At 51.9% G+C, this 70,896-nt stretch overlaps 1 protein-coding gene and 1 non-coding gene across 2 annotated transcripts; both read right to left on the reverse strand.

The window, feature by feature from the left end:
* Positions 1-17,583: 17,583 nt before the first annotated feature.
* Positions 17,584-53,435, reverse strand: NGFR (nerve growth factor receptor). The gene is made up of 6 exons (XM_074940605.1): positions 53,205-53,435; positions 43,925-44,066; positions 31,058-31,417; positions 21,615-21,849; positions 18,789-18,949; positions 17,584-18,393 (listed from the first exon to the last, which is right to left on the reverse strand). Exons 1-6 carry the CDS (start codon positions 53,247-53,249, stop codon positions 18,092-18,094), a joined length of 1,245 nt encoding a protein of 414 aa, XP_074796706.1. The 5' UTR covers positions 53,250-53,435; the 3' UTR covers positions 17,584-18,091.
* Positions 49,403-49,513, reverse strand: LOC141978719 (U5 spliceosomal RNA). The gene has a single exon (XR_012636419.1). It is a non-coding gene; the product is annotated as a U5 spliceosomal RNA (small nuclear RNA).
* Positions 53,436-70,896: the final 17,461 nt, after the last annotated feature.

A 70,896-nucleotide genomic window follows, 5' to 3' on the forward strand; every position in this document is an offset into this window, starting at 1 on the left:
GGCAAACAATATATGAGTTTACCCTGTATAAGCTTTATACAGGGTAAAACAGATTTATTTAGGGTTTGGACCCCATTGGGAGTTGGGCATCTGAGTGTCAAGGACAGGAACGCTTCTGTAAGCTGCTTTCAGTTAAGCCTATAGCTGTTAGGGGACGTGGTTCAGACCTGGGTCTGGGTTTGCAGCAGGCTAGCGGGTCTGGCTCAAACCAGGCTGGGTGCTGGAGTCCTAAACTGCCAGGGCAGGAAAACAGGGGCAGAAGTAGTCTTGGCACATCAGGTGGCAGCTCCCAGAGGGTTTCTGTGATCCAGCCCGTCACAGACATAATCTTTAATTCAAGATTAATCATTAATTCCGAAGGTGCCAGGACAATCCTGAAGGGTTGGCAACCCTAAAATCTGTCCTAAGTATAAAATGGTTTTCTTTAACTGGAGACTGATTTATAAGGCGCCCAACTTCCACTTGCAGACACCAGCCAGGACTTGTATGTTTCTAATCGGGCATGTTTAGCTCTCATGCCCCAGGCTCAATGACACCAAACAAGCCCCAAATGGTTGACTGCTCTTTTCAAGTCTTTCCCAACTTCCTCCTCCAACGGCAATTAACTAGCTTGATCAAGATGCAGCATCAGGTGATGAAAGGTGTTTCCCTTTCCCATCAGAATCATGTCAGTGCAGGGCCGGGCAGGACACGCTGCAGTCAGAGGTGTCAGCTGCCCGGCTGGGAAGGGGGTGTCTGGAATGTGCCGGGGTTTGGAAAAAACATCTCATCAGTGGCACTCAAACTGGCCTGGCGAGAATGCAGCTGGATTTGCAGCTGATGGGTATATCTGTCCTGTAATCACAGGGGATGATTGCCGCTCAAATAGACTTCCGTAAGCTGGCTTTCATCTAGCTAGTTTGGGTCAGTGAAGCTGCAGCAGTGTGGGCTGTCCAGAACCCTGGGTAATTACTTTGTTAGCAAGCCCACGCTGAATCCAGCTGCAACATCACTGCTTTGGGTCCTGAGCTAGCTAGAGTAACGCTAGCTCAGGTATGTCTACTCAAGCTGCTATCATCTCCTGTGACTGCAGTATAGACGTACCCCAAGAGAAGGGCGCATGCTTTCTTTTTATGGGTGTTTCCATCTCTCTCTCGCTGTCATTTGTTTCTCTTCTCTGTATTTTCCTGCATAATCCCACCACCCTGCTGAGAGAATGACCCCAAAATACATACACATTCACTGACTGCCACGTGTCCTTTGCCAGCTCACGCAAACATAAGAACGGCCAGACTGGGTCAAACCAAGGGTCCACCTAGCCCGGTATCCTGTCTTCCAACAGTGGCCGGAGCCAGATGTTTCAGAGGAAATGAATAGAACAGAGCAATTTTTCAGTGATCCCTGTCATAGAATCATAGAAGATTAGGGTTGGAAGAGACCTCAGGAGGTCATCTAGTCCAACCCCCTGCTCAAAGCAGGACCAACACCAAATAAATCATCCCAGCCAGGGCTTTGTCAAGCCAGACCTTAAAAACCTCTAAGGATGGAGATTCCACCACCTCCCTAGGGAACCCATTCCAGTGCTTCACCACCCTCCTAGTGAAATAGTGTTTCCTAATATCCAACCTAGACCTCCCCCACTGCAACTTGAGACCATTGCTCCTTTTTCTGTCATCTGCCACTGCTGAGAGCAGCTTAGCTCCATCCTCTTTGGAACCCCCCTTCAGGTAGTTGAAGGCTGCTATCAAATCCCCCCTCACTCTTTTCTCTTCTGCAGACTAAATAACCCCAGTTCCCTCAGCCTCTCCTCGTAAGTCATGTGCCCCAGCCCCCTAATCATTTTCGTTGCCCTCCGCTGGACTCTCTCCAATTTGTCCATGTCCCTTCTGTAGTGGGAGGACCAAAACTGGACGCAATACTCCAGGTGTGGCCTCACCAGTGCCGAATAGAGGGGAATAATCACGTCCCTCGATCTGCTGGCAATGCTCCTACTAATACAGCCCAATATGCTGTTGGCCTTCTTGGCAACAAGGGCACGCTGCGGACTCATATCCAGCTTCTTGTCCACTGTAATCCCCAGGTCCTTTTCTGCAGAACTGCAGAAGGGGGGCAGGGATTTTCCAAGGGCCGATCAGCAGCTGGCTCCCTGGGCTCTTGAAAAGCCCAGCTTGGGCATATGTGTTAGGTTAGCGTGCGTATGCAGGTTTATGTGTTTGTCTTTGCGTGAGTTGACAACTATTTTAGATGCTCTAGTTTTTGACCTTGTATTTTTGCTTTGGGGCTTTTCCAGGACCACACTGAAGAGGCTCTGCAGAGCCTGCACTGATTCTTCTGGACAAAAAGGCAGGATTTAAAGCGATTCGAAATGGAACAAAGGCCGTCCAGCTGCTCGAGAAAAACAAATGTGTGTGTGGGATGCACTTTTGTGTTTCCATGAGCTTCAAGGCAGATTGCATCTCTGGGGAAAGGGAGCTGTTCCATTCCTGCTGGGGAGTGGGAACTCAATCCTAGCTAACTACTCCGCTTCTCCGTTGTTTCTTTTTTGGATTCAGCCCCCAGTTGTGTTTATGTGTAGGGTGGCTGGGTGTATACAGCTAAGTATTATGAAAGCTGTTGGGCTTACCTGTTGGGTATAAAATCTGATCTTCACACAGTCCCACCGGATCAGGTGATACTCCACCTGTGAAACACACCATCCAAAGACATGAGACCAAGGTCATCACTGGTGTGTGTCCATTGGCTTCCGGGGGATGAATTTATCTTTGTTTTGCTGACCCTCCAGTGTTAAACTGGCCCAATGTCTTTTGCTTTAAAAAAAGAAAAAAAAATCACTTTCAGAAAATTGTTACATTCCCAATGGCCAAATCTTGCAATCTTCATGCAAGCAAAACTCCCGTTGACATCCGCTGGGATTCCCCTGCATAGAGACTGCAAGAACCAGCTCGAAGGCTGTATTTGCTGTAGGTTCAGTTCATCCTAGCACAGCGGATCTCTTTCAAGGCTCTCCATTAATGTTAGATTTTTCCCCTGACAGCCCCAGCCTCAGAGTTATGTTGCAGTTCGCCTGCGGTAGTTGTCTTTTCTTGGGTGTTAAATACCTCAGTCGTCCCATGTTTTCCCATTCCATGGCTGGGCTACCACAACCCGGGCCTGCATCAAACCATAACGATATTAGGCATTTGTACAAGCAAGGTAGGCCTGGGGATCTGGAAGCACCCTGCCAACATTAATTAATTAGGCCTAAGGCTTTACAGACATTAATAAATTAAACCTGAAGCTACCCCTGTGTGGTAGTGGCAGAACAGGATACAGACCAGTATGTAGGAAGAATAGCTCTATTTTGCAGGTGGGGAAACTGAGTCACAAAGCAATGTCCAAGGTTACCCAGTGACTCATATTTAGCTCTGTGCTCCAGGGGTGACGTTTCCAAAAGTTCCAAGGGACCTAGTTGGTCCGGTCCCCATCAGCTCTCAAAATGCCCAACACCCAGCAGCTTTGGCTGTGACACTGACGGTCAGATTTGCACAAGAGCGCTGAACTCTTCTGAAGATCCCGCCTGAGTCTAGCATTATATGGGATGCTTGCCAATCCTTGAAGCCGCCACGCAAATTGAAAAAAACCTGCCTTACAGTGAGAGACTCAAGGAGCTCAATCTGTTTATCTAAATAAAGAGAAGATTAAGAGGTGACTTGATCACAATCTATAAGGGCCAGATGATCAAAGATATTTAGGCTCCCATTGATTTAAATAGAAGTTAGGGGCCTAAATACCTTGGAGGATCTGGGTCTAAGAGCCTACATGTTAAGCAGGAGGTCAGACCAGATGATCACAATTTCTGGCCTTAGAAACTATGAATCTATGGAATTCAAGATCTTTTGAAAACCTGGCCCTGTGCTCTTTCAAAATAGATGGTGGGGACCTGGAAGTGTCCCTCTGGAAAGGAGCAATATCCTGCTTTAGCAGAGGTTCATGGCAGGGCCGATGATTGGCTGCATTTTCGCCTTTCTGAACAATCCTCTACTTTACTTTCGCTGGGACTAAAACTCCCCCGGCTGCGCTAGCCTGGCTTTGAAGGGGTAGAACTGAACTGGAGCGTTCTGTCTCCCGCCTGCTGTCAGGGATTCTCTCCTCGGCTCTGGCTGGAAGGAAACCACTTTCTCCCGACCTCCATAAATAATCCCTTCCTTTCCCCAAACCAAAAGAAAGGAAATGATTAAAATTCTGAGGCGGGGAGCTGCTGCCAAGCCTGTCCCAGAATTGCTCAGCCCGGAGGTATTTCACAGAGCGACAGGGTCTGTTCAGACTCCTGCCCCTTCCACCAAGCCTACTGCCCTGAGACAACCATTTTCATTGCTGTTCCCTAGCGTGTTATCCTTAATTAAAGCCCCACTTAAAGACTGTCTGGGTGATTCGGTTTCCAGCGAGGGCAGCATCCGTTACTTCGAGCTGGGGCTGAGATGCCACTAAACCCCATCCAGATCAGTACATTTGAGAGCCAGCAGCAAATTCAGGTGGGCCAGCACTGCTTCCTTATTTTGAAACACTGTAGGGTAGAGAAACTGGAACTTGTGGCTATGTTAGCTAGGCCTTGGGACACCAGGAGGGTGGCTGAGTTAGGGTCAGGATGGTCCTGGGTTTAAGGCATTGAGCGGGGATTTAAGAGTTTTGGGTTCCATTCTTGGCTCCCTCCAGGATTTTGAGTGAGTCCTTTCCCTGCTCTGTGCCTCGGTTTCTCTATCTGTGAAACGGGGATAATAACACCAGCTTCCCAGCAATCTGGTGACGCTCAATTAAGATATGGGGAAGATGAATTTTGAAATTTTGGAAGGGAAAAGTGTTCGCCCCTGTGGGTTAGTGCAGCACAGATAAGCCCATGTAGCTGACATACCAGAGTGGGCTATTGTGCGGTGGTGTTTGGTTTGGTTTTTTAACCCGTCTTTCTCATCAGCCCGGGGAAGGAGAAACTGAGCTGAAGCTGGGAAACTGTTCACAACTGCTTTGCTCTTGTTTTCGTTCACAGCAGCTGAGTCATGCTCTGTGTTTTACCTACCCCGCTGGGCATTTGGCATGAACAGCTCTGAGGCCTTGGCATTTATGGGGCTGCCAGGCAGCCGTCTGCTCTGACGAAGGGGCTGAGCGGCTCTCGGAAACGCAGCCTCCCCGGAGGCAGGGAAGATAGGGGGAGGAGAGATTGTTTAGATCCTTTTAATTTAATCTCCCCGTGGTTCATTTCATGTTGTTTCAGGCTGGGTGTCAGGGTAGAGCATCGGGGAGATGAGGGGGAGATGTTCCCAGATATGGTCACACTAGCACTCAGAGAGGACAGTCGGGGCCATGCCGAGCATTCACCTGGGCACTCGGTGCCACAGAACAGTCCTGAAAGCCACCACCTTGGGGTAACAGGGGAGCTGACACAGGTGCTTCCCTTGATCTAGCCAGATGAGACCAGCATGGGGAGGGGATGGGGATTATTATACTGGATACGGCCGTGCTGGAGGCTCAGATAGGGGCAGTGGGAGAGATTTAATGTTCCCAGATGCTCATTGGCGAGGGGTAGGAGTGGACCAGCAGGGAAGATTGGTAGGACAGAGCACCGTGGCACGTTCTTGGACACAGTCGGCTCAGAGCAGAGATAATGGCAACCGCGGAAGTGGTGCGTAGCCCTTTGCCGTGCAGTCGCGTTCGAGGTCAGGCTGTGCCAGGTAACCCTCTTGGCTCTCAAGCTACCCAGAGGTGGCCTGGGTCTGTACTGGGATGAGAGACCTCTATACAGTCACCCAGGTTGATCTTAAAGTGCCAGGTCAGAGCGTTCCCGGCTGCTGGGAGCAGTACCGTAGGGGCCATGCAGACTGAAACTGCACTTGACAGTCATAGAGATGAGATTTCACCCTGGGGCAGAGCTCAGGTATGTTTGCCCGTGTCCTAGGATATTAGGACTGTAAGCTCAGTGGGGCAGGGACTCCCTTAGTATATGTATGGCTACTCTTCCAGCCCAGCTTTATTCTAGCTCGCTCGGGTACTGGAGCAGGGAAGGTGTGACAGGGCAGGCTCCCGCGCAGGCTAGCTGTCCAAGTATTTACCCAGCGTTCCAGGTGGGCTTGTACAACCCACTATGGGGCTGCAGTTTCCCAGCTCCCGGACCTAGATTAAAGCCAGCTCAGGTCTGTGTACACGACCTGCAGTCACACCCTCTGACTGCAGGGTAGCCATACCTGTGTGTTTATTCAACACCTAGCCCAACGGGGCTCTGATTTCCGCTGAAACTTCTGGTTGCTACTGTATCCCCTGTAATAATAACTCAATTGTTGGCATGTGCCTATTCTGATGGTTCTGCTCTGCAATTCCCTTGGGGCATCTTGGCCCTTTCTTGCCTACCCCCTTCAATCCGGTTCTTTAGATTAGAACGAGTGGCCCCATTGGACTGGGAGCAAAGATGGATGTAAAAGAGTTTAAGGGGGAGTGGAGAAGGAAATATGCCTCTCTCTATGCTGCTCTTTCACCACATCAATCCTGCCGTCCTCCCCACAGCCCCTGTGTTTATAAGACACTGAGCCGGCCTTTGGGGATGGAGTTTGACTCGAATTTGGCACGCTGCCGCCACTGCTGACTTTGCGAGCGACCTGCTTTGCATTATTTGGGAATGTGCGTTCTTCTCCACATATGGCAAACAGATTGTGCCCGGGGGCATGGTGGGGAGGCCAGGCTGCTCTGCTCCAGCCTCTGACCTCCGTGCCCCATTTTCCTCTGGCAAAACCAGGTAATAGCCTCATTGGGGAGAGGCAAAGCTGGGGCCCTTTTGCCTTTGATTACAAATCGCTTCCTACCGTCACCTGGGTGTCGGGAGCTGAGCTGGGCCATGCGCGTGCTGGAGACTAGGGGTGAATTGCGGCTGGTGCCACTGCTTTCTGGGGCAGCTCAGAATTGCTGTATATTCCATCTGAGTGTGCACATGAGTCAGTGCTAACGTGCCGAGAGGGACCGACACAGACGCTTCGGCCAGCTCCAGGAACAGAGGGAGCCAGCAGCAGGACCGAAAGCATGGGGGCGTTGTGCTTTGCAAAACTCTGGCCCTAAGCCGTGTTGCCAACTCATGCAATTTTCTCGCAAGCCTTGCCATAGAAAGTTCTATTCGTAAAGCCCCAGCGCCTGGAGTCCTGCTATTTTTGAGAGAATCTCTGCTTTCATTTAAAAAGAAAAAGGACATTTCTAGCCCTCCTGGAGGAGGAAAGTTTGGAAATGGGACCCAAGTGCACCTTAAAGGCACAGGAACCAGAACACAAAAAGAATCTCTATTGTCATTTTTTAAAAAAATCTCATGAGTTTTAAGTGGATCTCATGATATTTTCAGGCCTGACTCATGATTTTTGAACATTTGGGGCTTAATGGTTTCACAGAACCAAAGTGAGAGGGACTTGCCCAGAATAGGGTCCCACTTTATCCATCCCCTGCCCTCATTTCTAGCTGGCTAGGTAAGTGCTTAGGTAAGTGCAAACTATCTGAGCACCCTCTAATTAGTAATGGAGTTTATTTAATTCTCCCAGCATCCTTATGAGGTAGAGAAGCATTATGCCCAGAGTAGATTAAGTGACTTGTCCAAGGTCACACAGGGGGTTGGTGGCTGAGTTGGGAATTAGACCCAGATCTCTTGACTCCCTGCCCAGTGCATCATCAGCCAGAGCATCTCTCCTCAGAGAGGGGTCATCTATGGTCCTGGCTTGGGCCCACCTCTGTCACTACCACCAGCTGGGCTGTGCATGTGGGGAGAAGGTTCTGTGATCTTTGCTTCTGGGATGGGTGAGGGGACTGGGCAAATAGGGTGGGTGCAGATGGGAACTGGGAAATACAGGGTGGCAGGTGTCTAGAGAGAACGGTACCATAAGTTGAATTAGGGGACATGACAGAGGACACAGCAACAGAGGAGGTGACATCCTGACCCTGTTAAGTCAAATGGAAGTTCTAACAGTGATGGCACGGGGGCTTGGATGTCACCTGGTATATGTGCTGGTGGTGGGAAGAATGGACTAAGGGTTACTGGCTCAGGCAGATTGGTAGAGAAGGATCTGGGGCTAGGGGTGAATGGAGAATGCCTTGAGAGGGGTGAGTAGGGGAGAGCATGGATGGAAGAGGCAGGTGAAGAGGCAGACGGTAGGAGGAATCTTCTGTTGGTTGGGGGTGAGACTGGGGATGCAGAGCTTGGGGAGGGGCCGCGGTGGCAGATGATCTGAGGTAGGGTTGCAGCAGGGACTGGGACACAATTAAGGGGATCTGAGAAATCAGATCTCGGTTGTAGCCTGGAAGTCTGGGACAGGGAATGGAACAGGGCAGTCTCAAGAGAGCAGAGGGAGGAGAGGGCACCACTGGGGGGGGATTTTGTTTGAGGCACAGAGTGGGGGGCTGGTGGGTTTAGGAGCTGACAGGGTGCAGCGAATAACAGAACGTCAATAAAGGGTCGGGGGTGTGGCTCGGTCGGGGTCGTGCGCTTCAATCCACCATGCCCCAGCCCCCCCCTTTGCCCTCCCCACCCGCCTGAATGGATTCCATCAGTCGCCTGACGTGAGGCTCGCTGGAGCTCATTACTGCACATGTGAGATTGAGCCAGGGGCCAATTTCTCGCTCCTCGGGGAGCTGTAAACAGCAGAAAGGAAGTTGTCCGAGTCCCTCTCACCACAGCAATGTGAACTTCAGGCTCCTTTCCAGACCTTACTGTTAATATTTTTCCTCCTGCAATAACCATAAATCGGTTTCGTTTCCTGGGGGAGGTGGGAGCTTATTACACAGCCATTCCCACACATCAAGACCACCTTGCTGAGTCTCCTCCTAGCCCCCCCACCTCTCCCAAACAGGGCTCTGAATCTGGGGAAGAGAAGCAGGAGGCAAGGATGCCATGACCCCCACTTGGAACCTTGCAGGTGGTACTGTCACCCTGAAACTTGGGACAAAGGCAATCCAGCTCATGGCCCAACCCAACCCACCCACCCCTGGCCTCTCAAAGACTCCCACCCCCTTCCTAGGGGATTAAGGGGAAGCAAGTTAAAATAATGAACCGACCGCAGTTATTCACCATTTTGTTATTTGCCGTGCCAGGAGGAAGGTGCAAGCGGAGGGGAGTGACACATCTATAATCCTGGGCTTCACCACAACACCCACCAAGGAGAGGGAACTGGGGCAGCTGCAAATAAAATCACCTGCATTCAAGACTCCTATTACAACCCTGGGAGCAGGGCTGCGTACACGCTTCTGTAGGTAGAAACCCCCCCCCCAACCTGTGTGTATAGATCCACACCCCAACCCTGCAAACACACGCGCAGTCCTACCGCCACGTGCTTATAAACACACTCTGCATCAAGCACTGCCTTTATTTGAAGGGCGCATTGTCTGCCGTGGGGCCCGTGGCTTTTACCAAAACCCCTTTAGGCATGGTAGTTGCTGAGCATTGGGAATCTGGCCCTTATTTAGGTGTCTAAATGGGAGCAGAAAGCCACTGAAAATCTGGCCCTGGGTTCTTTGGAAAACTGGACCATAACAAATACTAAACTTTGCCCTTTCTGTCTTTATCAGGTTAGTTCTGGGCTCATTGACCTCAATGGGGTCCTTGCTGGTCAAAGCACCTGGCAAATCTAAAGGATGCCCCACAATAATAATTTTGGTTGTGTCTATGTACGCTCCTTTTCTTAGCTAAAGACCAGCTGGAAGGTGTTTTGGGGGCAGGAAAAATGTTTTCTTTGTTCTTTCTTCTTTTTTAAAGCATTAGAAATCCAGGTCTTGTCTGCATTGGAAGATGCTTTGGGGATCAGCTAACTAGTGAAACTGTGAGCTCACACAAGACTGAAACCTGAGGGCAGTATCTTCGGTCAGATGCTGATACCGGTATGATCTCTGTAGCCCTTCTGTCCAACGAACAATTGGGAGAAAAGAAGTCTTTGTTAAAGAGTCCTCAACCCTGCTGCTTTAAACTGAGGCGTGAGTTCCCACAGTACACATCTGAGACCCCCAGGACATCCTCTCTCCAAATCAGTGAAGATCAGACTTCATTCTTCTGATATTTCTAAGGTTAAAAATCAAGCAGGGGGAAAAAACTAAAACAAACAAACCCCCACCTTTAAAAACTCTCTTAAGTCCCTTTTTCTTTCATAAACATGGTAGGGAAAGAGCGCGATTCCCACTATTTAAAAATCATTTGAAGGCCACCTTCCACTAATTAATCCCAATAACACGACCATCATCCTCACTGCGGAAAATGAGGCACAGACTGCTAAGGCAACTTGACTGGCGTCTCAGGGTAAACTCAGCGGTAGAACCACAATTAAAATCCAGGTTTCGGAGCAGCAGCCGTGTTAGTCTGTATCCGCAACAAGAAAAGGAGGACTTGTGGCACCTTCGAGACTAACCCATTTATTTGAGCATAAGCTTTCGGGAGCTAAATCCTGGTGTTCCCAAGTCATCCGGAGCAAAAAACGTCATCTTGAGACACAGTCCAAGCAATATGAACACAAAGTCCAGCAAGCACATTACACACAGTCCCAAATTCCTGTGCGACACACACGTGAGGACACACGCCTACACACGCACACAGTGTGAAACACCAACGTACTCACACGTGCATGCTAACAATCACAACTACACGATCACACGCCAATGAAGGCAAAAGCAATCCCACACTAAATACATCCACGACACACCAGCGCTGTATGCTGTTTATTCAAGGCTGAACAATACACCCGGCTACTTGCCCACACAAGCACATGTTCATTCACGGACATACAGACACAACCTTTTGATCCTGGGCCATGTCAGCCATCCACCCAAACGCCCACTGCTGACACAAATCACAGCAAAAGGACTAACTGGGTGGTTGAATTACAGGAATATTTATTCATTGTAAGAATTTCTAATTGGCATTACTCCTATTACAGAGAAACCCGAGGGGCCGGGATAATAACAGGTATTAACAAGAGGAACGTGCTGTCTTTGTACAACAAAGCATTATAAAAAGCAACAAAAATCTCCAAGATCATTAACTTTGGCTTATTTTTTTCCTTGTTACTTTTGTCTCAGAAGAGGAAGGTGAAGTGTCCCTAAGTCCTTCTTTGCATACTGAACGCTTCTCGTGTCAGCATGGAGTTTGGTGATGCACCGAGGGGCTTCTCCTACATGGCCATTAGGACCTGAGCACTTAGCAATATTGCTCTGGCGATAAGAAAGAGATTTCTGAGCTCAGGAGCTCCTGCTCTGCACACTGAATTGCACCCGGTTAAATGAAAGCGCGACTTTAAACCGATTTAGTTTAAGTTGTGCAAAAACCAAATGTGGCCGCTCATCAATCTGTTTAAATCTAATGTGTAGTGGTTTAATTTTTACCAGTAAATTTAACAATGCAAGTAAAATTGGAAGCCAGGTTTAAGCTGAGCTGAGGGTATGTTTACACTATAGCCACGAAAACAGCACAGCTTTGAAACGGATTTTAATTAAACCAGTGCTACTTCTGTGTGTAGACGGGCCATAAATCCAGAGTCGTCCCAATGTCAGTGGATTTGCACATTCAGGCAAACTCCATTGGACTGCACTGGGGTTTACGCCGGGGTGGCTGGGCTCAGAGTCTGGAACAAATTCTCCAAACTGGTGGGTTTTGCATGCGCAGATGCCAGCTAAGGCCATCAGCATTTGATGCCTCGTGGAAATGGTTCTTCCTTTGAATGGGTCTTTCTGCCTGGTCTACAGAGAGATTGGCATGAACGCAGACTCTTCAGGGCTTAAAAATTCATCCTCCACTGAGCCTCCTTCTCCTCCTGACACCTCCCTCCCCTGCTTCTGGCCTCTGACACTTTCACTGTGTCCCACTGGGATGGGGCAAGCAGAGGACTATAGTTTGCTGGGTGAGATGGAGGCTGTTACTCAAGCAGGAGCCGCCGTGGCTACCACTGCTGAATCCCTCCCTGCCAAAGTGCCCGTCCTCCCATGCCCATTGGAGCCATCACGCTGCATTGAGCCTTCCCCCTCAAACAGACGCCATCTCCCCCACTTTCTGATGCCACAATACTCCCTGAGCCTTTCTCCATCCCAGGGAGGCATCCCTTACACCTCACAGTCTCTCTTCCCCTCCTCCACTAGAGATTCCCCAGCCTCACCTCTTCGGCCAGGCTCTCTAGGTGCCCCATCCTTTCCTGCTCTCTTTGCAGAGCGGGCTGGATCTTTCCTTGTTCCCACACTGTGCCCTAAATAACCCCCGAGTTCTCCCTTGTTCCCACTGCAGGCAGGCCGCCCCTGCGCAGATGACCCTCGCTGACTTGCTTGGCAGGCCATTTATTTTTTTTTGTCCTCTGTTCCTGCAAGGGCCAGGCTTTTGCAGGTGGGGGTGGGGATGTCAATGCGAGCCTGGCTTTAAATTAACCCTTTCACCCCGAATGGAAGGAACACAATGTTTCTCCTGTGTGACTCCTAAGGATTTACGGGGGGTGAATTATTTGGAGATCTGTGATTAACGAGGATGCTTTTGTTCTGTTCTCTGCTTTTAGGATTCACAGTGCAAATAATATGATCAAATATTGCTTTGTGGTGCTGAGTCACTTCTTTTTTAAGAAGCTGGAAGAACATTAACTCGTAGAGTCCTCCTTAGACATCAGAACATATACATCACTCCTCAGAGAGAAATAGCACAGGGTCTGTGTGGTTGCAGGGGGAGCAGGATGGAGAAGTGCTAACCTGCAGCACAGGAGAGCTGGGTTTATTTCCCCTGTTCTTCCATAAACTTTCTCTCGGATTTGACACAAGTCATTTATTTTCCCCGGATCTCACTTTCCCCATCTGTAAAGTGGGAATAATAGCACTTCCCTGCCTTAAAGAGTGGGAGATGATCAGATAAGAACATAAGAATGGCCATACTGGGTCAGACCAAGGGTCCATCTAGCCCAGTATCCCGTTTTCCGACAGTGGCCAGTGCCAGGTGCCCCAGAGGGAATGAACAGACCAGGTAACCATCAAGTGATCCATCCCCTGTCGCCTATTCCCAGCTTCTGGCAAACAGAGGCTAGGGACACCATTCCTGCACAGATACCACAGTGATGGGAACAATATAAGTACCTCAAAAAGAAAAGGAGTACTTGTGGCACCTTAGAGACTAACCAATTTATTTGAGCATAAACTTTCGATGAAGTGAGCTGTAGCTCACGAAAGCTTATGCTCAAATAAATTGGTTAGTTTCTAAGGTGCCACAAGTACTCCTTTTCTTTTTGTGAATACAGACTAACACGGCTGCTACTCTGAAACCTGTCATAAGTACCTCAGACTTCTTCCACTGACTTTCAGTGTGTACTTTGCAAATCCCAGCCAAAACCCCAGTCTAAGCCTGTTCTCGTGCAAGTTTCCTGTGCGCTTCAAAAATGGAGAGAATCCAAAATATTGGAGGTGGTTGAAAATCTTCAGCTAAAGTTTCGTTCCAATGTTTTGCAGGAAATTTTAAAACAAAACCTGAGAATGTCTATTTCATTCCGATTCAAATACAAATGTTCCTTTTGCTGCTCATAGAAATTTTCAATTTGTTTCGGTTTTCAGCAATGGAAACAAAAATTGCCATCTCAAATGAAGCTAAGTGAATATTTTTGTTCCGAAATTTCCCTTGAAAATGAAAATAAAATTTCACTGAAAAAACTAAATTTTCCTGGGATAACTTTCAGTTTTGAGGAAAACCTCATTTTCCGGTGGGAACCAATAGTTCGAAAAATGTAAACCAGCTCGACAACATAGCTGTGAGTCTGCAGATTCTGTGGCCTGAGGTCAGACTAGATGATCATAATGGTCCCTTCTGACTGTAGTATCTATGAATCTATGAATTTGCTTTTCAGAGTTCTCTGCAAGGCATTTTTGTCTGGAACACAACGCAGGGATGTTACGACTACGATCACCTTCCACATATATAAGGCAACTCAAAAATTAAAGCTGTTACTCCACGTACAATATCTAAGCACCACTGGGGTCTGTGAAGAATACCTGATTTCTTATATGATGCTTCAGTGCCTGCATACAAAAAATGAGTGGTAAGGTCACTATTAACATATTTTTAAAAAATCCCTTGCCTGCATTACTAACACCATATAGATGGTTAAAGATAACATCCGTCTGACTCAAATGTGCCTTTTTTATTGTTTCTAGTCTTTCATTGCTTGTTTATCTTTCTCCCAGTTTGACCTAGATTGGTAAGTTTCAGTTTTTGCTTCTCATGCATTAGCCCAATGCTGCTGGCCAAGCATTTTGCAAATGGCTTGTTATCTGGGGACACCTTAAAGGGGCTTGATTTTCAGAAAGGGCCGAGCACCCACCCTCTGAAAATCATCCCCCTTTTTAAGGTGCCCTCACTTGGGTACCTGAAGTCACTAGTCACGTCTGAAAACCTTAGCCATTGTGTTTACATTTTCAGCACCAAAGCAGGAAGGTTTTGATCCACTCCCTCCCATTTCCATTGTCTTTTTTTTTTTTGGCTTAAAATATTTGGGACATTTCTACTCATATTAAGTTTTCTAAAACTTAAAAAAATATACATCTAAACGGGCAACATTTTTCGGAAATGGGGGTCTAAATGATCCGCTCCTAAGTCCATATTTTGGCACCTGGTTAAGTGGCCTGATTTTCAGAGGTGCTCATTTCTCACTGACCTCATAGGGAGGTGCTGAGTGCTCACCCCTAAATCAGGCCATTTAATTACATGCCTACATATGGTCATCATGGGTGTCTGGTTTTCCAAAGCATCTTAGGTGACCTAGAAGCTCAAGCCCCACTGAAAGGGCATGTACTCCTAAATCAATCAAAAGTATGATGGTAGCTGGGCATTTTTGTAAATCCTGTTCGAGAAGCCCAATTCTTAGCAACTCCCCCACCCCCATCTTTTAAAGCACAATGGGTGAAATTTTCCAAAGTACTTAAAGGCGTGAAGTGCTCAACTTCCACTGACATTCAGTGGGATTTGGGTGCCATCTAATAACCATGGGTACCTTTGAAAATTTCAACCTGTCCCTTTAAAAAGGCCTGAAGTTTCATCCTGGAGCTAATCTCTCCGCTTTCGTCAGTTTCGCATGGCCTTTCAACACTGCCATCATCATCGTCATCATCATTAAAAAAAAAAAGCGTGCATATGTCAATTTCCCTCTGTAAGGCCAGAATCAAGGTTATTGTAACAAATACAAGGCTAGTAACATAAAATTCAACCTGCAACACAGAGCCGTGAGCAAACAGATCTTTGCCACAACACTGTCCGTCAGGAAGACGCTGAGAGGCCAGTCAGTTCATTGGCGCTGAATGGCACTGGTTATAACACTTATCATAGCTTTGTGGAAGAACGGGTAACAGCTAGACCCCATGCTAAGGCAGCATTGAACAGAAGCCTTGATGAGAAAGCCAAGGTCTCCTGCTCTTCAGCACTGTAATCCACTTCACACTTAGAAACATTTAGCAGTGAGTAAAACAAGACAATATTATTTACAATTAATTCTTAGTTGTCTCATTTGGGTTTTTTTCCCTCCTTCTTCCTCATTTAATAACAAGGTTTCTGGCGGAGCTGGGAGGCAAACAGCAGGTCCTTCACTTACGTAGCTCAGTCTCTCAGATTTCCCTTTTCAGGGACAAGTTTGGCCCCTTTGGAGCCCCCCAGAATTGGAGCAGAGATGAACGTGGCCCATAGACTTCATCTCATCTGTGAACTCATGACCATCACCAAAACTCAGCTACTGCAGGCCCAGTACGTGACCTCCTTCCTCCAACAGCGTTCCCACTGCTTTCCAAGGCAATGCTGTCTGAGCAAGGAGTCTAGAGTCAGGCCGTTAATGAATTAGCAGCTCTACGGATATACGCCACGGACTTGCTGGCTTGAGGTCTGGAGGAAGAGGCCAGCCCAGAGGCAGAAAAGGAGGAAGGGTGAGGGGCTCCCCTTCCCACCCCGGTTCTGCTACAATTCTTCACTAGCTACCAGTCAAATGAGATTTGATCCTGTGTTGTGAGGGCAGAAGCAGGGTATATTCTAGAACTGGAGACATTTGGGGCCGGATTCTTACTTGCATTGAATAGTAGAGCGGGTGAGGAATTTTCCAAAGAAACTTTTTTTCTCCACTGGAAAATGCTGATTTTTTGAAACGGAAACTTTTTTTTTTGCAGGAAAGGGTCAATTTTGACAAAAGTTTCCTACCCCAAATTGTTTGAGGGGGGAGGGTGTCAAAATTGTCAATGTTTTATTTTGACATTTTCAACATGAAAAATCATAGTTTTCCAGTTCAAAGTAGCTTTTTGCTTAAAAAATTAAGCTAATTCTAGTACCCCCCCATTAAAAAAAAAACCTTCAAATGGTCAAAATTAAAACAAAATGCTTCAAAATGATTGAAACGAAATATTTCGACCTGAACTGAATTTCTTTTGCCAGATTTTTTGATGTGCCCCCAAACCCATTTTCAGCCATCTTTCCCCCGCCTCCAACACCATCTTTCACCCAAACCCATTTCCGAGCCTGGGAAAAACTCCATTGAACACACTCCCCCACGCCCTGTTCCTTTAGTCAGGTTGCTGCAGCTGCCTCTCTACCACCCGGGTCTTCCCTGGAAGCCTCAAAATACCCAAAGGAGCCTGTTCTTGGGATGTTTCCAGCTTTGCAGAGACGAGAGGTTCAGATAATACAGTGAAGACAGCTGAGCTTCTGGGCGCTCTTCCAAATCACCCTCCGACCCTTTCGAGCCTTATCCGTACCAGCTCAGATACTGCGGTAATGGTCACGGTCTATGAGCCCATATAGAATAGAATCAACTCCACCACTAACGTCGCCCAGACCCACTTTCCCCTTGCTCGTCGGCTGCTAATGCAGCAGCGTGATTACGTTATAGCCCACAGTGGGTGGATCACCGATCCAAGGAAGGGCACAGAGCCTTTCTCCTAGTGTCTCACCGGTACAATACATGATGGGTCTGGGATGACAGCTTGAGTCAGTGGCCTTGCAGCTGGCCCAGATCTCCATGGCAGCACCGGGCTTGCAGCGTGACGGATGGCAATTGTTTCCTGCTTTTCCAGGCACCATTAGCCGCTTGCTATTCTCCACTAGAATTTGGTGGCTCTAACAAGGGTGATGTCTGCCCTGGAGAGATCAGTGCCTGGGAAGGTGCTGGCTATTGACCGCTGAGCACCCAAGGCGGGCAAACGACATTATTCCACAGGTGACTAGATTGTTTCTTCACATGTCAGGCAGCCTGGCTGCTAATGACGAAGGCAAACTCTTCCAAGCCTGAGGCATGTGCGTGTTGTGGAGGCATGTGGATCTCTGTCTCCAACATGCACGCTGTATGTTTCATGATCCACAGTGTAGATTTTGCCTGCTGGAAACAAAGTCTTCCCGCCCCTCACCGCTCCCAAAGACAGTGCAGAGGCACAAATGTGTGTTTCTACAGAGGGAGCCCTTTTTTCCCCCATGATGCATCCTTGGGTAGCTCCTTCTAATGATATCCCTCTGCTCCCCACCCTCCCTCCCAATTCCCTGTTAATAACATCTTCACTCAACCATTAGCCCTGAAATCCACCCAGTTCTCTCTGTATTCAGCTGGGTCCATCCTTCCTGGCATGGCAGATGCAATTCAAAGGGGGAGTAACTGGTGATCTGGGGCAAACAGGAAGGGGTGGATATTGTGGGGGGTGGGGTAGAGGAAGATCCTCAGAAGGGGAGTGGAAGAGGGGGAACGAAGCAGACAGAGAAAGAAAGAGGAGAGACCTGAGAGAGCAAACGCAGTCATTGTTGCAGCTACTGAAGAAGAGTTGTTGGGGTTCGGGGGGGAGGGCACAAGAGATTGTTCTGCTCAGACAGGATGCGCCGAAGCCGTCAAGCACTCCTAGGTCCCAGCCAGACTGAAGGAGGCCACAGCTCCCGTTTGCCTTGGCTATATCCCTTCTGCTTTCGCATCAGCCAGTCTGCCGGGGAAAGGGGGATAGAAAAAAGGGGACAATACTGAAAATAAGAGGTCAGTGCATACGGGATTGTTCGTAAATAGCAGGGGGCCCGGGCTGGAACCCCATTTCCTTCACATCTTCTTGCCAGCTGGTATCTCCGTGGGGTCACAGAGGGGCTGGCTGGGGAGCGCCTCTCCCACCCCGCCCTTCACACCGGCGACGTGGCGGTCGACTCGCTGTACAAGCTCTCCACAATGTCTCCCCGCTGGATTCGGCGCAGGGCGGAATACAGGGCGTCCATGGTGGCGCTGTCCTTGCTGGACCAGTCGGAGAGCAGGGCCCGGACAGGGCACTCCTCCTGCGTGAAGGAGTCTATGTGATCCTCCTTGTAGCCCAGCTCCCCCGCCAGATGACGCCAGGTGTCCTCGGGGGAGCTGTTGAGCAGCTTCTCCACCTCTTCTTGCTTGTTAGGAGGCAGGCTGGTGTAGAGGTTCCCGTCTCCTTTCAGAGCTGTGCAGGGAAGAGAAGGAACAGAGCAGGGTCACTGCAGCCTTTGGGAGATGAAGCTGAACCAGAAGGGGTCAGAAAGCCCAGGAGAGTCCCAGGACTGGGGGGCGGGCAGCTTCCCAAGACAAACCGGGGGATGCCTATGGCCTGTACCCTCCTGTGTATTATTTCCCCAGTCTGGGCTTGCAGCATCACCCCACTGTTCCAGTCCTGGGCTCCCCTCTGTCCCAACCTGCAACCCCTGTCCAGCCACTCCTACCCCAGTCCTGACCCGCAGCTCCCCATCCCCACAATACCATGTCTGACCCTCCCAGCTCCACCAGTGCGCCCCAGCCCTGAACTGCAGACTTCTCCCAGCCCCGGTCCCACCCTCGCCCAGCTTGGTGGATAAACCTTACCCTGCACCTGTGCGGTCTGTGTCGGTGGCTGTTGGTCGTGAAGGCTCTGGCTGTCCACAGAGATCCCGCTGTCGCTGTGAAGCTTCTCTCCTTCCGGAGAGGGGGTCTGGTTCGCAGGGCGGTTGTTGGCGCCCTGTTTGTTCTGTTTGCAGCTGTTCCACCTGCAGAAGGGACCAGCGGAGAGGAATGAAACAGCCAATCCAGCCACATCCGCCAGCCTCTTACCTGGATCTTATTGTAAGTCAGCCAGAGTCACAGAGCCTCATTCTCCCTGTCCTGCCCCTCTGTGCCCTGTCCGCCTTGGCACTGCTGGTATAAATGTTGATACGAGGGCAAAGCAGCAGAGAGCCAGACCCGCCGTCCTTAGAGATCCAGGCTCCAGCATCCTGATGCTGATTACTAGGATGTATTGCAGTCACACCTAGGAGCCCTAGTAATGGATCAAGACCCCCTACAGGGTGCTAGGTGCTGTACAATCCCAGAACAAAGAGACTGTCCTTGCCTCAAAGGGCTTGCCGTCTAAATCTCAGCTAGGTATAAATGAGGAGCAAGGGTATGGCTACGCTCCCAACAGCACAGTGACCGGGCTGCAGCCGTAGTGCCGTAGTGTAGACACTTCCTATGCAATAGCGTAGACACTTCCTACGTGGGTTTGTCCCACGATGTAGCTAATACACCTCTCCGAGAGGTGGTACTTAGGTCAACGGAAGGATTCTTCTGCCAACCTATCCGCATCTACAGTCTACGCTACGTCGCACAGGGCACAAAATGTTTCACAGCCCTGAGTGATGTAGCTAGGCCGACCCAAGTTTTAAGCGTAGGGCTAGCTCTTCCACTGAAATCAGTAGTGTTACAGAGGTGAGTGTGGCCACTGAGTCAGGCTGCATGAGTCCACTGTGACTAGGACAGGACTGGTTTAGTTTGCTTGGCGGCCTAGGTTTAGCCAGGCTGACTAAAAAGCCAGCCTTCGTCCTTCAGGGGAGAATTACTGCATTGCTCCTGATGTCGATAGGCCAAACTCTCCAACAGTGTAAACTGGCACCGCTCCACTGAATTCAGTGCCAATTTGCACTGGAGACCTGCGTTTCCTGTAAACATAAACTTTCCTTTAGACACACAAATATTTTTTAACGAACATGAAAACCAGTCTGCGTGCATTTATGCACTGGAGTCTGTGCACGTATGGGACTGTGTGCATACTGTTAGCCAATGTATAGGTTATACGTATTGCATACCATATTATGTAGTATCCATCATATACATTACATTATATATGAACGTTAGCACTGAGGTGTATTAGGGTCACGCTTGCCCACTCGCGATATCTCCCACAATACCTTGCAAAGCTAGATACAGCATAAATCCTGTCAAAATCAAGAGACATGAGTGCTCTGCTCTGGTACAAAGTAGAGAATGTTTTCATGGTGTGGAAGCTTTGTTCAAAAGGAGATAAGGGGCACACCCTGGTACCAGGACAAATGGGTAAAAAAGCTGATGGGTGAATTTTAGTCTTGGGTGTCATATTGAATGCTTTTAACTTGTAAATGGGTCTACTATAAAAATAGCTAGTTTGGGGGGCACAATCTTAGAAGCAAACCCACTGTGTAAGCACTTGCTGCGAGAAGCAGCTTCCCAGAGGGAGCGGTACATAAACTTCCTTTCTGTATTGTACGACTTTGTCTTTAGACAATAAACTTGGCTGAGGCTGGTCATAAGGTTGTCCTGCCTTGACTGCAGGGGACTGGACTAGAAGACCTCTTGAGGTCCCTTCCAGTCTTATGGTTCTATGATTTGAGCTCTTTAATGTTTTTAATGATGGACCATGAGCGTAGGGCTAATCAAATGGCTGCATTCTGATCAATAATACATCTGTGATTGTGTGGGCTCATATAAATGCACATCAAACCGGGGGTCCACGCACGTAAATGCATGTGTTTATACGCTTTGGTGTGCACGTGGAAATGCCTGTGAAACAGCATGTGGGCCTGTGTGTATGTGTGAATCACGGCACCGAGCGATATGCAAAGGCACATGGGATTGTGTGCACACATGCAACTGAATGTGAATGCAGTGACTCGGTACACACAGGTAGTTGGGTGAGAATATGCACATATGAACCGTGTGGGGTGCATGTGTGAACACGCTTGTGGGTGTGCACATGGGAATGTCTTTGGGGGGGGGGGTGCACCTCTGCTGGCATCACTGATTAGTCAATGGGAGTTTTCTTAGCAGAGAATTCAGCCTCCTCCCTGGGAATAACAGTGATTAGGGATTATTTCCAGCACGTGGGTATGTGGAGAAATCGTAGCCCTCTGTGCAAACACTGAACCAGCTGCAACCTGCATAGGCACCAGGTGCATCTCCCAGCACAAAGCAGGTGAGAGGGTGCAAGACACTGAAAGTGATGCAGTTGCAGAATGTGTCGGAGTTACAAGCCCCCCCCCCCCCCAAGGGAAATGAGCAAGCTAAAGAAAGAACAGGATAGGTGAGAAAGACCATACAGGGCCCAATTCTCCATTGCTCTGCACTGCAGGGCATGTGAGTGCCCAACTCCCCTTGGCCTTCCATAGGAGACGAGTGCCCAACTCCCAAATGTGCCCCTCCGGTGCTGTCATTTATACCAGTGCGAAGTGTAAATCTGTGTAAACCGCCAACTCTGATAACTCCATTATCACCAAAGGTCCCAAGACGACCAGGTGCTGCTAGAGAAAGCTGCCCGATGCGGCAGTAATGGCCCTGGGCCTCAGTCTGAGGCCAGCAGCCTCCCCCACTCCTGGAGCCCTCCCTCCATTCCTAGAATCCATCAGGACATTGGCCCCTGCCTACCTTTTGAAAGCAATGTAGGCCACTAGCCCCACCACCACGGCTGCCAGGATGGAGCAGTAGACAGGGATGAGGTTATCGGCAGTGCCGCGGCTCACGACTGGCTGGGAGCTACCCAGGACGGTGGTGACTGTATCTGCTAGGGTGCTGGCGATGCCTTCGGTATCGTACGGGTCTTTGGTGAAAGGCATGGGGCTGTCAGACCCCAGCAGGGTTGGGGTCCAGCGCGGGTGAAGATCTGCCAAGGGGAATAAAAACCAGTTAGCAATTCACCCCGCCTGCCTTTCGCCTCTCTAGCGCTCAGTAATGGCTGTGACTAGTCTAGGCACCGTAGGGAAGGGGGAGGCAAGGCACAACGCCTCCAGAGGTGCCGGGCAGTGAGATTTGCCACCCTTTGGGAGGCTGTAGCCAGCACACGCCCAATGAAGCCGTGCTGGCACCCAGGGGGAGGAGCCAAGATGAGGCCCCGCCCCTCCTCACACAGACACACCCCTCTGGCACCCTTAACAGGGTTAGCCATCTCTCCACACCATGCCACATGGACAGGTGAGCGCTATGAAAACAGCTACTGCACAGTCCCCACTGTTGACTCTCTCTCGTGGGGCTCAAAGTGAGAGTAGCCCTTTATCTCAGGGGTAACTAAACCTGCCCAAAGACTGTCGGGACTTCCTGGCAGAGGTGGGCTCACACGGGAAGCCCACAGCCTAACCCCCCCCCTGAATTCTGCAGCCGGAACCCATCTCTAACCACTGTCTGCCAACCCTAAACATGGCACACCCTCGGTGGTGCTATGGTTATCATGTGCGGCAGATTGTGTCTCCCATTCCTCCTTCTCATTAGTCCGTCTCATTAGCTCCAACAGGCCAGCGTCACATATCCCTGCAGGTGGCAGCCCTTGTATGCTGACATGAAATTCCAGAGAGAGCTGAATCTTTTCCATACCCTTTCTCCACCCTGGGACGGCTGACCCTGCCTGGAGCCAGCTCAGAGCCATCTTTGCCCTTTGCTCTTTACCAGTTTTTGTTTATTGGAGGCTTTTTTCCTGATGGTCAAGGACTGTGGGGGTTTGACCTGTCGCTCTCTAAAGGGCGTGAAATCTGGAGTGCCAACCAAATCGAAAAGGGCAAAGGGTTTCAGAAACGCAGCGCTGCTGCCAAATACCAAGGGCGGCATGGAAACTGGGAGTGGCTGATAGCGGGAGGCCCGTCTGCAGTGCGGGGAGGGATTCTGGACTGGGAAGATCAATAAGCAACACGCGCCTTTGTAGCGCCATTGTCTAGGAACATCGCGTGGAAATCAGCCACATGGCTATTAGGCTATCCAGTGCCTGGTACACTCAGCAGCAAAGCAGATGCATCCCACTTGGATGTACGAGGACCAGACAGCAGCAATCAGAGCTTTGGGGACTGCAGACCGTGTAGATGAAGCTAGGCAAGGGGGGAAGCACGTCAGGGAAGAGATCAGAAGCAGGGCAGGCAGCTGTGATGATCATTTGAGCACGGTTTGCAGTAACCTGATCGCCTCCCTCCTAGGGAAGGGTCACCACTGAGGAAGGCTGAATGCGGTGAAGAAGCAAGCAGTCGGAAGGTCTAACAGAACGCGCGGAGCAGTGCAGATTCTTAGCAAGAGCGTGGGACGGTCTATGGAGCACGGTTCGTCCAATGGCCATCGCCGTATAGCATGTGCACAGGAAGCTGTTTGCTCATCACTGAGATGAGGCCGCTTTTTAGTGGCCTGAAAAGCATTCAGCTCCAACCTCAAACATACCTAAAATTAACCTTGGTTCAGGCTCAGAACTAGGGGGAGTCATCCAGTGAAATGAACAGGCAGACGATGTAAAACAAACACAAGGAAGTGTTTCTTCACACAATGCAGAGGCAACCTGTGGAACTCCCTGCCAGAGGACGTTGTGAAGGCCAAGACTATAACAGGGTTCAAAAAAGAACTAGATAAAGTTCCTGGAGGATCGGTCCACCAATGGCTATTAGCCAGGATGGGCAGGGATGGTGTCCCTAGCCTCTGTTTGCCATAAGCTGGGAATGGGCGACAGGGGATGGATCACTGGTTGGTTCCCTGGTCGGTTCATTCCCTCTGGGGCACCTGGCACTGGCCACTGTCAGAAGACAGGATACTGGGTTAGATGAACCTTTGCTCTGAACCAGTGTGGCCGTTCTTATGCTCTTATGTTCTTATTATTATTTGTATTTCAGTTGCCTTGAGGCGAGAGCCCCCCACTGCGGGGCAGCGCACAGACACTTAATAAGAGACAGTCCCTGCTCCAAGGAGCTTACATCTAAAGAGACACGCCAAAGGAGAAAGAGGAAGTGGCTTGCCAAAGGTCACCCAGCAGGTAAGTGCCAGAGCTGGGAATAGAAATCAGATCTGCCAATTTTCCTCACATTACCTCTCAGAATGAATTCTTTTTACAAATCGTCTATGGCAAAAATGGATTTTGTTCCGGACCTTCAGTCCCTTCCTCAGAGCTGGCTACGTACAGCAATACTGGCCTACAATTTATGGACGAGAGGAACCAAGAATATCCATTGCCAGGGGAACCCAGAGAAGGAATTTAGGGTATCAGATTATACTCATCCAAACACATTTCTCTTGAATAAGTAATAACTAAGGTGGGACAGGCCACCTAAAGCCACAACTATTTCAATATCAAAGAGAACGGTCCAAGAAGTTGTAACTAGAAATAAGGGGATGGTTTAAAAAAAAAGTAATATGATGCAGGATAAATATCAAGAGAAACACCCTCAACAGTGGGATCTATGTGACTGGGTGAGAGTCTTCCAATGGATGCTCCATCCCCGGAGATATAGACATCTAGGCAGGATGACTCACTAGAAGATGCTGTCGGGAGCAATCCTGCAAGGGCAGGAGATTAAACTGGAGGTTTGCCGGAACACGGGGTAACATCCCATCTCCTACTCCTGGCAGATGTGCCCACAGCACATGTGATTATCGCGAACGGCCAGGCTTTTCCCTGCGCGATTTCTCACTGCAGTGCTGGCCTAGCCCGACCCTGCTTTGCTGATGAAATCTGACTAGATCGGAGCCTGAGGTGAGAGACGTTCTTTCTGCTGTTCCTCCTTTCAGCCTTACTTTCCGCCTGGAGCCCGGCTGGGTGGCAGCAGCAGTAACTGACCCACGGGGCTGTTCGGTGGATCAGCTCCACCTGGGCAATGGAAGCCCCGCGTTGCCGGGGTGCTGCACTGTGCATGTACGTCTCCTTATCCCGCACAGGAAGGATGGGCTTATGGATAGTGGTCCAAGACTCGAGAGAGGGGTTCAGTTCCTACCCCGTCTGAGACTGTCCTTTGTGAACTTGAGCCCCTCTCTCTGTGCCTCAGCTCCCCATCTGTATGATGGGGATAATACCATTTCTTCTGTCTTCCTTGTCTATTTAGACTGTAGGCCTCAAAGCTGTTATGGGCTTAACTCCCCACTGAAATCCATGGGCGTTAGGTGCCTAAATACCTTTGCAGATTAGACCCTTAGCTCATCGGGGCAAGGAGTCTCTTACTCTGGGTCTGTACAGGGCCTAGCATAATGGGGCCCCAACCTCAATTAGGGCTCACTGTCACATTGATTTTAATACACGGGAATATTGTGCTATGCAGCCTGCAGACACAGCTATTGCGCGGCAAACACGCATCTGCCGTGAGACCTGTGTACAGGACTGCCACCCGTCTCAGCAACATGCATGGAGTCAGGCATGGAGCTAGGGTCGTCCCTTGCTAACATCGAGGTGTTCCTGTTTCACCTGGATCCCCTCCCTCCAGCTCAATGGCACGAGTCACTAAGAGTCAGTGAGCAGCGGCGTTCCCAGTTTGTTCTCTTCCCCTCTGTGCCCAGACACTCCTAGCCTCCATGCATGCCCCGTTGCTCTGGGACACACCCTGTGCTTTCAGCTCCGGAGGGGAGGAAAACGTTTGCCTATTGGCTGGTTCCCCGTCTTCAGCCAAGAACCGCACCTAGGCATGCCTGGTGAAGAAAATGTGTCTCATCTTGTACCTGTGAAGCAGGGAGGGTCCTACCCCTTTGTTGCTAGGGAAAAGGCAGGAAAAGTCACGGGGAGGTTATGAAAGGTGTCGGGGGGGAGAGCAGGACGGGCGAAGTCAAGGCCTGCGGGCCTGTGACTTTATAGTCTCTAGCAAGAAACCGTCTCCGACGCTTACAGCGTCCCACTGCCAGGAGAGCGTGACCGCTGAGCTGACGCTTCGGCTTCAGTTTTAACTCTCCCTGGTGCCACCTACCCTCCCAAATCTGCTGCTTTCTCCGTTGCCGGATGACCTGGCTTTTCACGCTGCCCGCTACGCGAGTAGGGAGCGATCCACCTTCTGGCTCTAGCACCGACATTTGGAATGGTCCAGGCTGCAGGCTACGGGCTCGAGCGCCAGCAGCTGGAATGGTCCACGCCGCAGCCTGGGGTTCTAGCACCAGCAGTTGGAATGGTCCACGCCGCAGCCTGGGGTTCTAGCACCAGCAGTTGGAATGGTCCACGCTGCGGCCTGGGGTTCTAGCACCAGCAGCTGGAATGGTCCACGCCGCAGCCTGGGGTTCTAGCACCAGCAGCTGGAATGTTCCACACTGCAGCCTGGGGTTCTAGCACCAGCAGTTGGAATGGTCCACGCCGCGGCCTGGGGTTCTAGCACCAGCAGTTGGAATGGTCCACGCCGCAGCCTGGGGTTCTAGCACCAGCAGCTGGAATGTTCCACGCCGCGGCCTGGGGTTCTAGCACCAGCAGTTGGAATGGTCCACGCCGCGGCCTGGGGTTCTAGCACCAGCAGTTGGAATGGTCCACGCCGCGGCCTGGGGTTCTAGCACCAGCAGTTGGAATGGTCCACGCCGCAGCCTGGGGTTCTAGCACCAGCAGTTGGAATGGTCCACGCCGCGGCCTGGGGTTCTAGCACCAGCAGTTGGAATGGTCCACGCCGCGGCCTGGGGTACTAGCACCAGCAGTTGGAATGGTCCACGCCGCGGCCTGGGGTTCTAGCACCAGCAGTTGGAATGGTCCACGCCGCGGCCTGGGGTTCTAGCACCAGCAGTTGGAATGGTCCACGCCGCGGCCTGGGGTTCTAGCACCAGCAGTTGGAATGGTCCACGCCGCGGCCTGGGGTTCTAGCACCAGCAGTTGGAATGGTCCACGCCGCGGCCTGGGGTTCTAGCACCAGCAGTTGGAATGGTCCACGCCGCAGCCTGGGGTTCTAGCGCTAGCAGTTGGAATGGTCCACGCCGCAGCCTGGGGTTCTAGCGCCAGCAGTTGGATTGGTCCACGCCGCGGCCTGGGGTTCTAGCACCAGCAGTTGGAATGGTCCACGCCGCAGCCTGGGGTTCTAGCGCCAGCAGTTGGAATGGTCCACGCCTCGGCCTGGGGTTCTAGCACCAGCAGTTGGAATGGTCCACGCCGCGGCCTGGGGTTCTAGCACCAGCAGTTGGAATGGTCCAAGCTGCAGTCTGGGGTTCTACCACCAGCAGTTGGAATGGTCCACGCCGCGGCCTGGGGTTCTAGCACCAGCAGTTGGAATGGTCCAAGCTGCAGTCTGGGGTTCTAAGGCCGACATTTGGAATGTTCCATGATGCCGCCCGTGGCTCTAGACCTTTGGTATCTTTCACTCTAGGCTGCTCGTGCGCTCTAAGTCAGGACAGACCTCAGCAGTCCCCTTCTGGAAACTGCCTGAGTTCCTGCTCTGCCATGCCCAGCTCAGAGCGCACCCGCGCCACACTGCCCTCCGATAGCCGTGGCCGAAACACACTGCAGATGAACCCTTGCTCCAGGAGTGATGCCTGTCCAGAACCTTTGGAAAAAACCCTGCCCATCTGAATGCGCACACAGGCCCCTCTGCCATCCCCTCCAGAACCACGGCGCAAGCAGGGCCATGGAGCCTGTCGAGGCACCGACCCCTGCCATAGGAACAGGCTAACTAGAGTGCCACGCGGGGCCTGGCCCAAGAGCAAACCCAGATCCAGAGGTAGTTTCTCAGGCTGGCGATTGCTCCTGGCTCAGAAGAATGGCTTGTAGCAACTGGCAGCCCCCACTACTCCGCACACCGCCCTCAGCTGGGCTGGAACAGACGGCTCCTGTGCCAACCCATGCCGCCTTTTCAGAGCAAGCCTTGGGGAGGCCTTCCTGGCTATTTCCTGCTGGGCTCTGATCCCGCCCCTCGTGCCCCCAAGCATAAAATCCGGCTAACAAAGCCCACCCTTTGTGCCTTGACTTCTGGCTCCATTTATTCAACCCTGTAAAGGGATCAGCCAGAAAGGACTGCCCAGAACTCCCCCTGCCTTGCAGCGGTGAATCAGAGACGCCCATGGCACAATGGTCTCTTCTCTACTTCTGTGCTCCAGGCAGGGCACATAACTAAGTCTCCAACCAAAGGAGGAAACTGGTGCCCTCCCCCACCCCTGCCACCAGCCGATCCGTGCCATTCATCCTGCTAATGAGCTTTCTAAATAAAGGGCTGCCCCTTTTGGGAAATCCCCTGGGGACCAGGGCCTCGCCGTGAAGTGTCATCAGCGTGGCTGGGGCAGCAGAGGACTCAGCCTTGGGGAACAGGGGGTTACTGCCAGATGACAGAATCTGATCCTCTAACAAAGGAGTCCCTTCCCTACACAGGTGACATTTTGTGTAAACTATTACAATGCTAATCTGCATGTAATTTGGGTTGGCTGGCACCCTGGGGGATGGAACCGGGAACCTCCAGAGCTAAAAAAAACAAACCCCATAAGCTGCTGTAGTGTAAGCCCAAACGCCTTAGCTAGGGCTGTACCAGACTCACCTCTTCTGGGACCTGGGACTGGTAGCTCACACCCACCAGTGGGTTACACTGGACCATAAACTTCCCAGACCAGAGCCTACCCCTTCTCTGCCCAGAGTGCCTCGGTGGAAGTGAGGAGCTTAAAACCTTTGAGGGGGCTGAGGCAAAGTCCCAAGCTGACATTACAGCTGATCCCCAGCTGTCCCCGAGGGCTTGTTCCTTACCACAGAGCTCAGTCCCTATCCCGGATCCCACTGACATGACACTCCAGGTGCTGAACTCAACACGGGCATTAGAAGAAGCAGTGACGGAGCGGAAGGACTGTAGCCAGCAGGCCAGAGCTTGCCATTCCCTGCAGGGCTGTGTGGATTTGCTCTGTCTCACCCACCCTGGCCTGTTTCCCCATCCTGAGATTTGATCCCAGGGGAAAATTGAACCATTGTCCCCCACTCCCGATTTCCTTACTTCCCTCTTCTTAACACAATTCCCCAGCAAAATGCAGTCCGGCCCCCCACCCCTCCTGTGGGGTGGCACAGCGGAGCCTCAGGAAGCAGAGAGCCCTCGTGAAACTCAGTCACTGATCACACGTGCCAACAGGCCCTGCACTAGATGGGGCTGCTGTAGGATTTTAGGGAGAGGTTGTCCCTGGGCCTTGTGCAAGGCAGGGGGGTAGGGAGAGCAGGAATCAGGGGACTTCCCCCACCCCTACATCTGCATGCACAGGCAAGGGACAATCACAGTCCCTGCACTGGGTGAAATTCCACCCCCTATGCATGAGGCTGAAGCCGCACTGAAGTCCTGCATGATACCTAGGTCTGGTGCCGGCTCTCTGCACGGGGTGGGATTTCAGCCTCTGGGCAGCCCATAGGGCACATATTGCTCTGAAAACAGGCAGGGTTATCGTACACCGGGCCCAGGCCCCAAGCTCCCCTGTGCCATAGGAAACTCAGAGAAGGTCTGGGTCCACTCCACACCCCCAAAATGAAGTACACTAGCGCCTCCTGGGGCAGTGCAGTCCCTATGCCTGGCAGCGACGAAACGCCTCAATTAATTCCCATTAGGGGCCCGCCGGCTGCCAAATTCCATTTTACAGAAGGCCGGGACTGCCAGGCTCCAACTTCCACAAACAAAGCTTCTGAAGCTATTAAACGTCGCCCCTTTGCTCCAGGTTCCTGTACCTACCAGGCAGGCCGATTATTTCTAAACATGGCCAGCAGAGACCTCTGGGCATATCCCTCCCCACATGAGCCGGGCTTCACCTTGGGGCCAAGAGGCTGCCATTGCCGGGAAGTCATAGACCCCTTTGAAACACACCAGACCAACCACCAGTGCAGGGCAGATGTTTGCAAGCCACCTGGGAGCTTGAAGCAGCAGACACAAAGCCACATGGTTAGAACATGTGCTGGCTTTTCTGGAATCTGCCCACTAAGTGTCAAACCCCTGAAATGCCCAGGGCTGCATCCAAGACAGTATTGCATCCTCGATTTTCCTGCTAGCCTTGGGGCTGCTGCTTTATTACCCTGATGTTTATTACCCTTTATTACCCTGATGTGTACGACACCACTGTCTAGAACCAGCACTCTGACCCCAGGCGTTCCAGTGGATCCTAGGATCCACGTTGCTTTCTCTACTGTGTGTAGCAGCTTTAATCATCATGTTCAGCAGTGAATTAAGCTGATGGATGATCAGTATCAGCCCCGGGGATACAGCGGAGACAGATAGTGCTTTGCATTTATAGTACCTTTCACTGGAGGATCCCAAAGCACCATAACCAGCTGGATGCAGCACCATTATCCCCTTTATCCACAAGGGGAAACCGAGGCACAAAGACGCTACGGGAGTTGGCCAGACTTACACTCCCCTGATCTAATCCCTGGGCCTCCCAGGTGAACAAAAATTGGCTGCCAAAGAATTTCCATATGAAAAAGCTTCCGTCCGCCCATTCCCCTGCCTCTGATGCGGGAAGCCGCTGGGGTGGGCTCGGTAGTGGAGCACGCGGGAGGCGGAGCTCTCTCTGACTTGGAGGGACAGCCGCCAAGGCCGTGCAGTGGGGGCAGAGTCAGAGAACATCGTGGCTGGTTCCATTGCTCGTCTGGGATCTGTTTCTATATTGGCACGGCGACCTTGCTGGGGAAGCCAGATCTGTCTGGAGGGACAGGTGGAACCATATGGAACAATCAAACCCTGCATGTCCTGCTTTACCATTACATCCCAGAAAGGTGGGGAGCAGAGGTGGTCCCAGTTTGCTTGGAGGCCACATTGTCTAGGGGCTGGGACTGGGAGTAAGGACACCTGGGTTCTTTGCTCAGCTGTTTGAGCGGTGTCATAATCAAAGCAGGGACTGGGAGCCAGGACTCCTGGGTCCTCGAATTTTGACACTAGCTCCTTGTGTGACCATCAACATATCACTTCACCCTCCTTGTGCCTCAGTTTCCCCTTCAGTAAGGTGAGGTTAACGCTCCTGACCTACCCTTGATAAAATGCTTTGAGAGGTAGGAATGGAAGGTGTGCTGGGTGACTTATTCCTTTGACCTGAAAGTCACTAAGGGACAAATCGTGAACCCAAGGAAGTTAAGGGCCAAACTCCCATTGCCCTTTAATGGGGCTGGATTTGGTCCTAAAGTGTTAATCTGAATGACCCTGATCCACGCTCCACAGCACAGGGACGCAGGGGTCCATTACCTCTGCACTCGGCATCGGATATCGGGGTGCACTCCTTGATCATGACCTCGTTCTCCTCACAGATGGTGCAGGGCAGGCAGGGGTCCATGTGGTTGGCTTCATCGGAGAAGGTCCCGTCGGGGCACTCCTCGCAGACGGTGTTCTGAGTGTCCCCGCACGGGAACATCAGGCCGTAGCCCACCTCGCAGATCTCGCATTCCTTGCACTGCCCACTCCCCTCGTCCTGGTAGTAGCCGTAGGCGCATTTGCAGACGGCGTCGTCCGACTCCACGCAGGGAGCCGACATGCTCTGCAGGCCCACGCACTCTGTGCATGGCTTGCATGCCTCCGTGGCGCTGACGGTGTCCGAGTAGGTCACACCTGCAATGGAGCAGAGAGAGAGCGCGAGCGAGAGATCAGTGTGTGGGTAACCCCCTGGGGAGCAAGTGCTACAGGCCTGTGCTGATCCGCAGAGGACAGGAGTCTGTTACTGCCCCGACTAGGCAGCCGTGGCTTTTTAGCTCAAGCTGCAGCAGCTCTGGAAGCTCCTGGTTCCGTCTTTGCCCCAGCTGTGTTCCCCTGCTCCTGCAACGGATGATACCATTGCTCCTACACCGCCCTATAGACTATATCGCGTCCCCCTCTAAACGGAGCCACCGGCGGCAATGCAAGCTGGCCAAAGGCAGGAGCTGCGGCAGGACAAACACTCGGGCTCGGTCGTGTCCTAGTGCAGGCAACTTCTTTAGCTGTACGTGGCTGTCACCCGACTGGAACAAGAGGAGATTCAAGAGCCCTCTGCAGCTGCAGCACCAAGCTTATAAAAACCCAGGAAATTAAGAGTTTTGTTATTAGGAAGCGTGTTTAGTACTGGTGAAAGGTGCCAGACTGACAACCCTGGAGACCCACGTCCCCTCTCCCCAGATCATGGCCCCGCACTGTCCTGCCTTTCCCCGGGAGCTCAGGCCCCGAGCCTCAAAGGTGTGGAGGCTCCTAACTCTCCATGGCCCATCCAGTCCCCAGCCTGCTCATCGGTGCTAAGGGAACGATCGCACTCCTTGTCCAGAGGGCGCTGGACTGAGACCAGTGGCTCATTTCACAAGCCATTCCCTCTGGCTGGATTTGAATCGGCAGCCTAGTGGGGAAAAGCTCGGGATTCCGATAGCAAACCCCCAAACCCACCCAGCCCCATAAGGAAGGGGAAGTTCAGGTGAGGGAAAGGCACTAACTACAGCAGCCTAGACCGACCCGGGTTCCCTTCACCCTAACAACGGATTGCCGGAAGCGGCTGTTAACTCTGTAATCAGAGCAGAACAATTTTCCGCACAAACAGAGGGGCAGCCCCAGGCTTCGCTAACTCAGGCCCTCTGAACTCCTGCCCCGTTGGGAGACCCCGGACTGCTAGCCACAAGCTAATCTCTGGCATAACTGCTGTGTAATTAGCATGTGTTGCTAATGGGAGGGCGTGGAAGAGTTTCACTGCACACACTCATTCAGGTCTGCCTCCCTGAGGGTCATGCGGAGAAGGGAAGTGGTGTCACTATTCCACGAGGAGGGTGGTGAAGCACTGGAATGAGTTCCCTGGGGAGCTGATGGAAGCTGCATCCTTAGAGGTTTTTAAGGCCCGGGACAAAGACTTGGCTGGGATGATTTAGTTGGTGTTGGTCCTGCTTTGAGCAGGGGGTTGGACTAGATGACCTCCTGAGGTCTCTTCCAACCCTAATCTTCTATGATCCTATGCCAGGGCGTGAGCAGGGGAGGCTATTGGCGGGAGGGGCAGGGGGGTCAGGAGGAAATTTTTCCTAGGGGCAGGTTATCCCATAATACCCTGCTGCAGGGGTTTCTTGCACCTCCCTCTGGCCACGGTCAGAGACAGGGCCCTGGGCTAGAAAGAGATCCCTGCTCTGATTCAGTCTGGCAGTGCCCGTGTTCCAGCTGCCAGTCCATGGCTTGCTACCCCAGAAGGGTCCACTCACCCCTTCGCAGCTGCCTAGCCCACCCCAACGACCCCACCACCAGCACCCCCCAGGTGCCCACTCTCTCCTGCTACTGCACCACAATATCGAATCATAGGACTGGAAGGGACCTCGAGAGGTCAGCTAGTCCCATCCCCTGCACTCATGGCTGGACTAAGTATTATCTAGACCATTCCTGACAGGTGTTTGTCTAACCTGCTCTTCAAAATCTCCAATGGTGGAGATTCCACAACCTCCCTAGGCAATTTATTCCAGTGGTTGACCATCCTGACAGTTTGGAAGTTTTTCCTAATGTCCAACCTAAACCACCCTTGCTGCAATTTAAGCCCATTGCTTCTTGTCCTATCCTCAGAGGTTAACGAGAACAATTTTTGTCCCTCCTCCTTATAGCAACCTTTTATGGACGTGAAAACTTATCATGTCCCCTCTAGGTCTTCACTTCTCCAGACTAAACAAACCGAATTTTTTCAATCTTTCCTCACAGGTCTTGTTTTCTAGACTTTTAATCATTTTTGTTGCTCTTCTCTGGACTTTCTCCAATTTGTCTGCATCTTTCCTGACAGTTGGTGCCCAGAACTGAACACAAAAGTCCTGCTTACAACACTCCTGCTAATACATCCCAGAATGAGGTCTGCTTGTTTTTGCAACAACATTACACTGTTGACTCATATTTAGCTTGCGATCCACTATGACCCCCAGATCCCTTTCCACAGTACTCCTTCCTAGTCATTTCCCAGTTTGTATGTGTGCAATTGATTGTTCCTTCCTAAGTGGAGTACCTGTAATCCTGCTCTCCTCCCAGTGCTGACACCCCATCCCGTGAGCCAACCTGCCCCCCGCAGCTGCTAATCCCTCCCCAGCTATGGAGTCCACCTCTCATTACTTTGCAGGCCCTGTTGTTAGAGGCTGCCTGCTGTGGGCTTGGATCCATCCAGAGCCTCAGGGGCAGGGGAGCAGCTGGCACTAAGCATGTCGATGTAGGGGGTCACTGCTGTCACATGGCGCTGACGGGCTGCTGTGTTCCACCCCTGAACTGCCCACCCGCCTTCTGTTAAGGGATCCCTCTGAATACAGCCTGTCAAGTGCTTTGTGATCCCAAAGGTGCTCTAGGCATTCTCCTTATTCTTTATATTAGTGTCTGAGGGCCCCAACTGAGATTGGGGGTCCCATTGTGCTAGGCCCCGAACTGACACTGAGTGAGAAAAACAGGCCCCGCCCCTCAAAGCTATTTAGGCGCCAAACTCCCATTATCAATCCATGGGAGTTAGGCCCCTAAACAGCTTTGCGGCTCTCAGCCTGAGTGATTTGGCCAAGGTTATACAAGGCATCTACAGCTAGCAGAGATGGGACTTGAACCCGGAATTATTATTATGTTACAAACTTGTATTACTGTGGTGGGCTCTGTGCAAACATAGAACAGAATGACAGTCCCTGCACCAAAGCGTTTACAATTTAAATCTCGAATCCAAGTCAGATCTCCTGAATCCCAGCCCAGTGCCTTATCAACAAAGCCAACCTTCCTCTCCTAACACCCTTGAGGCTTTTTCCGCCTTGCCCTGTCAGGGCTGATTTTTAGGGGCGTTGCCTGCCCTCCATTCCCCCGCCGAACAGCCATTTTCCCCAAACAGCAGCCACACGCCCCATTTGGTTTAGCTGCATCTGTTTCCCATCAATGACTGATGGAAAACAGGAGAGAATCAAGATGCAGGAGCCCAATATAAACACGAGCGTACGATGCTAATTGCTGACTCTCGCCCGAGCCTTGGTTCCTTGGTCTCTGGTTTCAGCGGCACCCTGCAGAACTGATTCCTCAGCATAAATCAATCTCCCCCACACGTATCCCACGCTGTCTTCCCTCTCCCCTCCCCAGCACCCCCAAGACTCCTGGGCTCAGAGACTTTCAGGCCAGAAGGGACTGTCATGATCATCTAGTTTGGCCCCCAGCACATTGCAGGCTGCAGAACCTCATCCACCCACTCCTGTAATAAACCTCTGGCCGAGTTCCTGAACTCAAATCACAAGAGAAAGACTTCGCTGGAGGTGCAGCAGGCTGGAGGCCAGGGGCTACTTTAAAGGGCTACAGTGCTGTGCTGGGGTAGGGCTGGCCTGGCCCACAGGCCCTGCTGGGCAGAGGAGCTGGGCGATGGGCTGCTCTGAGCTGATGCTTGCAGGGCATAGGCTGCCCGCTGCCCTCCAAGTCCTGTGCTATCCCTGTCCCTAGCCCGGCCCGACAGAGTGGGGCCCTGTGGGTTGGGGAGAGAAGAGCCCTGGGGGCCCCCACCCTGCCCCCATGGCTACCGGGAGGAGCCCCAGCATCTGAAGTTATTTTTAACCCGGGGAAGAGGAGTTCCTGGAGGGCCTGCAGTCACTGTCTCTTCATCTACGTCCTTTGAATTCATTTCCTCCGCTCTGACCTGCCAGGGCCTCCAACCTCCTTCCTCCCTCCGGGCCTTCGAATCTCCCCCCCTCTTCAGGGGAGAAAGGTGTCAGAGAGATTAACCCTAATCCTCGGCTCAGCCTCCCCCTCATTTTGAAAGTTATCCATCCGTATATTAATCTTTAATTACCTGGGCGATCTCCCGAGGACGTTCGCGGGAGACAGCAATTATCCCGCTGAATGACAGGACGCAAAGTGCTCTGCTCGGATTGAATGCTGCCATCATGGCTGCCTTGCTCCCGGAGTCTTGGTTAAACCTGCCCTTTGCTAGCTGCCTGTCTCGTGCTGGCACTTAGGGTCCCCGGCGCTGTAGCCTCTGAGCACCTCATGACCTTTAATGCATTTTCCCTCCCACAAACTGGGAGGCAGGGCAGTGGTGTTATCTCCACTGGACAGATGGGGAACTGAGGCACAGAGAAACTAAGGCCTGGATCTGCAAATGGTTTTAGGCGCCTAACTCCCAGTCCCATGGGAGTTGGGCATCTAAATACCTTTGAGGCTCTGAGCCTAAGTGACTTGCCCAAGGCCAGACAGGGAGTCTCTGGCAGAGCTGGGATCTGAATCCAGCTTCATTCGAAATAAGCAGTTGGGGAGGGGGCTGTGGTCTTTGAGCCTTTCTTACCAGCGCAGAGCACAGGCATTCAAGTAAGGAGACTTTGGGGTCATGGTGGGGCCACAGGAGGAGACAGGAGGCAGCTAGATCATGGGCTGAGAACTGGGAGGCCATTAACGAAGGGAGAAGAGGAACAAGCCAGATCTCTGTGGGATGACACATCCCGCCCACACCGCTATGAAGCTAGAACAGAAATTATTAGCTGGATGTAGGAATTCCTGCATGAGGTTCTCTGGCTTGTGGTGGGCAGGAGGCCAGACTGACGCCCTTCTGGCCTGAACCTCTATGAATAAAGGCAAAGAAGTGGGGCTGAGGAAGAAGGAGATGTATCTGTTGAGATTTGTACGCACTATCATCTAGCTAAGGTGGCCCCATTGGCATGTTATCTAGTAACCTCACCATCTCTAATGTACCGAGCTGCACAACACCGCTGATGCATGGTACAGATGGAGAACTGAGGCTAAGTGACAGGCCCAGGTCTCCCTAGTCCTGTGTCCTAACCACTTGGCCACCCTTCCTCTCGAGAAGGCAGCAGCCCATCCAGTGCTCTTGACAATCTAAACCCAGGGTTGTGAGTGCAATCCTTGAGGGGGCCATTTAGGGATCTGGGGCACAAACTGGGGATTGGTCCAGCTTTGAGCAGGGGGTTGGGCTAGATGACCTCCTGAGGTCCCTTCCAACTCTAATATTCTATGATTCCCATTGAGCAAATCAAACAATCCCACGACAACATAAGCACCATATCACACACGTTCCCCAGAGTCCCACCCATGACTACCCAGCCCTACCAACTGCTCATCTCCTCACCAGCCAGGAGAAAAGGTAGGCCCCTGAAGGCCGACCCATTCAGGCTGGGAGGAAGTGAACTCCAAAGGTCTGGAGCTCTCAGGTAGGGCACCTTTTGAACCACCCTTGCTCAGTGACATCTCGTGGTCAGTGGGGTTAAAGGCGGCTGACAAATCTAATGCTCTCAGTCCTTCCTGTTCACCCATTGCTGGGAGATCATCCACCGGAGTTGTCTCTCTCAATAACCAGACTGGCGAGGAGATCTCACGCCAACCTTTTTCCATAAGCTCAACCAGACGTGGAAGACTCGATACAGGGCGGGAGCTGGCAAGATAATCAGTGCCAAGCAATGAGTACTGGATAGCCGAGGCCTTCCTGACAGGGCTGTACGGCCCTGAAGGGGAGGTGACTAGTTCCCGGGCTTGTGGCATTACGCTGTATTGGCAGGGAGTGGTAGACATGTCTTCCATGGTAGGATGTGCAGTGCCTTGCGGGAGAAGACAATGGTAGCCACAGACTCCCCGTTGACCCACGTAGGCGTGTGACTCGTAGGTGACATGAGTCCCAGACCAGTGACTTTATCACAGGCTGATCTTTCCTCGCACGGACGTGCCATTGGACAGAATTTAACAGGCCATAACAGGCCCCTCCTCTTCCCCAGGGTCTGCATCATGTCAATAAACATAACACGGTGACATTCCGTAGTGTCCACTAGGCCTTGGTGTTTGGGCCCAGGACCAATGGGAGTTAGGCACCTTTGAGGCTCCTCGGCCATAGTGAATAGCTCGGAGCTGTCCCAGCCATCTGCCAGGAGGTCCGGGAAAGGGTGGGGCAGCCGGTCAAGCCCCAGCGGTTCCATCTCCATGCAGCTGGAGGGCTTTTCTTTTGGCAGGAAAGCGCGCCGGTTCAGAGGTGCGGAAAGCAGCCGTGTTTAGCTATTTTAGGCAGGGTCCTCAATAATTCAGCAGCATCAATTCTCGGTGTCGAAGGATCACAGGGAGGATGATGCTAGCGATGAAAGGCAGAGGGGTCCCCATGTGGCCCAACGCAGCTGATCGCTATTAGCTTGGCTATTAAGGGAAAACATTGGTGCCTGTGAACAGGGTGTTCCTGGCGGCGACCTCGATCTGTCCCCCCACTGTGCTGGGAGCGCCAAGCCGGGTCAGAGCATCCCGAAAGGTGAGCTTGCCAGGGTAACTCCCTGAGCAGGGATTCCATGCACCACCCTGCCAGCACCAGCCAGGTATTGCCATTCTCCCCACCATCCTCTCCTGCTGTACCATGTGCCGTGGTGGTGGTTGGGGCGGGGGGGGGTAGATCGCTGCCCCTGCCAGTCCTTGAAAGATGCTTCCATCCTCTGCTCTGTGGCTGAGAGCACCCCCAAACACACACCCTGGCACCCCACAGCGTTGCCATTCGCCAACTCCCATCCTCTCTGGCTCAGTTCAGTCCCAGCCAGCTCAGGGAGCGCTGAGCGGCAGATCATTTGCATTCCTCCGACCCCTTAGCCCCTCAAGGAGTGGGTGTGGGTGTGTAGGGGGGTGGGGGCATTCCTCTTCCCCTCCTAAAGCTGTTAATTTGAGTTTTCCATCCCAGAAGCAGCTCTCTCTTCTCTGCCCACCTCTGCTTTCTTGGCTTCTCCTGCGGCCGCCAATTTCGTGGTCGTAACTGAGCACAGAACGGAGATCAGACCTCCCAAATCTATTTTATTCAGGCCCTGACCCCCATCACCCCCCCACCCCTACCCCATCACCAGCTTGGCACAAAGATTCTTTCCTGGGTATCTGGTGAGTCTTGCCCACATGCTCAGGGTTCAGCTGATCGCCATATTTGGGGTTGGGAAGGAATTTTCCTCCAGGGCAGATTGGAAGAGGCCCTGGGGGGTTTTCACCTTCCTCTGTAGCATGGGGCACGGGTCACTTGCTGGAGGATTCTCTGCTCCTTGAAGTCTTTAAACCACGATTTGAGGACGTCAGTAGCTCAGACATAGGTGAGAGGTTTTTTGCAGGAGCGGGTGGGTGAGATTCTGTGGCCTGCGTTGTGCAGGAGGTCAGACTAGATGATCATAATGGTCCCTTCTGATCTTAATATCTATGAACCTGTGCTCTCTCTCCCTCTCACCCATCCCACTCCCCCCCGCCCCCATCACCTCCCTTGCCTTTCTGAGCAAACCAAGGCATCGCAGTTCCCGGTCAGACGCCGGAGTGCACAGCTCCCATTAACCTGGGTTAATTCCTTACATTATTCTGAATTATTGATGGACGCCATTAGACCGGCGAGCTGGACCGGAAAAGCATATCGGCTGAGTGGGCACATTTTCAGTGGCAGCCGGGTAGGCAAGCTGAACAATTACAGCTGAGAATCAAGCAGGCCCCCATGTAATGATGGATGCTGAGGAGATGAATAAATAAATCATGAGACAGCGGTCGGGAGAGGCTGGCGGTGGCGGGGCGGGGGGAATGCAGCTGCTTGGGCTAATGCAGGACTCAGGGGTTGAACTTCAACATGAAAGGAGACCTGGTTCCCCCCCTTCCCCCAACAGCCAGTGATGTTTTCTTCTCCACCTCCACAGGCCGAGTTTTGCACTGATGGTCTTTTGCGCCTTGCTGTTGTTGAATCGGTTGCAATAAATGAGGCCGGCCAGTCGGGAGCAAATCAAAGGAAAGGCTTTTCAGGGCAAACTGGAGGAATCCGCAACCGTGGGCAGTCACCCGGGCCAAACGGTGGGGCTGGATTATTAGAGGGCTCCATCATTTAATGACCAGCGACTGCACGATTATTCTGGATGCTGTGATCGAGGGGCGGCAGATGCCACGCTCTGGGGTGTAAGGCAATCCCCTGCTGAGGCCCAGAAGGAATGTCTCGCCCACCCCACACCATGGACAGCCTTTCACAACTGGCTAGGCTGCAGTAGACCCATTTTCTCGCCCCCCCCCCGAAGCACCAAGTAGTAGCAGCTGCCAGGGGCAGGAGATTGGATTTGATGGGTCGATGGTCTGAGCCAGTGCTTGGCCGTAGGTTAGTGGATCTGAAATGCCCGTGCTACAATCCACTAAGGTGAATCCTGTGGGTTCTGCAGCCATCTGATGCTCCTATGAAAGCCCAAGGGATTCTCACACGTGGAGCAGCGCCGGCGTCAGACCGGATCGCTCCACACTGCCGATATTTCACAAAGAACAGAGGGAAGGGAGCGGGGCTCAGAATCTGGCACAGGAGAGGAGAGGGGCTTGATTCTGCAGGCCCGGCCACCAGCCTTACACTGGCATAGCCCCTGGGCTCCTTATCTACAGAGGTGCAAGCAAGACCAGAATCAAGGCCGAGGGCTTCTTCCAACCAGACACGGACCAAGGCTGTTACCGCAGCTCAGCCAATCCATCGCCCGAGGGATCACAATAGGGGATTGGTCCCTACTGGATCTTTTCAAGTGTTTTCTCATTTTAAATGCCCCCAAATGCCCCCAAGCACTGGAGAGGCTGTCCCACGGCTTGATGGAGCTCACGACAGCAAGTTCTGCCTCCCAGCTTCCCTTTGCTCCTAGCTACCCCCATTGGGTCACACTCATTCTTCTCCTTTCACCAGCAGCGCCTCTTGGGCACATCTGCTCCCCTGATGACCTTGAGCCCCTCCCTCCTTGAGGCGGGCAGAGTGACAGCTGACCCATCTGCCACCCCTGGCTCTGAGACGACCCGTATTTTATTCTGGGTTTTTTAAAAAGTGACCTCCAAGTTCTAGCTTTTCTCATCATAGTTTTTTCCTTATTATTTCCGTTAAAGTAGCCACGTTATGTTAGGTGCTGGACAAACACATAGTAAGAGACAATCCGCGCCCTGAAGATTTTACAGTCTAAACAGGCAAGTCAAACAAAGGGCGGGGGAAACTGAGGCACGGAGAGGTGACATAACTTGCCTAAGGGCACGCAGCAGGTCAGTGGCAGAGTTTCTATTTTCCAGCCTGCTGCCCTATTATCTAGATCAGCAGTTCTCAACCAGAGGTCCGGGGCTTCCTCGGGGGGGGGGGAGGGGCCGCGAGCAGGTTTCAGGGGGTCCACGAAGCAGGGGCAGTGTTAGACTTGCTGGAGCCCAGGGCAGAAAGCTGAAGCCCCACCTCAAGGGGCTGAAGCCCGGGTCCCTGAGCCCTGCCACCTAGGGCTGAAGCCGAAGCCTGAGCAACTTAGCTTCGTGGGGGCCCCTGTGGCATGGGGCGCCGGGCAATTGCCCTGCTTGCTACCCCCTAACACCAGTCCTGGCTTTTATATGCAGAAAACCGGTGGTGGCAGCACTGGTGGGCCGTGGAGTTTTTATAGCAAACTGTGGGGGGCCTCAGAAAGAAAAAGGGTGAGAACCCCTGATCTAGATCATGCAGTCCCTCTACCCCCAGCCACTCCTGCCTCTGGATTACTTTGTCTACATAGGGGTAGGGGAGAGGGGTAGGGGAGAGGGGACACCTCAAGACCCTGTTGATGAGTGATTGGTTGCGTAGCTCAGCTCCCCAGTGTGACAAAGCAGAGAGCAAACCCAGTCCTAGCAGCAGAATGGAAATACACAGGCCAGCTATACAAAGACATGTCAAGGTCAGCTGGGCACATAAAACAGAAACACGTGTATTTATACACACAGCCACCCACGTGCAGATTAATGGACAGATGCTCCAGTGCTGCACCCGAGTTCCGATCCTGCTCTCTCAATACCGCCCCCCGCACACATTCCCGGAGGGAATCGCATGATGAGACCTGGAATGGCTCCATCCCTCAGGGGAGAATGTGTCCCAGCCGGAAGGATGCGGGGGAGGGGGGGGGGTTGCAAAAAAATGTCATGTCCCCACACTGAGGTTGTGAGACTGGAAACGACTCGAAAGCCCAGAGTGGAGAACGAACATGTGTCCGTGAGGATTAATACCGTCATCTGTGAAAGAGTCTGGGAGCCTGGCCTCCAGCAGGCCGCACGCACAAAGCTGTTGCTGCATGGCAAAGCCAACAGCATGCCCGCCACAAATACTGCTACGGTCCACAGAGACAGCATGCAAACACTTGCACACGGAGCCACCCCCAGGAGTGGTTAACCTGTAGTTCCATAGCACAGACTTGAGCTAAGGGAGCAACATCACTAAGCAGCAGCAGTAGTAGGCTGTTATCCTCAGAGAAAAAGCCTCGAAGGGGGGGCACAACACACACTTGTGCAGAGTCATGATACACCCGGAGCCAGAGTCATGATACACCCATCTGCCCGCACAAACAAGTGTGATCCAAGGACATGTTCACTCCCATTCACATCCACTCAACATTTACTGCATACGCACTCCCTCCATTACCCGGGTGGGAATTATTTTATCTTCTTCCAAATCAACATTTCCTTCTGGAATGAAGATCTGGCATGTCTCCCTGGGACCTGATTCACGCAGCATTTGCTCTGCGTGATTGTAAAGGCGCATCAGCATGGAATCCCTGCTCAGGGAGTTACCCGGTGAGAGACCTAAAGAGAGTTACCAGCATATTCTCGGGGCAGGGTTTGCTCCCTGGTAGAAGCTACTTTGCAGGGTGCTAACACGCTTCTCCTCCAAGGTCAGACAGCGGGGCTGGTATTCAATATCCAGAGTCCTTACTGCCATTCACTCCTAGGGTAAGTGGCATTCATTGATTTTGCAGGAAGGTTGATATTTTTAGCCAGTGCGGGACGACAGGCCATGGAGCATTTTCCTCTAACAAGTCAGATCACCTGCCCACAGCCCCCTCCCAGTCGGCACCCTCTCCTGCACCAGTCCCCTCTCTTCCAAAAATTGTTTTCAGGAGACACTCTCCTCAAGGATCTCTCTTCCACAGGGGAAGCCTTGTCCTCAGGGAGGTCTTCTCCCCCTGCAGCATTTTCAATTTTGCTCTGGGTCAAAATAAGAATTGTGCAACAAACCATCACGCAGCCCTTCACCACAGCGTTTTGGCTTGTGAGGATTTCGCTGCAAACGGTTGGAACCAGCAGCATTTCGGCACTTTCCTGCCATAGTAAATATTTGCAGGGCAAACTGCCCTGGTGGTGGAGGATGGGGGGGGGCTGGTGTTTTTATTTTCTCTGCAAAGCACCGTACACAGCCTTGGCACTACAGAAATAATCGCTCAATCATTTCATCACTTCGTGTGCACCGAGATCACTAGCACATGTACTCTATGAAGCATCTTATGGCGACAAAATGCCTTCATCCATCCGTGATCAAACAGCTGGTTTCCTTGTCCTATTGGGGCTACCTTGTTCTCATCCCCTGCTAAATGGTCGGTCTAATTCCACTTTCTTATTATACTGTAAAAGACCCGGGTTGGAGGCTCATTGGAAAACATCCCATTGGGCAGACCGTACAGCTAAGCAAGACAGAGATAATTTCCCAAACGTCTGAGAGAACCAAGCAACTGCCATCAGCCGGTGCAAGCCCAGGGGAAGGGGCTGAGTGGGTGTGGAGAGGAATAGAGACCCCAAGGAAGGAGGGAATGAAACAAATGGCCAGCAGAAGAAAACGCAAAGGGCTGGTATCTCAGAGGAGGGCTCAGGGGGAGAAAGCCCAGAAACCCCTTTGCCGTTTGGATGTGCAAGTTAGTGGGTACATGCAGACGGGGAGCTGGCTTGATCAGACTGCGAGGCCACACCGGCCTTCTTCAGTTGAGAGGCTTTGGTGACAGTGGTTATCGTGTTTGTGGAGGGTATGGTCTATTTGTTATATCCCACCTGCTGTGAGGGGGGGAATGGATTTAAATGATATAAAGGGAGACCAGATACCATAGTAATGGGCGCATTAGAAATTGCAGGTGAGAGCAATTCGCTAGTCTGGAGCAAGCAGATACCTGAGTGAGGACTGTACCAAATGGGATGACAGAGCAATGGGGATACCCACTTTTTCCTAGGTGCACCGTGTATTGTAGTCATGAGAAGACAATACGCACCCAGGGATCCCAAGGGCTTTTCCACCCAGCCATCTCACCCCTCTACTGGAATACAACACCCCCCGCCCCCAGCTTTATCCCCAGTGCAGTAGGCAGCAGGTGGCTTTCCCCCCACCTCCAAAGCTCGCTGCAGGGGTGAAATAGAGCATAGGCTACTTACTGTCCAGGCATGGCTCACAGACCGTCTGATTCACCCCACAGGGCTGCGCTACCCCTTCGCCCAGGTTGCAGGCTTTGCAGCACTCCCCGCTGGTGGTGTACCTCTTGGTGAGACACTTCTCCTTCGCAGCCCATGCCGGCCCCTGCCACGGGAGGGAAACAGAATGATCGGGTCAGTCTCTTTGCCGTGCAGGTGGGGTGGGTGAGGAAATAAGTAACTAAATAAATTCAATCCCACCAGCAGGAGGGGTGTCCAGCATGATCAAAACGCCCCAGCCTAAAATGCACTTGATTGGAAACATCTGGGCTTAAGATGAGCTCACCTACCGACTATTATTAACATCAAAGACTTGGGAGAAGAAAGGGATTAAAGAGTGTCGTTCCCCTCCTCCCGCCGCCGCCCCAAATTCCCATTCCCCATTAAAGCCCCCAAAAGCATTAGAGTGAGATCAGCTAGGAGAGCAACCAAGTGCCTGGCTTCCGCCCTCCGCCGGCACAGCACATTGTGGGGGGGGGCTGGGTTCTTCTGGGTGCCTATTGCACTCCTTAGTCGCACTCCTATAGAGCCTTTCATCAAAGGATCTCAAAGCACTCTGCAATCGTTAACCACCTAACCCTCCAACCATCCCTGTGACGTCGAACGGATGCAGGGGAATAAATAGAGACTCAGAGACTTGCCCAAGGTCGCTGCGGCCACCCAGTGGGAGAGCTGAAAAGCTAATTGAGTTTTAAACCCTACCATCCCAAACCCTCGCCCAGTTAGGGTGACCAGATGGCAAGTGTGAAAAATCAGGACAGGGAATGGGGGGTAATAGGCACCTATGTAAGACAAAGCCCCCAAATAGCGGGACTGTCCCTATAAAATTGGAACATCCGGTCACCCTACGCCTAGTGCACCATGGTTTGCTTGAGCTCCAGGACCTGAATTCCGAGGCCTGATAATGGAAGCGCATGCTTTGAAGTGCTTGGTAATTATGGTGCCGAGGGATTCAGCTATATCACTGTCTAATGGAAGCAACGGTATTTGCTTTCTAAATAAATCCTGCCCTGGCGTATGGAAGCAATAACACGCCACAAGTTGCGCGGTTAGGACAGAGCTGCATATGCATCATGTGGGTTTGGTAAACGGCAGATGAGTGAGGCCAACCTTCCTGAGAAGTGGGAGGGCTGGGTGCTTTAACTTCACAAAGTGCTTCTTGCTGTCAAGCACCCTCCCTAGCAACGCGGCATCTGCTTCCCTAGAAGAGACAGCTAGCGGCCGAGTGTTGGCAAAGGTTATGTCTTGCAAAGGCTATTATTTTTCCCCGCTGCAATGCTTGTCGGTAGAAGGAGCCAGCCGCTTTGTATGAGCTGTGGTAACAAAAAGAAGAAGGGGAGAATTGGATGGCTCAGGGCATGGTAACGAGATTCAGAGCCTTCCACCAAGGGGAGTTGGGCGCCTAAATACTTTTGAGGCTCTGGGCCCCAGTGCAAAACTAGCCCAGGCAGGGACCAAAAGGTGCTATCTGGCATTCTGCATGAAATGAGCTTGGCAGCATCACGCCACTTTCCATTCTGCAAGTCACAAGCCAACCGCCACCGGCGCTAACTGCCAACCATGTCTACGGTCTCAACAGAAAGGCCCAGGAATACATGGGACAGAGAGACTGAAATACCTTTCTCCTTGTCCTGAGCAGTGGTCCCGCAGGGCCGTCGATAAACACAGCTATACTTGAACAATGCTCTTGGCTACTGCTGAATGGGAAACATTTCCTGGGGGTGGGGTATTTTCATGAAGTGACCACTCAGTGCAACAAAAATAAATCTGCTCACAGCACTGCAGGCTGGGAACTTGCTACTTTATTGAATTGCATCACAACAGAGTGGAGAGGGGAAGCTTCCATTGACTAAAACAGGAAGTAAGGGTGAGGTGGAACATGGCTCCAACTCATAATACTCTGAATTAATCCCTTGATAACCATCTCCTACTTCGACCACATCACTAACGAAGAGGTCTGTAACATCATCACCCAACGCGCTAGGTCATATGAAGACCTCCTGACAACCGTGAAGAAGCACAAGCTGAAGTGGTACGGCCATGTAACAAGATCATCGGGCCTATCCAAGGTCATCCTCCAAGGGACAGTACAGGGGAAGAGAAGAAGAAGTAAACAGAAGAAGAGATGGATTGGAAACATAAAAGAGTGGACGGGAATGGACTTCACGGAGACTTAAGCACTGATACACAGTCATCAGGGGTGGAGACAATTGGTTGATTGCTTATCAGTGACGGTGCCCCAACGACCAATGTGGTTATGGGAGCGAGGATGATGAGAGGCATAAATCATCAATCTCTATGCAATTTAAGATTCACTTTTTTTTTAACTAATTGTGTTTCTAGCTTTTAGGTTTCTGAAGAAAACCTCCCAAATGGGAATGCATGCAGCACTGTCTTCCTGAGTCTGCAGACAGATAGCTTGCCTGCTGCTTACCGCTTCTTCAAATAGCAGCAGAGTGAAACCTAGAAGCCTGGTCAGTTTCATGGCCTCTGGGAGCAAGAATCATGTCAGTTTTAGTCTGCTGCTCTGGGCAGCAACACAAGAAAGCATTGGAGTTATTCATGAAGAAAAAGTCACTTGGAGAGGGGTAGAGTAGCAGAAATCTGACCTCTCCAGCAGCAGCAAGTAGAGTGTGGGAAGAATAGTTAAGAGGAGTTGGAAGAGAGAAAAAGTTCTTCCTTCCTTCCAGCAAACATAGGGAGTTCACCTTTATCTGCCACCAATAGCCAGAAGCAGCTACACAAGATGGAGCAGAGTCTAGGGCGAGCATCACTGGAAGGAATCCTAGTCCCACCCCTGTTCCCAGAAACTGGGAGAGGAGCTTCTGGATTCTCACCACAACACCCCCTCTTGACTTCCATAGTTGGGGGCAGGGATAGCTCTGTGGTTTGAGCATTGGCCTGCTAAACCAGGGTTGTGAGTTCAATGCTTGAGGGGGCCATTTAGGGATCTGGGGCAAAAACTGGGGATTGGTCCTGCTTTGAGCAGGGGGTTGGACTAGATGACCTCCTGAGGTCCCTTCCAACCCTGATATTCTATGATAATATCAGCCTCTAACTAGTAGGTTAACTCTTGTGCCGGGTAGGTGTCTGGTACAGTTATCAAGCCCATCGGGACTCTAAAGCAGCATCTCCCTACTGCACCTTTCACGAGCAATACAATTCATGCCAGAAATGAAAATACAGCATTGAAAAAAATCTCTCAAAACAAACCCTGCCAGGGGAAAAAAAAAACGAGGCAGGAAAGACACTTTCCTGGCAATTTCTCTTGCCCACCCACCCCTCACCACGCAAGGGAGACGAGCTGAGCGAAGGAACCCAGTGCCTTCGCAAGCCAGCTCAGCTCCCTGCACAGCAGGCACCTCCCTCGGCCAATTCGCTGCCTCCTTTCCCAGTGTCCACTTGATAAACTCTGTGCTCTGTCTATTACAGATGCTGGTGTTAGACAAGGGCGCGCCAATTACAGGCATTTGAATGACAAAGGGCTCCAATTACCCGGCGCTTGAGAGCATGTGGGCACTGGCGCTGCATTTGGCAGCACGGTTAACTCGTGAGGGCCTGGGATGACTCTCTCTGGGCACGACTGCAATAAAAGACCCACGGCACCAAGCCTTGGAGGCTGGATCAAGTGATTCCGGCTCATGGGGCTCAAAACAGCAGTGTAGACGTTCTCGCTTGGGCTGGACCCTGGGCTCTGAAACCACGTGAAGGGGGTGGCTCAGAGTCTGCCCTCCAGCCCGATCCTGAATGTCTACATGGCTATTTCTAGTCCCGCAGCCCAAGCCCCGCAAGCTCGAGTCAATTGACCGGGCCTCTGATACTCGGTGCTGCGGTGTTTTTCTTTGCCGGGTACACATACCCTCTTGTAAACGCTGCATCACACGAGTGACCCCAAGAAATGGGGCTTCATGCTCAAGCCAGCATATCCAGGCTAAGAAGGGTCCCTGGTAAGTAAAGTAGTAACTGCAAGCTCCTCACAGGCTCTTGTATCATTATTTTAGGGCCGTGGTTCTCAACCTTTCGGGGCTCAGGACCCAGTTGTAGATGCTTATGGCCTGTCACGACCCAGTAAATAGTCTGGGGGTGGAGGCCCTGGGGTGGTTTCGGTCGGATTCTGTCTCCTGAGAGGGTTGGGTCCTGCCCAGCACTCACCCCACAGTGGCGGCTCCTGCAGCTCCTGTGCTGTGGGGTTGGCTGGGCTTGGCTCTCCTGCTCCAGGCATTGCAAACTGACTGGACCAAATTGGTGTGAGTGGAATTGTGACCTGGCTTATGGGGTTGCAGCGCCACTCACTCAAATTTAGTCTACCCGGACTCCCGTCAGCATGACGGCTCGGCCAACCTGAGCCGCGCTGGGACCCCAGAGGCTGCAGTGCCTGGAGCAGGGAGGCAAGCCCAGCCAGCCCCACAGCACAGGAGCTGCCATGGGGCCCTTTGAAACATTCTGGCGACCCAATGTCAGGTGCTGCTGACCCACGGGGTTGAGAAACCCGGGTCTAGGGCCTCTCTGCTGGGTGAGGCTGGAGAAGCTGTGGGGGTTACAGCATTCGATGGTGCCCCCTGCTGGAAGAAGATAAGAATTAAATTAGGGTTGGCCAGAAGAAAATAATCCCATTTGGTGAAAAATATTGAGGTTTCAAAATGTGTTTACATTCCGCCTCGGAAGGAAACCGAAACCTTTCAAACCTGTCCACAAAACATGAGAGAGAGAGAAAAGCCAAGGGCCCTGTGACTAGGGCAAAGAAACACCCTGACTCAAGGCTTTCTTCTGCCTGATTCCACCAGCTTCAGATGCAGTCTCCCTCTACCTGATTTAGAGTAGGCATTTGAACCCGGGTCACCCCCTGCAGCCCAGCTGAGTGCCCTAACCACTGGGCTATCACATGGTGAGGGGCTTGCTCTCGTTTTGCTCAGAAATTTCATCCTGACCCAAGGAATCTTCCTGCTGAAAGTTTAATTAAAAACCGGCAAATTTCCACCAAAAGGCTACAACGAGAGGGGGGAGTGTCATCAAAAAATTCCCAGATGACTCCAGATGAAATTGCTTTAAGAGCCATCACACCCAGCTCACCTCTAGGGTGACCAGACAGAAAGTGTGAAAAATTGGGACAGGGGGTGGTGGGTAATAGGTGCCTATATAAGAAAAAGCCCCAAATATCAGGACTGTCGCTATACAATGGGGACATCTGGTCACCCTACTCACCTCCTGCATCACCCCACAGTGACCCCTGATGAGAGGGGCAAGGACGGCAGTAGGTGGGTCAACATTCAGTGACTTGTCCTGCATCCTTTCCGGCAGTGACTCCTCTTGCCAGAGGCTGGGGCTGGAGTAACAAACCAGCTGCTCACATTTCTTACTATGAATAGCTCTGGGAACGAATGGGACCAAAGCAGCTGTGCTTTCGGCCCAGTCTGCTCAGGCCGGCTGGGACTGAATGAAGTGGGTTACCAAGAAGCCTCAAAAAATTGGGTAGAAACTCATAAATGTTCCTCTCCACAGAAATCTGTAGTAAAAGGTGAAAGATTTATATGATCTGAAGAGAAACCAAAGTATAGCCAGGCTCTTACCCCAGCCTCTGCCCGGGTTCCTAGAAGCTAGAAGTGAAATATACAGGCTTTCCTGCGGCCAGTACTCCCTGCAGTGCCCCCTGCAGGGAGAGAGCAGCTGTGAGATATGGCTAATCCCTCGCAATCTGATTGCCGGGGGCGGGGGCCACTGACTGACAGCCCGCACTCTGCATCCCCTGTTGTAATTCTTGCCAGGAAAGGTAAGAAGAAATGAGCAATGCCCCCCTGCTCCTTGGCAATCCCTCCCCTCAGTGCTACTAAATGATGTGGAAAATATAACTTCCATTCCCAGGTTCCAGAATCCAGCCTCCCTGCCAGCCTGCCTTTCCCTTTCCGCTCTGCGTCCCGAGCACTGAAAACTCCCATAAAGATTAACACATTTATAGGAGGGCACATGGTCTACATTAGTCCAGCAAAATGTGCATGTTATTAACACAACTCCTGTTGACAAAGCCACAGGTATTAACCCCATAAAGCATTATGACAGCTGGAACAAGAAGGGGAGAGTGACACCTCCATGAGCTTTTAATTGCTTTTTAAGTTGTGCTGGTGTGTGTGGGTGGGGTGTGTGTGTTTTGTTTTTTTAAGGAAGAGGATGATTGATCATAAACCCTGGAATACATGTAGGACATGGTAGCAGGGCACATTACCAGTAAATCTCTGGCATGAAAAAGATTTCATCCTGAACAGGAGACCTGGGGCAAACTTCGAGCTGGAGATGGGCCCAAAATCCTGGAGCCATACTGCCCCACAGGCTTGTCACATTCCATGGCTACTAGCCTCACTGGCCACAACCAGCAGAACCAAAAAGCCAGCTCAGAACAACCCCCACACTTTGGGGACATCTGAAATCTGGATCTGAATTCTACAGCCTGGGTCATTCGCAAGTCACAGCCCCACATGGGCAGTTTCTCTCTGCATCCTGCCACTTGAGAACAGCGCTGACCAAACTGAAGACCCTTCCCCTTCCCTTCCTATTCCTCCCAAGGAGTTTATCTGCTGCTTGGGGTTGGTAATGGGACACTGAGCCTTTCGGCTCTAAGCAAGCGGTTCCAATCCAGTGATGACTGAAAGCTATTTCCATCTGTTCGGTGGCCCGTGTGAAGTGGGCTGATGGGTGTCTCTCTACCTTCTAGGGGCAGATGTGCTCATTGCAGTCCACAACTGCCTACCACCCGCACACATGCCCCTTGGCTGGCTGTCTCAGCAGAGAATCAAGGGTACAAGTGAACACCCCTTTGAGCCCTAGAGGTGATCCCTCCGGGTCACAGCTGAGCAGGGAGAGCACTGGGGGTGCTGGCCTGTTTCTGCTCTGTAGATCAAGTTATGGGCTAAGGAGGCGCAAAATGGTTTTAAATAAATGAGGTTGACTCAAGCCCTGAAGTATGAGGTTTAAAATCCCCGCCAAAATGTGCCCAGCAGTAACTCTCATAATTCTGGATAGTCCTGATATCCACAGAAACATCCACTCCTGCCCAGGCTGTGGATCTGAGTGGGGCTAGCAATTCCTCTGTTCCTAGGGATCTATAATATACCTCTGCCTAGGGGCTTTTTCTTCTGCTCGGTCACTGCCTTTGGCTTGTGAATATTTCACTGGCCTTTCGCACTCTCCCCCGTGCAACGCTTTTAATGGTTGCCCCCTATCATATTTGAATGGCTGGTGCCCCCACAAGAACCCAGGGAGGGCGGGGGAGGGGTGCTTTAGCAATCCAAGCACAATTGCTCTATGATCCCGTAGCTCCTGCTCGGGTGGGAGCCCAGATCTCATGGGGGCAGATGCCCTCAGGGGGCCCCAGACTAGAGGAGAAACCCCTGGCCCCCTGCTAGCCCCTTCTGCTATGTGTGAAGGTCACAGGGGTCCGGGCACTTGGGCTGCCACCCAGACTAAGGGTGAGGTTAGCTGAACTGAGCCAGTTGTGGAAAGGCGCCTGCTGGCTGACACCTTCCCTGGGCTGGGGCTTCCCCTCTCTCTGCTGGGGATGAGTGTCTGGAGCACCCCAAGCAGGGACACTGGAAGCTGCCACGCCGCTCAACCAGATGCCTGAGGGTGGGGGGAGAGATTTTGCCCCCACCTCCATCCCTGGGAATGGGATAGCAGCAGGGGAGGGGGAGAGAGGTGGGGGAGTGTCTGGAAAGGGGCACAGGCGGGTGAGTGGGGAGGAGGGGTCGGGAAAGGGAGGGGACGGGGCTGCGGGGGTGGGTGGATCGGTTGAGGAAAGGGGTGGGTGGATGGAGAGGGTGGAGGGAAGAGAAGGGAAGGGGTGTTGGATGGATGCAACACGGGGCCAGTCTGGCCGCATGATCCCCAGCCCAGCCGCGTACATTGATTTAAAGCCCCTCAGCATCCCTTTGTGGGCGTTCAGCTCCTTGGCTGGATGGAGCCCCCGGGGCGGGGCTCAGCCATAGGGAAGGGGACGGAGCATGTTCCAGGCAAAGTGCCCGGCCCAGAGGGGAGAAGGTCACAGCCCAGCCCTGCTCTCTGTGCCCCTCCACACACTGTGCCAAGCTGCCCACCGCTCTGCACCCCCCTGCCTGGCCATCCTCCACCCCCGCACCCCTCGGCTGACTTCCCCCCGTGCCCGGGTACCCCTCCCCGAACCCTCTACCCCCCGGCTAACCCCCTTCCCTCCGTCCCCCTGTAGCCCTCCCCCCAGCTAACCCCTCCCCCAGTCCCCTTGTACCCGGGTACCCCCACCCCGCTGCTCCCCTGTGCCCGGGTACCCCCCGCACCGCTCCCCCGCTAACCACTCCCCCGTCCCCCTGTGCCCGGGTACACCCCTCCCCCGCTAACAACTCCCCCGTCCCCCTGTGCCCGGGTACCCCCCGCACCCCTTCCCCCGCTAACCACTCCCCCGTCCCCCTGTGCCCGGCTACCCCCCGCACCGCTCCCCCCGCTAACCACTCCCCCTTTCCCCTGTGCCCGGGTACCCCCCGCAGCCCTTCTGCCCCGCAAACCGCTCCCCCCTCCCCCTGTGCCCGGGTACCCGCCGGACCGCTCCCCCGCTAACCACTTCCCCGTCCCCCTGTGCCCGGGTACCCCCCACACCCCTTCCCCCGCTAACTCCCCCGTCCCCCTGTGCCCGGGTACACCCCTCCCCCGCTAACAACTCCCCCGTCCCCCTGTGCCCGGGTACCTCCCGCAGCCCTTCCCCCGCTAACCGCTCCCCCGTCCCCCTGTGCCCAAGTACCCCCCGCACCGCTCCCCACGCTAACCACTCCCCCGTCCCCATGTGCCCGGGTACCCCCCGCAGCCCTTCTGCCCCGTAAACCACTCCCCCGTCCCCCTGTGCCCGGGTACCAGCCGCACCTCTTCCCCCGCTAACCACTCCCCCGTCCCCCTGTGCCCGGGTACCCCCCGCAGCCCTTCTGCTCCCCGTCCCCTCTGACCCGCTACACCCCTTGTCTCCATCCCTAGATCCGGCTGCTCCCCCCAGCCCCCCACCCCGTCCCGCCTGTGCCCGGACACCCGTCCCCTGTCCCGCTACACTGCCCGCCTCTCTCCCTGCGTCCGGCTGCCCCCCGCGCCCGCCCCATCCCCTTGCCCGCCTGCCCCCTTCCCCACCCGCCCTGCGCGGGGCTGCCTCCTCCTCCGGGGCTCTCCAAGCGCACGGTCCCCCCGGGACCCGGCTCCCCTTCCCCGGGCCCGGGACGCCGCCACAGCCCGCAGGTTGACTCACCCCTGGGACCAGCAGCAGGAGCAGGAGCAGCAGCGTCTTCCCCATGGTCCCTCCCGCGGGCGGGCGCGACGGGGCAAGAGCGAGCGGCGCTTCCCCCCGGGCCCCTGCAGCCTCTCACCTCCCCGGCGGGCTCAGGTCGGAAGAGGGAGGCAGCCCGGCTGGCTGCGGGACAGCACCTGCCTCTGAGCCCGAAGCTCAGCCCCGTTTCATTAAAACGATCGATGCTGCGCTCCCACTGGCTGGGTGGCTTTTCAAAAACCCAAGTCACTGCAGCAGCCCCTCCTCCCTGTGCCGCCCCCCCCCCCGCTTCCCCTCCACCCCCAGGAATATTGTAACACAGACACACACAGACACACACACACACACGCTGGCATCTGCCTGCTCAGCCAGAGACTCTTCGGAAAGGAGCCTGGGAGACAATTTAGCTGGGAAATGCACAAAACTGACAAGAACCAGCAGGCAACTTCCAGCTCCCTTCCCCTTCGCCAGCTGCCATGCATGGCCCTGGAAACGCTGAATGAGACGCAGCTAAATGGCCTGGGTTTCCAGGAGAAGGGCTACACACAGGGCCGATGGACTGCTTTCGTTGGGGTCCTTCTGTGTTACCCACCTATGCCTACCCCCCTCCCCCAAATCCATCTATCCAGCCGTCTCATCCACAGCCCAGCATCCATTCCCCCCACCCCCACTCCCCAGCCCATCTCTCTGTCCACCTTTGCTCCTGTCTCTTTTAGTCTTTATTTCTAGTACAGCGGCACCCAGAAGCCTCCATCGGGTTGAGGCCCCTGGGTGAGGCAGCCCGAAGAGGAAGATGACCTGCAGGCTAAATTCCCCCTTTCACCTGCCCATCCCACTGGTCCTCTTTTAAGTCAGAGCTTGCTGGTGTGGAGAGGGCTGCCCAGATGGGAATGAAGACTGGAGACTGCCCTTGTGCAGCCCGGGTCCCAAAGACGACAGAGTCCCTTCTTTAAAAGGGAGCATAGTATTCTACAAGAATGGTCCACAATGTTTGGGCCAGACCCTCCGTTACAGTGGAGACGTGTCCAGTACAGTTTGGCGGGGAGGGGAGCAAGGAAGTGTCTTTTGCCCCTCCTGAAACTAGGCCAGCTGTGTGCAGCTCGGGTGTGCGGCATAATTCAGAGCAGCTTGAAGGCTGCTCTAAACGAGTCCAGCTGCTGGCGGTCCCTGGGGGCTGATACATCAACCAGGGACTGCCAGTCAGTCACATTCCTTTTCCCTCCAGTCCCTGTCCCTACATCGGCAGCCGGAAGGGGTGTGCAGAGGAGGAACTACCCAGGCCCTAACTTCCAGAGAATTGCCCTATACTGGGGCAAGCAATTCCCCTCTACTGGCCAGGGATGCTGGCATTAGGGTCACTGGGCCCATGCTGCAGGGGAGAATCGGAAGAATCCTGTTCTACCATAGTGTGCGGAGAGATTATGGTCGTGTATTGTATTAATTAAACACTGTAACTACACTGTTTGGGGCCATTACTGGAGAACACTGTAGTGCCGTTGTTATTATTAAGGTAAAATTCCCCTTGTCCCTCAGTGCAAGCGAGGAAGGTTGGTCTTGGGGCTACCACACTGTTCTGGGGCTCAGGAGATCTGGGCTCATTTCCAAGGGTCTGCTGCAGACTCCTCGTGTGACCTTGAGCAAGTCACTTAAAAAAAAACCCACTCCCTGCCTCAGTTTCCCCATTTGTAACACAGGAGCAATAGAACGCTCCCTTTGTTTGGATTGCCAGCTGTTTGGAGCAGAGGCTGCCTGCTGCTATGGGTTTTTACAGCACCGAGCACAAAGGTGCCTTGGTCTCAGTTGGGGTCAGTAGGTGCTACAATAATACACATAATAAGAAAGAAAACGGTGAGTTGATTCCTTGATTGGAAGCAAGTTCCCTCCTGTGTGCACAGACCTGGTTTCTGCAGCCTCCTGCTGGCTGGGCGCTCTTCTCTTGGGCCTCGGCTTTCCTACCCCTCCCGAAATGTCCCCTAACCCCGGGGGACAAGGAGCTCTCGAAGCCAGATGGCTCCAGCAGCAGCTGGCAGGGCAAGGCATGGGGGAAGGTGAGCCTGTTCCCTAATGTCAAGTGGAGAATTAGGATGAAACTCAAGGGGGAGGGGGAGTGTTGCGGGAGGGGGGAAGAGAGGGGGGCGTTGTGACTTCCTTTCTGCACCCCCAACCTCTGTACCCGATCCTCCCCAGTCCTTACTGGGAGACAATGGGACTTTGGCCTAGGAAAGCAGAGTTAAGGATCTGGCCCCACTCTGGAGTTCGCTGGAAATGGGTGAATGAAAAACCAAGCCAAAGGAGGAGAATGGCCTTAATTAAGATATCGTCCTGCTCTCCGGCCAGGACCCACAACCTGGCAGCATCCAAGAAGGCCAAACCCTCCCACCCCTAGGTGAGTGCTGTGGGATTTTTGCCTGAGTGAGAAATTAAAGACGGCAGGTCCACTCCCAGCTGGTGCAGGAGTTGAGTCTCCTCCCTCCAGTCTCCTGTCCATTGCCCCAGTTTAGTTTTCAATCGCTCCAGGAGGCTCTTTCCCTGCCTCCCGGCATCAGCCTTCTGACACCCCAGTCCCAAGAGACATCCCCCCACTTGCGCGTTATTGTCCTTCGCCGGTTTCCTCCCCATTGCTCATCCCGCTGTGCCTCATTAAACCTCGTGCATTCCGCCCCCTTCCGGCATTTGCAGGCGGAGACCAGGGTCTTGCAGAGCAGTTGCTCAGCCAAGATATTTCAATTCTTCTGATCTTGCCTCGCAAATCAAGCCCTGCAGCTCCCCGATGGTTTTTTTTTTTTTTTTTTTTTTTTTGACGCTCTCCTTTGAACTGCCTCCAGCTGAATCTATCTTCCTGGCAATGAAGCGCCCACCTTCTGCGGGTGTGTTTTTCAGATGATGACTGTAGCACTGGTTTATAGCCCTCGTTACTACACCTTGCTTGGCTGCGAGATGCAGCGTGACGGGCTTCACCTTGCAAAGAGCAGCTGGGCATTCGCCCACACGTTAAATACCCTTCCTTCACCGGCTTGTAATGAAGAGGTGGTACCTCCCCGCAGACAGCTCTGGGCTGCCTTCCTGCCATTGCTAGCCTTCCTGCTGCTGCTGGAGTAAGGACTTTGTCATATTGATCGGTTCAGGCTGCGTTTCCTCTCACAAACGCGAGCTATCGACCTGCCAAAGCGGATGGGGTCAAACAGCACGAGTGGGGCAGCTGTATTCTTCTGGGCAGCTCAGTCTGCTCTCATGAGCAGCTACAAAGGATCTTTAGGAAAGTCCCTCTTTCAGAGCCTTTCGCTCAAGTCCAATAAAATTAAACAAAGGATACGATTTGTTCTTCATCAGCCAGACGTAGCATCACACGTGCATCCCACCCCAGGGCAGGATCTGAAGTTTGGTTTGCTGGCTCCGCTCAGTTGTTTGTCCAGGGTGAAGCTTGAGAGCAGGGTCCTCAGATGAGTACCCACTTGGCAGAGCTGGTCTTTGGGACATGAGCCCAGGGCCCACTCAAGGATCAAACCCTTGGAGCTGGAAGCAGTGGTGATAAACCAAGCTTTTCTTTTTGCTAATGCTGAGAAGACTGCAATGGGGAGATCTGCCTGGTTGTAGGGCAAAGGGGTGTGGCTAGAATGGGGGAGATCCAGAACAAGGAGACGACTAATCTTGTGCTTCCCACTCCAAGCAAACCCACCCTCTCTCTAGTAATACACAAGTCCCTTGCTGCTCCCTGGGATTGCCTTCCAAACTCCGGGGAGTTTACAAATCGACTCCAGGTGTCATGGACCCTGAAACTACCCCCACATCCTCAAAGGCCCCCATTCAGAGGTGATGTGCAAGGTGGGGCTACCCTGGTGTAATTGCCAAGCTCCAGGGCTAGACATGAGCAGCACCTCAGGGAAAGAAGCGAACAGGAAGGTGTCAGTTAAATTATCTTTCCTCCTCTTAACTCCTACCACCTCCCAGCCCCACAGTGTGTAAATTACAGGGAACTTCCACTTCCCCAGCTGTAACTGACGCATCCCCTCTGACTCCGACCTTCAAATCTGAGGGACCCAGACACAGGCACTGGAGAAGCCACTGTATAGGAGCCCTGGGTCCGGACCGCGTTACAGTGGAAATCACAGGGAAACCCCTCCACCTCAGGGGTTCTGGAACTCAACGCCTTGGGCCTGATTCGGATCTCACGCCCATGCAGATCGGGAGTCAAGGGAATTACACTGGAGTGAGCGAGCGGAGAACTGGGCCTCTTGTCTCCATTACCCGTGGACTAACACTTTCCGCTCCAGGGTTCTGGGCTCGAATAACCCCCCTCTCAGCCATTGGCTGCCCCGGCTCACAGGCTGTGGGGTTGATCTACAGAACGCGACAGAAAGCAGGAGCCCCATGCAGTTAGATCTGTGATCTCCCCTCCCCCCAGCCCCCATACGCTCTACCCTCCAGGGATACTCAATCCTCAAAAGCCCGATGCCTCTTCCTAGGCCCACGTACTGCTCTCTGCTCAGCCCTGAGCGAACTGCCTGACACTGATGGAGCAATTGGCCCACAGGGAGGAATATAATGGTCGTGTAAAGCAGAGTCAGGCAGACAGAGACACCCCGTCAGATGGGCTGTATCTGCAGCTGGGCTGGGAGACAGCTATGGTAAGTCAAATCTTCTGCTCCCACTGTAACCTCCTTCAGCGCCTTTGCTGACCGCGTTAGCTAGGGCCGCTGAATCAGCTCCCACCATGTGTTTTGCTGGCAGCCCTTGATGGCTCTGTGTCACGACAAAGCTCCTCGTACAGGCCAAGGGGCACCACACAATGGAAGCTAATGGCTGGAGGGTGCGGGGAGGGTCTGGTCCACAAGGAACTTCAGGGCTTTGATCTTTAAGAGATTGACCTCCTAGGGTTAACACCCAGGTCCTGGCTGACTTCCTGGGGTCCTGCAGGAGCCCAAGGGACTCCATGCCAAGGGGGAAGGTTTAGGGTCCAGCATATCTGGTCTCCAAGGAGATGAGGCTTCTAAAATAGAGGGAGGGTTTCTAGTCACTGGAGCGAGCCCTGCCCTGCCCTGCCCCACCTCTACCCTCCTCCTGTGCCCTGAACCCCCAGCATGACCTCTCTTGGGCTGGGGCAGTCAGGAATAGGGCAGGGAGGAACCAGTATGGAGACTACTTTGGGGGCAGGGAAGCTGATAGACAAGAGAGATGTGACTCTCCCCAGGTCTGAGGTGCATTTTCAAAAGGCCACAACTAAAATGCTCCAGCCATCTGCTCAAGCCCCATCTTCCAGAGGTTTCGTAGTGTCCCCTCATTCTGGATCTCTCCAGCCCCATGCTAGCTGGAGAGAGGGGGCTGGAGAGGGAGGGACCCTGGAACACGCTCCATGCCCTTGGTCTGAAATAGCTGCCAAGCTGATGGCCCTCCGGGCATGCTGCAAAAAACCATCTGCTAGGGTTTTAGTGGGACATTGCTAAGGAGTTGAGGGCAAAAGGGACTTTGCTGTTGCTTTGATTTATTGATTGGCTGAGCTCATTAGTCCCTGCCTGTGATTATTTTTATACTACTGGGTAGTCATCCTTATGGGACTGCAGGTCTAAGTGATTGTTAACCCCCCAGAACTTTATATATGGGCGTTTACATCTAAATAATTCGCTCTAGGGACACTGCAGGATGAAAACCCAGGCAGGAGGCGCTGAACACTGATCCAGTTTTATGGGAGGTGTTTGTTGCTGGTCCCATTGAAATTAGACAGTTCAACTGAAATTAGTTCAAGTGGCAAAATTCAGGCCCAGATTTGTAACACTCTGGGCCTCAGGAGGGAGTTTGGCTCAGGGGAGCGGAGTTGGGCCCGTTCACAGCAGGATTGGGACATTCTTTTATCATGCAAGAATAAAACCCTTCCTAGTGACAGACTGCACTAATCTGAACAGCTCAGCTGTGCGGCTCGCGAGCCAGCTGGGCTGTCTGTGTGTGTGTTTCTCTAACAGGAGGGGAAGCCCTTCCTTCATCTTGCATGAGCCATGTGTCATTCCTAGCCAGCTTTCCTGGGGGAGACGCACACAGAGAGAGACTCTGTCTGCTTCAAGGAAGGAGTGTCAGGGGCTGAGCTCAGCCACGCTGTGGCAATCCAGCTGCAGGGCCCCTCTGTGCTGCAGCAGGAAGAATTGTATGTGGGGCTCATCACATTTTGAATTCATCTGCTACTGAGTCAGCACTTATCCATCAGGGAGGGGATAAGAGGGCAGGGTTCAGAGAGAGAATGAAACAGCAGTAAGAAAGGGGAGGAGAAAGAAGACAGAAGAACGGATGATTAGAGAGATGCACATCAGGAAATCATGGCTAAATTTGTGTGCATACAAGACAGCCAGATGCTGGGTTTTATCCTGGTGGCAGTTCCACTCATAAATCTAGAGTGATTCCATTGCTTTCAGTGTAATTCAGAGCAAAATTTGGGCCCCAACAACAACAATTCTTCACTGTTGTACAGAATATTAGGGTAAACTAATTCGAAATAAGGGTCTCTTATTCTGGAAATAAAGCATCCTCAGAGGGAGTTAGGGTCTGTCCATAAATTACGTGACCTTTTTTGGTGATTTTCAAGACCAATCCATCCCCTTGTAACACTGAAACAGACACCCAGAATTACGGCCCCATCCACCCCCTAAAGCATTACATAATTTATGGACAGCCCCTTATTCTGGAATAGCTATTCAGGAATACTCCCTGTGTAGACAAGCCCACAGACACCTACCTCATAGGCGTATTCTAAGGGTGAATTAGTTAATGCCTATGCAGGGCTTTGGACGTACAAAGTGCTCTCTTAAGCATTTCTCAAGGATGGAGCCTAAGTGCACGGTGAGCCTGGAGAGAGTTTTCATCAGAGTGTTCTTTCTCTCTGAATTTAGCTTTTATCCAAGCCAGCTCTGCTCCCAGACACCAACAAGGGGCAAATGCTCGCCTGCTTTCCTCCCACCATGCACGAGTGGCCTGTGAACTCAGAGGCCCCCCCAGAAATAGATAGCGTTAAACACTGTGTGAATTCCTGCCTTCAAACTTTTTATTGATTTTACGCAAAAGCAGTAGGTAATTACAGGCCCGACAAAGACAGTAACACATTACAGTCAGTTATAAATAATGATGAATAAATAATATATAGACACACATGGAAAAAGATAACACTACTACCCAGAGTATGCACAGCCGGGGCTGAAATGAAATCGGGTTGCTTGGCATCAGGTTCACTTCCATCTTCATTGAGATTGTACATGTGAGAGTGAGACCATTTATAGACAGAAGAATTCAGCTCCCATTTAGACACTCTGGATCTCCAAAAGCACCTAGGGCCCAGATCCTATAAAGGCATTCACGTGTCTAGCCCTCCTCTACTATTTAAACCAATGGGAGTTAGGTACCTAAAAGCCTTTGAGGATCTGGGCCTATCTGACTTCAGCAGACAGATCAATGGGATTTGTACTTCTAAGTCATGGAAAACTCTGAAAAAATAATTAGGCCCAAGGTGTCTCATATGGGTCCCCAGTCATTGAGGTACCCCCAATTAGTCATTATCTTTGGACTCATTGGTTTAGCCCAAGTGGTAACAAGCTGATCTTTGGTGTTAAAGGTCCTAGAGTCAAGCCCCCGCCTTGTGGGGCTGTGAGGCTAACAAGAGAAAAGAAATTAAAGCATTTGCCTCTGGCCTGCATTAGGCCCAAGGTCAATCTCGTTCTTTCTGACTTTGCAAGTATGAATCTTTGAAGGAGGGAGTGAGAGTTTGTACAGCACCTGGCACACTGAGGTTCTGGTCCAAGACTGGTGTCCCTGGGTACTAACTAAATACAAAGAATAAATATGAATCTATGAAATTCTGCTCCCAGAGACATTACAATGGTATCAACATGTAACTCCATTACAATGTTTGATTTTCAAATTATATTGTAAAAAACAGGATTTTCGATTTGTTTATTTAAATTGAATATATTTGGAAAAACAAATTTTAAACTGTTCCAATTTTTTAAAAAATGACAGAAACCCAGTTTTTATTGTGACTTACTGGAGTTGAAAGAAATTTAATTTGATGCTTTTAGATGAATTTTCATCCATTTTCAGAAATGCATACTAAATTATGATGGTCTGCTACTTTGTTTTGGTATCTGTCTACACCCAGTCATTTCTTTAAATATATCTGTAACTGAGACAAGAGCTAGTTGGAAATCCAGTTTTTATCCCCATGAAAATTTGTTGTTCAAAATTTGGTTTCCCAGAGGAAGTTTCAAACTGACTCAAGGAACAAGTTTGATTCAAATCGACTTAGTTTTAAACTCTTGTTTTGCTTTCGCCTATTTAAACCAAAAAGAAATAACACGTGAAGTAAATTACAAGTGAAAAACTTTCAGTTTTGAAATTTCATGTGGGAAAGACAGAGAGACAAGGGGGTGAGGTAATGTCTTTTATTGGACCAGTTTAAACTTCTCTTTCACCAACCAAAGCTGGTCCAATACAAAGGTATTACCTCACCCACCTTGTCTCTCATATCCTGGGAACACTGCATACAACATGTGGGGGTGGAGACTCATTTTTCCCCCACCAAAAACTTTGGTTTTAACAAATCCATATTTTCCAGAAGGAAAACATTCCACGTGAAGTGTTTCATCTAGCTCTAATAAAGATCATGCAGATGTCACAAAAATTGCAGGTTTTAGAAATATTGGTTTTCTATAAACTATCCAAAAAAACCCCCAGAAGATGGCACCAGGACTATTCATGGGGATGTGTTTTATGAGGTGACAATTTGCAAAAAAAGAAAACAAAACTCCTATTTGTTTTCCTTTTTTATAACTCAAATCCTAACATCTGCAGCCTTCCAATTTATGCAGCACAAGTATTTGCATTCTGAAGTCACAACCTGTGAGGGTTTTTTGCCTGATGTTTTAGACAAATCTATTTTGTTCTTGTCTCTCTCGCCAACAGAAGTTGGTCCAATAAGAGATATTACCTCACCCACCTTGTCTCTCATATCCTGGGACTGACACGGCTACAGCTGCACTGCATGCTGTCAGTACAGAACAGTCTGAATTGCTCAAGGAATTTAAAATGACATATATGCCCTGGTAATATATATGTTGACATCAAAGGGACTTAAGCATGTGCTTAAAGTTAAGCAAATTCTGGGCTTGGCTGGGGACAGTCTGGCTGTTATAAAGAGCTGGTCTAATTTAAACTGCCTCCAATAGTTCCCAATGGAGCTGTCCAGCAACACAGAATAGCCAGAGTTTAGAGCGCTCCAGGCACACTCCTTCCCACCTCCAACATGCCTCTTCCTGCCCCTGGTTCCACGCTGCATTTGCAAAGGGGAGGGTTGTGTGGAGAGGTTATGCAGCCTGGGGAAACCTCCCCCTGCATCAGCTCGGATTCCAGCACCTATTCACTGCTGGATTTGCATAAAGAAGGTGGAGGCAGACAGGAATCCTCTCCCACCCCTACAGATGGTCTCTGCAGATCAAGATTGAGATGCAGAGGAGGGACCGCGTGCTGAATCTTGGGATGTCTTGCTGGCTTCTCTGGGGATAAATGTCGGACTTCAGTTATGCTGGTACCTATCATGCGATGAACAACAAGAGCGAGATCAATTTGTACCCATAACTTTGGGGAGGTAAATGGGGTCTAACATTCCCCTAACTAACAAAACTCTGATTTCCATCAATGTCAGAGTGTCCAGTTTAGGTTCTCATTAGACAGACCTATCATTTCTCCTAATGCTTCCCCCTTTTCACTTGTTAATCTCTTCAGTTCAGGACTTCCCATCTTCCCTTTGTTTCCTAGAAATTGTCCTTTCATGAAGATTCATTGCTAAAGCATAGCCAGGGGGAGGGGCAGTCATTTAGTGCATGAAATGAAACTTCAGTTCCTTATAAGGAGAAAGAATGGGGGTTTGCTAGGACCACAGACCACAATGTCCAAGAAAGATGATCCGCGAACGGGCTAGAATAATGGGAAAATAGAGAGACATAAAAATAGAACATGAGTTTTCCCCCCTGAGCAACAAGAGTTTACAAAATCAAAAACAACATACTAAATTCAGGGGACGTTCCTCATGGTGCGTATAATTAGGGGCATAAATATGTCTGCTGCAGCAGCTTGGAGACTGCATTATCAATATTTTTCTATTTAAGGTATTGATCAATTCCACATGCCAAGGGCATGGCAGGCTTTCTTCTCACCAGCCCAGGTTTTGGGAACTGATTGATTCAGTTATGTTGTTGATAGACCAGGAATTCTGCAAGTGAAAGGAAATGAACTTCAGGTCCTTTGTTGCCTAGAGATGAAGGAAAAAGGCAGGCGCTGGACATGGAGTCAGGACTCCTGGGTTCTGCTCCTGGCTTTGCTCATGACTTTGGGCAAGTCACACCTACATTTTCAATAGTGACCTCTGGTTTTGGTGGCCTCAGTTTCTCACCTGATGGGAGAGGCCTTGAGGTCTGATTTTCAGATGTGCCAAGCGCATCTCAAACTGGAAGCAGAGGGAGGCAGCATCTCTGCAAATCAGACCTAAAGGGTTTCAAACTGTGCCCACAAATCAGTGGCCACTTTTGACATTTTGGCTGCTAGCTTCTCCGTATCATGGTTTCCCCATCTGTAAAGTGGGGATAATACTAGCCTTGCTTGCAGATCTCTTGGGAGTCTTAATGAACGTTTGCAAAGTGCTTAGAGAGCCCGGGATGAAAGGGAGAGTAGAATTAATTAATCTGGAGTTACTTGCTCCAAATCATGATTGTCCCTTCAGTTTGGGGATCAAGATGTTGCTTGCTCTGTTCTCTACTATGCTGTTCTCTTTTGTCTCTGAAGTAGAATCTCTGGTGGAGTCTCCTTCCTTCGAAGTTTTTAAGGTCAGGCTTGACAAAGCCCTGGCTGGGACGATTTAGTTGGGGATCGGTCCTGCTTTGAGCAGGGGGTTGGACTAGATGACCTCTTGAGGTCCCTTCCAACCCTGATATTCTATGATTCTATGATCCTAAGTATTTTCAGGCAGGATGGAGAGGGGGTTTCCATCTGGCACAGGGACCAGCGCTGGTCTCTACCATCCAATAAGAGCACAAGAACGGCCATACCGGGTCAGACCAACGGTCCATCTAGCCCAGTATCCTGTCTTCTGACAGAGGCCAGTGCCAGGTGCCCCAGGGGCAGTGAACGGAAGAGGCAATCATCAAGTGATCCATCCCCTGTCATCCATCTTCTAGCAGTCCGAGGCTAGGGACACCCAGAGCATGGGATTGCATCTCTGGCCATCTAGGCTAATAGCCATTGATGGACTTATCTTCCATGAACTTATCTCATTCTTATTTTAAGCCCATTATAGTTTTGGCCTTCACAACATCCCCTGGCAAGGAGTTCCACAGATTGATTGTGTGTAACGCGAAGAAGTACTTCCTTTTGTTTTAAACCTGCTGCCTCTTACTGTCATTGCAAAAAGAAAAGGAGTACTTGTGGCACCTTAGAGACTAACCAATTTATTTGAGCATAAGCTTTCGTGAGCTACAGCTCACTTCATCGGATGCAATACTGTGGAAAGTTTAGAAGATCTTAATATATACACACAAAGCACGAAAAATACCTCCTCCCACCCCACTCTCCTGCTGGTAACCCCTAGTACTGGGGTTATGTTTAATCGGAAAGGCTTGTCTTCACAGGGGATAGGTGCACCAGTAAAGCTATATCAGTGTAACCCTCCTCATGTGTCAAATGGGGTTTGCACCATTGTGACCTAACCAGTTTCAAACTACCTCAGCTTCAAATTGCCTTTTACTCTGTCTAGTGGCCAGAACCACAGAGGCTTGCTTCAGGTCATCTGTAATATTTCTAAGGCACCGATCGCCGTGGTAGCTAAGCACCCAAGAATGACTCAGAGTCCTCCTGGTTCCCAGTCCTTTGCTCTAACCACTAGACAGTACAGCCTCCTCAACAGCTTTCTGGGATTTTGCTCCAAGTGGACAGAAATGTGCATATTTGTGCTTTCAGCCTCCCATTTCTGGACTGTACCCTTTACCAGGCTTGTTTTCACTGCCAAGGTAATTCGAGTGTTGCCTCTCCTAACTGGAGTCCTGTCCGCAAACAGAAACTCTTCCCCTGAGAGTGGGGGTGCTTTTAGCTCAATTTGGCTGGCCCGTAAGGGGGCATAGGCTAAAACTCAAATGAGCACAACCCGTCAGCCGCTAACATGATCGTTTGACAGCATGGATGCTGGTTAGCTTTACTCGAGCGCTGCTAGTCCTCCAATATCTTCCCACAATTCCCCCCTGTGCACCCAGAAAGGACAGACAAGGTCTCCCACACTTCACTGGGAAAGAAGTCCTAGGGCAGGTCAGCTTGCTGCCGCACAAAGGACCATGGGATGCGCTCCCAGAAGTCTTAGCACCGCACACGAGTGAGCGCAGCTCAAGCGTTCTCTCGCAGTGGGGCTGCTCTGGCTCAAGCTAGGCTAACTTGAGGGGGAGCAACCCGAGTGCTAACAACTCAGGGGAACTCTTCACCGAAGACAGACCCTTCCTAGCCATCTGTTCTTCCCCTCCCCGTTGGGCTGCTCCCGGCGTGGCTTTGCCTGGGGTCTGCTCTGTGCATTCTCTCTCCCTGGTCCTCTATGCTAAGCCAAAGGCCCCGTGGTGGCTCTAAGAAGCAGGAAGCTGGAGTCTGACTCCATCTGCTGTGCTGCGTCCAGCCCCCATAGACCTGTTGACCCTCGTGTTTATCAGGAGGCAGGCGACACCTTTCCCTTCCCGACCCAACTCAGGAGCTCCTGAGCCCAACTTTAGCTCTGCTTGGGCCAAACCCTGCCAGGTGCCAAGTACCGTCCAGCACCTCTCATTCCCACCAGCAGCCCTCTGAGACATGCTGCCTTTAAAGCCCTGGGCTTCTCCTTCTAATCCCTTTTCTGGGCTTTGCACCCTTTTATCAGGTGGAGTGTTTTGCTTTAATGACCCCAATCAGCCCCCGCAGATGCCCTGCACGGAGTCATTTTCTCGTTAAAGATCAGATCTCAACTGACACCTGGGGAAATAACCTTACACATGATCCTTGAGCTTGGTTACATCTTAACAGCCCTTTGGCAGGGAGCAGGGGGGTCCAGCTTGGTCCTCCTTGGACTTTCCCCGGCAGCTGGTTTCACTTGACTGGTATTTCCCTCCATCTGCTCTGAAAACTGTTCCTCCTTGCACCATCCTACATCCTTACCGCTCTCTAGACAGACATTTCACTCTGCTCAGGACTGATTCTCCATCTGCTACCAAGAGGATGGGGGCGGGGGGGAGGGAGAAGAGTAGCTAGTAGCAGGCGGGCCCTCTCCTGCATTCTCTTCAGTGGCTGTCAGGAAATGGCTTATATTCCAGTTTGGAATGAGATTCCCATCCTCCCGCTCTGAAATCGTTTACTATAAGATTCATTAAATCACAGGCCACCATCTTTCCATGGACAGCTGTATATTGCAGAGCGCTTGCCTCCTGCTGCTTGGACATAGCCAGAAACGCTGCAACGCAGCAGTTTCCAGACAGCAAGATTCATGGATATGACTGACTCCGCGTCCATTACTCATTCTCGCTGCTGGGTCACTGGCCCCATGGTTCCCTCTCTTTAAATCAGGTTTATTTCCCTGTCTGCTCCCGCTTCATTGCCTCCTCTAAGCATTTCTGACGTGGGCACCGTGACATCCGGGGCAAGCAAAGCGGGATTGTCTGTTTCGGAGAAGCAGCCAGGTCAGGGCACCATATGTGCGAGAGGGAGAAACGGGGCATGGGAGTGACGCCGAGTTCTGATCCACATCCCAACTTGCGGGTGGGGGGGCGGGAGAAGGGGTGTCAAGGGTAGCAGGTGAACTTCCCCTGTGTGGAGACTAGCCCCCAGCCCTGCCCTTTCCACCCAAGGCCCTCCCCCGGCAGCCTGAGCCCCCCCACGGCCAGAGGAACCCCAGCCGGCCCGAGCACCAGCCTGACCCCTGGGCTGCCAGCTGGCCCGAGCTGCCACTGGCCACGTCTGCCCCCCAGCTAGAGCAGAGCCCCCACCAGCTTCAGGGGAGAGGGGGAGCGAGAGTGGGGCCTTGGGGTAGAGCATAGGCGGGGCCACGATCTGGCTTAGGGGAGGCATAGCCTGTGTTACAATACCCACCGTCCATGGGGGATGTTATTTCAGGCCCATCCCAAAGAACAGCCGCTTCCTCGAGTGCACAGAAAACAGGGGCCATAGACTCACGTTTTTAACCTGCCATCCTTGTGTGGATCAGCCACCCGGCTCAATCCTGAGCTGCTTTCCTTCACGCTTATGCCCTCCCTGATTCGGCTCCAACCGAAGCCAGGGGCTAAACCTCCACTGACTTCAACGGAAGCAGGGCCAGGCCCCCAGCTAGAGAAACACCCTTCTGCAAACACTGCGAGAGAGACCTTCTTTCCGCTTTTAGGGGTGGGATTCTCACAAGTGCTCAGCGCTGGCTGATGTCTGCCCCCCGGCGTCAATGGGACTTGTATCGCTGACATTGATCGGCGCAGAACTTAGGCCGGTGCTGCATGCTTTTGATTTACAGGATTTGGCCCAAGCAGAGTTACGGTTGGGGTTAGATTGTAAATTCTTCAAGGCAGGAACCATGCTCGTGCTCTGTGTTTGTACAGCACCTGGCACAATGGGGCCTTGGTCCTTGGGTGGGGTGGCTAGGAGCAACCATAATACACCTAAGAGCAATACAAATGTACAGCACCTAATGCCTACTCAGCCTCTCACAGGGTCTTTGATGGGCAGATGCTGCTTCTCACAGGGTCCAGTGCAGTGGTGCTTTAGCTCCCCGGCTATGAAATGCTTGAATTAGCCAGGGCATTACGGTTCAAAAGGAAAGGAATGGTATGAACTCCAAAACAGTTCTGAGGAGTATCTGAGGAGTCTTTGGCAAGACCCCAGCTTCCTACTCAGGGCTGGTCTTCAAGCAGCCAATCCTGTGGGTGGTCTCCCTGGGACTGATCATCCCATGCATCAGAGGCTCATCCAGGCAGTAAGTGGGCTCTCACTCTTGGCTGAAACCTGGCTTCCCTCGCCAAAGGAAAAGCAGAGGTGTGTTGTCCTTCTTGGTCAATCCCAAACTGGGCTGGGCCTTCTCCTTTTAACTACCCTCTCCACACCTGACATCTGATGCAGGTGTAGCAGAGCTGGGCCAGGTGGGGCCATAGGCCTTCATTAACCCCCTCCTTGCCAGGGTGGGGCCTGTATGCCCCAGCACACCCACCCACATATATATATTTGCAGTTATTGCCAGTGTTATTGCTCTAGGTTTTCCACCCCGTTTGGCCTACGTATTACTCAGTCCCTTCAGACAATGCAGGGGAAAGTTGCTTTATAGATGACATTGTGATGGATTCAGCACAGGTGCTCCGAGTCTGATGCTCCTTCGCCTCAGACCTTGTGGCCTTTGCAAATAGCTACCACTCTGACTTTGCGTTAATATAAATGACAACACAACGGGCAAGGTCACACTATAGGAGGCCATGTGACCTATAAAGTGAGTGCACTGGGTTCTAGAAGACCAGAGTTCTAGTCCCAGCTCTGCTTTGTGAGTGTGGCTGTTTTTCTTTGGGGAAGGGCCTGTCTTTCATTATGTGTACATACCGCGCCCACCACAATGAGGTCCTGATCTCAGCCAGCATTTCTAGGTCCGACTATAATAAACTAATTCATAAGAGTAACAAGGCAGCAGAAAATCAAGCCATTTCGATGCAGATTTCATAGGAACTTAAATTCAGGGTCTTTAGATCTGAATTCCTTGCTGCCTGGATCTGAATTCCAGCCCCACTGTGGTCCACGTGGCTTTAGCCACTAGTTTCAGTGGAAGTGGGAGGCCAATCTGGATCAAGCTTTGGATTTCAACCCCCCTTGAAGAACAGAGGTGTCTGGATCCAGGATTTTCATTTGGGCCCAACTCAAAAATCAAGAAATATTTCCCCAGTGAGATGGAAAAGCAGTGTCCTGGCCATGAAAGAAAGCGTTGGCTGGCTCCCCCGCCACTTTCCCCTGTGTATGTCTTTTCCCCTCCCTCCCGTTGCGGCCTTGTTAATGTCTTGTGTCAGGAAGTTTAAAAAGTGATCCTGTGCCGTAGCACATGTGACGTTGCAATTTTCTCCTCGCAATTAAGTTTTGTAATAAAGTTTATCATATTACTTCCTTATTAGAAGCTTAAAACATTTCTGATGACAGACCAGAGCCAGAGCCGAGGGATTTAATAACCCATCTGATGGCTGAGTGCTTTTCAGCAGAAGGCAACCATTTTCAAATTAGTTCATCCTCTAAATATTTAATTATCTCCCTAGGTTTGAACCAAAAAAGATGGTGCCTTTGAGTTTAAAGCCGTCATTTCCAGCCCTGGGAGACAACAGCCAGAGAGGAGACGGTTGCTCAGAGGCGCGCTCTCCGTCTCTTCCTCTTGCTCTGTCACTGGACTTGGCTCATTGCTACCCGGCCCCAGGCGACCCTGGAATGAGACTAACGCGGAGAGAGGTTCCCTTGACAATGGGGGAGCTGCTTAGAAAGGCTCCTGCTCCGTGGCCAGCTCTTGTATCTGGCAGCAAGACACTTCCTACGGAGGCAGGATATTGTCACATTGGGACGCAGATGGTTCTCAACCATTTCCTGTTACAACCAAAGAGATTTTTGACATCCACCCGTCCCATTTAGCTACAAAGAAAGGGAAGATGGTTGCACCTGTTCCACCCTTGCAGGTTAACAACCCTTGGATTATGGGCATCCAGTGGCCAAACCATCTCAGGTAAAGCAGTGCTCATGGACATGGCCTGCTCTCTACTGCCGGGTGAAAAGGCCACTTTAACGAGGGTGGTTCCTGTGTAGGTCTCCCCCACGCAAAGCCCATTCAGCTGCTATCAGCCCATAGAGAACAGAGGTGTGGGTTGGGAAAGGGATCTTCCTTTATTCCCACAGAGAGACAAGAGAACAGCTCAATAAATGAAACAGATTCCCTGTCTCCCTGTGCCCTGTCTGTGATCCCCCCAGGCTCCTCTCCCTCCCAGCCCTTCCCTGCACTCCCTTTGCTTACTTCTCTCCCTGCTTTCCCCATGGTCCCTGGCTCTGCCTGTGAGACCCTGCCTTCCTCATGCTCCGCACCCCCAGCCTGCGACTTCCTGACCATCTCCCCCTCCCAAGAGCCAATCTGTTCGCAGGCTTTTGGCCCATGTCCCAGAGCTCCTGCCTAAGAGCTGCCAGATTCGCTTCTTTCCCTGGACACTTCGCCAGCAGCCCTAAGTCAAATCTCCCGTGAGAGAACCCCACAACTGACCCAGATGTCCCTGCCTAGGGTTCCTACCCCTGCTCCTGGGAGCCGCCCTCCAACATTGACTCAGTTTCCCTTAACCAGGCCCGTTCTTCCCCTTGTCCCCAGGGCCTCTGCACGAGCACTCCTGTAACTCGGCAGGGGGTTTGGGCGAGTCCTCCCCAACAATGGTCGTCACCTATTCTCCTTCCCCAGCGCTCTCTGTACCAGCTCCCTGCCGCAGTTCCTGTTTCTCCCTGGGTCTCTGCACCTCTCACCCACCCCTGTCCTAACTGACTTGCCACTACCCCAGTTGTTCTCATTTATATGGCCCAGGTGCCCTCTCTTAAGTCCAACTGGGAGGCAGCTGACGAGTCACAGGAGCACTGGACCCCGCTCCCTCTTTAAGGGACCAAGCACCCCCTG

Source organism: Natator depressus, chromosome 27 (assembly GCF_965152275.1).
Source record: "Natator depressus isolate rNatDep1 chromosome 27, rNatDep2.hap1, whole genome shotgun sequence".
NCBI classification, from domain to species: domain Eukaryota; kingdom Metazoa; phylum Chordata; order Testudines; family Cheloniidae; genus Natator; species Natator depressus.

Bases quoted from the DNA above. Each gene is read 5' to 3' on its own strand.
- NGFR (XM_074940605.1), bottom strand. From the start codon at position 53,249: ATGGGGAAGACGCTGCTGCTCCTGCTCCTGCTGCTGGTCCCAGGG. The intron at 31,418-43,924 runs GTAAGTAGCCTA...GCTCCATTGCAG, and splicing joins CTGTGAGCCATGCCTGGACA to GTGTGACCTACTCGGACACC. The intron at 18,394-18,788 runs GTAAGGTTTATC...TTCCCTGCACAG, and splicing joins ACAGACCGCACAGGTGCAGG to CTCTGAAAGGAGACGGGAAC.